The sequence below is a fragment of the Myxine glutinosa genome, chromosome 5, assembly GCF_964187855.1.
Source record: "Myxine glutinosa chromosome 5, kmMyxGlut1.1, whole genome shotgun sequence".
NCBI classification, from domain to species: Eukaryota; Metazoa; Chordata; class Myxini; order Myxiniformes; family Myxinidae; genus Myxine; species Myxine glutinosa.
In genome coordinates this window covers 195,194,731-195,266,819 of record NC_136265.1, presented here as the reverse complement: position 1 = coordinate 195,266,819, position 72,089 = coordinate 195,194,731, and the positions used below count along the sequence as shown (strand labels likewise).

Below are 72,089 nucleotides of genomic sequence, written 5' to 3'. Positions count from 1 at the left end.
TCCTACCTGGTGCCACCTGCACCCTCCTCCTCTTCCTGGACCAGTTGGTCAACACAACACACATCACCACTACTCCCTCATACACTGCTCCACACACCTGTTCAGTTGCACACCTGTGCAATCACACCTGTTCAATCCTCACACACACGGCATCATCTCAGCTAACTACTCCCCTCTGAAACTTGCGCTTCCCAGTCGTCCCTTTAAACTATTGCGCTCCCACGTCATTATAATCCACACTAATCTACCTGCGTCCCCACTACAGGTATCAGTCACTAACTAATCTTAACGTTACCTAATGTCATCTTCGCTAGATCCCTACAATTATCCAAGCCCTCCCTGGCTCGGTTGTCATAGCCACCCCATAAACTATTGCGCATTTGCCCCCACCTGTGAGGGATGGTGGATTTGCCATCCCACCACATCGGGGGTCTCTCTATCAATTTTGCTCGTCCAAATTCCAACCAATTCAAAAATTTTCCATTTACTGCCAATTCTATTCACTTTTCTAAATTTCGTTTTAAATCACTATCACTATCACCCTCACCCGTCTACTTATTACATCCTCTCGGTGCGCCAATTCACGTCTACAGCCCGGCTTCGTACAGCCGAGCAATGAACGCGGATTCTTTTGTGCCGGCGGCTGGATGCGTCCCGCATTCGGGGCAGGGGCGGGGGCTTACCCGGGCCGAGATCCCACGCACCACCTCGGCGTGGAGCCATCCAATGTCCCGATCTCGACCTGCCGGCACCTCTCCACAAAACGTGGTCGCCATAACGACCCTTCCTATCCAGCTGCCCGCTCCGCTTAGTGGAGCCCGGCCGCGGCCGTTCCACGCGAGGCCCAGCGTGGATCGCGCACGGCGGTCCTTTCGAACCCGCCGTGGCTCGGATCCCCGCTGGTTCTCGCGGCACGCGAAGCCCGGCACAAAGCCGAGGGCCCGATTCGGCTATAAGTCGCTCTAACCTCTAACCTGGTTACCGTCGACGCTTCACCTGGATGCTTACACCCCGCAGCCCGTTCCTTGCTCACACATCCAGCCGTCTCCATGCTCCTCGTACCTTTCCTTACACACCTCGGTACACTCATTCCACTCCCAGCCTTGGTCACACACCTGACCACCGAACACTTTGGCACACATTCGTTGGTCGCACACCTCACCAACACACCTCTTCGTGCCCCCTCCTCGGTCACTTCCTCTGTGACAATCACAGGTGTGCTCTCATTCGCACACCCAACCACGTGCCTCACTACCAACTCAAATGTGCCTTCCCACACACGCTCTACCATTCCAGGTGTGCATCCTTCCATTCCAGGTGTACATCCTCGCTCACCTGTCATAACCAACTCACGCTCCGTTTCACTCTCACTACTCTCACCACTACTCTTGACAACGCACTCTTTCCTCATGCACCTGTCCGTTACACACCTTTCTCGCGCACACTCTCCCGTTACACCCTCTGTAACACTCACCACAGACGTACACTTTCTCGTTACATCCTCTGTAACACTCACCACAGGTGTACACTCTCTCGTTACTTCCTCCGTAACACTTACCACAGGTGTACACTCTCTCGTTACTTCCTCCGTAACACTCACCACACCGCGCTTCCATGTACCCCCTCGCACACGCGCTTCGACCAACTCACTCTTGACGGCACACTCACTCCTCGGCGTGCACTTTTTCCTCACACACCCCATGGTCGGACATTCTCGCACACCTCTTTTTTCGCACACCTGACCTGTCGCACACTTCACCAACGGCCTTTCACGAACACCCGGATCCAAAGCAACCCCCAAGCCGACTGAAGCTTTCCTCACATCATATACATTGCCACTCACCTCCGTACTTCGTCGTCGCACCTCCTCTGCCACCTGCAAACTTTTTATTTGGTTAGTGAGCACCTCATCATGATTTGAACACAGACCTTGTACATATTCCATGACTTCCTCCTTTATCTCCCTCTTAGTTTCCCTCCGTCTCTTCTTAATTTCACTCACCCCCTCTTCCACCTCCTCTAATTTTTCCTTTACCTCCTTCATCTCCCGGTGCGCCCCCTCTATCTCTTCCTCTAACGCCACCTTAACCGTTTCTATGTGCGTCCTCACCTCTCGGTCCTTCGTCTCCATCACTTCTGTCACCTCCTCCAACTTCTTCGTCAGTCCCTCATGTACCATCTGACATTCCTTTTGTGTTGCTATTAATTCGTTTTTAATGTCCTTTTGTGTCGCTTTCAAACCCCCGATGATTGCAGTGTTCTTTTCCACTTGGTCCGCTAGTTCCCTTTGTCCGACTGTCAGCTGTTCTACTCCCTTCGTCAGATCTTCTATTCCCCCCTGTAACCTAGCCGTATTATTCCTCACCTCTTTCTCCATACGCTTCTCACCTCGCTTTACCTCCTCGCGTAGCCCCGAGACCTCCTCACCCACACCTCGTCGTATCTCCTCCTTCATCTCCCCCATCTCTTTTGTAGATGCCACCCTCATCTGTCCCAATTCATCCCTCTGAGCATCCAGTTTGGTTTCTACCCCGATTTTCACCTCCTCCATCTGCTCTCCCATTTGTTTGATTTCCCTGGCAGATTGTTCCCCTAGTTCCTGCAATTTGTCCTCCATCCTATTTTCTAGCCCCATTAACCCATTTTTCACCCCCTCTAACTGATTCTCCTGGGCAGCCATTCTGTTTTCCACCCCCGTTAACCCATTCTTTACCTCTTTTATCCCGTTGTCTAACCCCTCAAAATTATTGTCTAACTTCTCACCGGTACCCCTCACTTCGTCCCTCATTACCCCCATTTGGCCCCCCATCTCTCCTATTTGGCCCCCCATTTCTCCCATACTGCTTTTCAAACCTCTAATTTGGTCTCCCAATTGCTCACTATTCTTTTCCATAAGGGCCTTCATTTGCATCATAAAAAGGTTCAAATCCACCAGCGGCGCTGCTGCGGTCGCGGGCGCGGCAAAATTTGGTGCCGCTACACTCACGTGCGCGAGGACGCCATCTTGTGCGCCTGATACCCCCTCAACCGCCTCCTCATTGCTCCCCTCCATTTGATCCTGGGTTACTCCTAACCCCTCTATCTCTCCCACCGGCATCCCGTCGCCTTGACCAGCCATGGCGCGATTTCAAAATTCGGGTTTTATAAAACAAAACAAATTTCGGCCGCTCCAAATTTTGACCAAATATATATTTTTTTTTCCTCTATTCGTTTTTTTTTTTTTTTTTTTTGGTCGGGCCTCGAATCCCACTCCCAGACACCAATTGTTACAGATCGCGGTTTAAGATGTTAGTTACCGAGCGGTTTGGTATATGACCGCGACCTAACAGGATCCCTGACACCCGATTCACCCAGAACTTTGGCCGTATCGCACCACAACTAGTCAATAGGGAAAAGACAAAGGCGACACGGATGTGAAGAAGAAGAAGCAGAAGACAAAAAGGTTGGAAATACCACTAAATTTATTCCTACTATTTACATGCTCAAAGTAACCAAGGAGAAGGAAAGATAATAAAATAATATACAGAAGGATTAGAGACACAGTGCAAATTTTAGCTTACCTACAGACTTAATTAACCCAGGACAGAACAAACAAAAGACACTGACTCACGCGGGGAATTGCAGGAATGGCAGGATGTGGATGGCTGGAGGGAGAGGGAGGTCCAAGGGGGTCCCGCAGCACAACCGGCGCGTTTAGCAGCCGCCGTTCAGGCCAGGCCCCACGCTGCTGTTTTGGCTGCTGTGTACGTCGCGTGCTTTGCCAGGCCTTGTCCCACTCGTCTGGTCCAAACCCTCAACTCTTTCTTGTTTCTCTCACTCCTCACCACCGACTCCTCACCGCAACCAACTGACCACCGACTCCTTACCACCGCAACCAACGCAACCACTGACCCTCCTCTGGCAACCGACTCAGACCAACTCCTTGTGACCAACTCTCCACTCACTTCCGTTTTGCGCCTTTTATAGCGCCTCCAGCGATTACGCCGCCGGCGCTTTGGACACGCCCATCGGGGCGCTCACCTCGGCCCTGGTTGGTCGCGCGACCCTCGGGCTCCGCCCTGGATGACGACGGGCGGGCACGCCCCTCCTCCCCTCTGACGAGGTGGAGACACGCCCTTCTTCTCCGACTCAAAGCACATGGTCAATGGCGGTTATTGGAGGGGAGGTGATTGTGAATCGAGGGCTCAGCAATGACGAGAGGGGATGTAATATGGAAATGGAGGTTTTGGGGATGGGAAGGAAAGGGAGATTTTGGGGATGGGAAGGAAAGGGGATCTATTCTCTTTCACTGGTGCAATGGAGTATTTCAATTAATGGAAGACACAGCCTTACGCTAATACACATAATAAGGATATAACTGTCAAAAAAGATATATCGTGTCCTGCATGTATGTTTTATGGACTAACTACGGGAACGCCCTTTTGACCTTTATACAACCACAACGGAGGGAGGAGGGGTGATATTTTACAACAACCTTTTACAACAACATTTTACCACAACAATAAAATAAAAAAACATTCTCATATCCACAACAATATATATATATATATATATATATACTGTATATATATATATATATATATATATATATATATATATATATATATATATATATATATATATATATATACATATATACAGTATATATATATATATATATATATATATATATATATATATATATATATATATATATATATATATATATATATATATTTTATATACATATGTATACATATATAAATATATATATATATATATATATATATATATATATATGTAGATACACACACACACACACACACACACACACACACACACACACACACACACACACAAAAAACACACACACAAAAACACATAATGGATGTTCAACAGAAAGGGGTTAAAATCCCATAGTCTCGTGCTCCCACAATAGCTGTATAATGAATAACCGTGGAACAGCAGCCGATTGCAAATTTAATAATGGATGTTGGCTTCATTTGTTTTCCGGACAACATTGTGCAATTAATTTTGCGCTGGGCCAGATGGTGTTAGCAGCAAGCATCGCTCACCTGCTGGTAAAATTAGCCCGCAGCGGGAGACCGAAGCCCAGTGGAGGGAAAACAGCAAGGGTTTTGGCCAGAGAAAAATGTTCTCCTTTATGGCCATCTCCTATGCTCCATTCTCTGGGATAAGGAAAGGTCTATTTTCCCTGCTCGCCCAAATCTCCAGCCAGCATTAACTGACGATGCGTAACGACAGATTTTTGAGTGCGAGCATGACGTAAAAGTGCAATTAAAGCAGCCCTGCATCATATTATCTGATGATTAAAGTCTTCCATATCGTTTACAATATTATAACGATATAACCTCAAGTATAGTGTTGATAATAAACAATACAATTTGCTTATCCCCTTGTTATGTTCACTCCAAAAAAAATTTAACATCCGCATCGTACTCTTTACCTCTGCCACGAAGGTGGTGTCAGAGGTTATGTTTTCACCCCGGTCTGTCTGTCTGTCAACAAAATATCTCAAAAAGTTGTGGACAGATTCGGATGAAATTTGGTGGAGAGGATTTTGGGGAAGATTTGAATCCGTATCCGGATCTGAGAATCTTTTAAGTGATTCTTCACCATTGAGTGATTGTGCTAAAAACGATATTTATCATAATATCTCAAAACGTCGTGGACGAAGGGAGAGATGGACGTGGGAGGGTGACACCTCTACCTTGACTTGAGAGGGTTGGAAGGGAGGGAACTTGCCTCGACTGATTTACTTCTGTTGTTCATTTTTTACACTTGAAAGCATCGAATACACTTCACTTTACAAATTAAAAATTGCTTAAAAGCAAACGTTATTATTTCAATAATATTGTATTCCATAGTTAGTTCACACATACAATTTATTACGTACAAAGTTTTTCCAAGTACAGCAATACCCCGTTTTACGCCATTTCGTGATCTCGCTCCTCGTGAACATTTCTCCTCGTGATCGTCTCTTTGCTCCTGCCTGCCCTCTGCTTGGTCCCGGCTCTGCTCCTGGCTTCACCTACCTGGCTCCTTCGTTTCCTTGGGCCTGCTCTCGTGGGTTGGGACCATTGTTTCACCTCCTCAACCTTGGCCTCGTCTCGTCTCTCCGCTCCTGCCTGGCATGGCTCTGCGGTACTCCGCCGCAAGGCTCCTTCTGCTCAATACCCGCTCCACCCCATCATGCATCTCTGCCATCAAATCAAATGGACTCCTCCGACGACCCAGGTACATTCACCGTGGCTCCGGTCGTAAGTTTGTTTATTTGCAATCAGGTCACTCCATCCCCGTCCTCTGGTCGGCTCAGCGCACTCTCACTCTTCGTCCCAGCGCACCTGGTCACAGCAACGCACACGATCGCACCTCCTGCCTACGAACCCTGGCTAAATCACCTGAATTCATCCCTGCTGTTCAAAACAACATCAAGCTCACCCTGTTCAACACCCGGTCCCTCAACAACAAATGCCTCATCCTGAACGAATACATCCTGGATAACAAACTGGACTTTCTCTGTCTCACCGAAACCTGGCAACAACCTCTGGACTACTACACACTCAACCTCACCACACCCAATGGATATTCCTACGTCAATAAACCACGCTCGGAGGGCCGAGGTGGTGGAATTGCTGTTATCCACCGTCAAGACATCAAGACCAACCTCATCTCCATCTCATCTGCTCCATCATTTGAACACCTGGCTTTTAAACTCTCTGGTCGCACGCAGTCAGTCATGGCTGTCGTCTACCGCCCTCCCAAACCACACCCATCATTCCTGTCTGACTTCTCCTACTTTCTGACCCAGCTATGTTCCCTCTCCCCCTCAATCCTCCTCCTTGGTGATTTCAATATCCACATGGACTCCACTGACTCCACAATAACCACTGACTTCACTGATTTACTCACCTGCTTTAACCTCACTCAACATGTCGACTTTCCTACCCATATCCGTGGTCACATTTTGGACCTTGTCTGCTCCACTGGATTAAATTTGCACCATCTCTCTGGCTCCGACCTCACCCTCTCTGACCACTTAGCCATCACTCTGACCATCAAAATCCCCGCCCCAACACCAAGACGTTATCGTACTATCACCTTCCGTAAGCTAAACGCTCTTTCACCGACCTCATTCTCATCCACCCTCTCTGAAAAAATGTCCACTTCTCCCTTCATTGACCTCCACACCCCTTCCGACCTCACTGACTACTACAACCACACTATCTCCTCCTGCCTTGACCAGCTTGCGCCTGTAAAAACCAAAACAGTTTCTTTCACCCATTCTGCTCCCTGGTTTACCCCTGAACTCCGCCTGATGAAAACTCGTGCTCGCCAACTTGAAAGGCTCCGCAATAAAACGGGTCCCACAGTTCACTCCCAAGCCTACAAGGACCACCTACAACACTACAAAGATGCCCTCTCCCACGCCCGCTCAGCCTACTACTCTCAAATTATCCACTCTGGCTCCGGAAACCCAAAAGCACTCTTCTCGACAATAAACAAACTCCTCCGCCCCCTGAACACCACCACCCAGTCATTCACAGTAGACAACTGCATCTCCTTCCTCTCTTTCTTCCAACGCAAAATTGACAACATCTACAACAGCTTGACGACCACCGCACCCGCTCCCCCTCCAACCACCTGCCCCCCCTTGTCCTGCCATCCCCTGTCTCGGTTCTCCCCAATCTCCCCTACTGACCTCTCTGAACTCCTCATAGGAATGAAAACTGCCACCTGCACTCTTGACCCCATCCCCTCCAGCTTTGTCAAGGCCTCCCTCCTTGCTCTCTCTCCACTTATCATTGCAACACTAAACTCCTCCCTGTCTACAGGCATCGTCCCACCTTCCCTCAAAATTGCTGCTGTTACCCCCATTCTAAAAAAACCTGGTCTAAACCCTGACACCCTAAACAACTTCAGACCCATCTCCAACCTACCCTTTCTGTCAAAAGTTTTGGAACGCGCTGTAGCCACTCAACTCAAACATCATCTCTCTGCCAATAACCTGTATGAAACATTCCAATCCGGATTCCGCTCCAACCACAGTACTGAAACTGCTCTCCTCAAAATCACCAACGACCTTCTCCTCTCCTCTGACGCTGGCAACCTCAACATTCTCGTCCTCCTCGACCTCAGCACTGCCTTTGACACCATCGATCACACCATCCTTCTCACCCGACTTGAATCCACCTTTAACGTTACCGGCACTGCCCTCTCTTGGATTAAATCATACCTCTCTGACAGACGCCAGTTCATCTCCATCAATAACTGCAAATCCCCCACTGCTCCCCTCCCCCAAGGTGTCCCCCAAGGTTCAGTTCTTGGCCCCCTCCTCTTCATCCTTTACCTGTCCCCCCTCGGTCACTTAATCCGCCGTCATGGTCTCCAATTCCACTGCTTCGCCGATGACATCCAGCTTTTCATCTCCACCAAGTCCGTCTCCACCGACACCCACTCTATCCTGACAAACTGCATCACTGAAATAAAATCCTGGCTTCAAATCAACTTCCTCAAGCTTAACTGTGATAAATCTGAAATAATCATCATTGGCCCAAAAACGCTCACAAAATCCACCCATAACTTTGCCCTCAACATCGACGGTATCCCAGTATCCACCTCCCCTCACATCCGGAATCTTGGCGTCATCTTTGACCAAACCCTTTCCTTCGACAAATACACTAAACAGATCACAAAGTCAGCCTTCTTTCACCTGAAAAACATTGCCCGTCTCCGCTCATCCCTCTCCTCCACGGCTGCAGAAACCCTCATCCACGCCTTCATCACCTCCCGTCTGGACTACTGCAATAGCCTCCTCTATGGTTCACCCTCAAAAATCACCAATAAACTCCAATACATTCAGAACTCCGCTGCCCGTCTACTCACCCATTCCCGGACCCGTGACCACATCACCCCCGTCCTTTACAAGCTTCACTGGCTCCCCATCCCCCAGAGAATCCAGTACAAAATCCTCCTCTTGACATACAAAGCCCTCCATAACCTGGCCCCATCCTACCTGGCTGACCTCCTCTCCAGACACACTCCCACCCGCAACCTCCGCTCTGCTGGTACCAACCTCCTGACCCCCTCCATCTGGACCAAATTCAGATCCTGGGGGGACAGGGCCTTCTCCATCGCTGCTCCCACCCTCTGGAACTCACTACCTCACACCATCAGAGACTCCTCCTCACTCACCACATTCAAAACATCACTAAAGACCCACCTGTTCAACACTGCATTCAACATTCAACCCACAGCATTTAACCCCTGACTATCTCTTCTCCTTCTCCCTCCTTTTGCTTTAAATATTTCCCTATTGATTCTTGTCTTTTTGCAATTGTTGTTTTCATGTATTGTTATGCATTATGTTTTCCACTCTGTCAAAGCGCCTTTGGGCTTCTGGAAAAGCGCTATACAAAATAAATGAATTATTATTATTATTATTATTATTATTATTTCGACCTACGTCAAATCTGACATTACGCCACTCTTCTAGAGTAAATTTCAGTTCAGCGAACGTCATTATGTGCGACTTTACGTCACTCCGACCTCAAAATAGGACGTGAAAAAAATATATTTAAAATAAATAAAATAGTACATAAAAATTAACAATAAAAGAAGCTAAAAAAACAATTTAAAATACAATAAAAAGCACATTAAAATATTTTTTAAATGTACGTATACGTACGCGTAGCTGCTGGTTCTCATTCAAAACAAAGGCGACGCCACATGCATTTTGTCCTGTGCTGTGGTCGCGTGCTTGCTTTGCCTTTCACTGTTATTTTTGTGATTATTCCTTTACTGTGTAAAACAACCAACGCAATGTGGCAATGGCGAAACATGATGACGATGCCAGCTCGGACGACCGTGACCGTGTCATGCCTTGAGCCGGGGTGCCTCGTCGGGCACATCGCCGGCATCCGGCGTCAACGAACCGATCAACATGTTCATGTGCACATGTGCATGGATTTGCAAATGCCTGCCTGTACGTCGTCGTTTCTGCGTATATCGCATCGTCCAAAAGAAAAGAAGCAAGCAACTTCGGCCACTCGAGGAAAGACGGGGCACGCCTACGACTAGGAGGCGAGCGTCGAATCCCCGGGGCGGCCGGGTTCACGGAACCCTGAGCTCGTTCGTTCATCACAGACGACATGACACAACCACCGGTGAAACTGCTCGGACACGTTGGGTAAAGCACGCCATGGTGAAGCGGGCCGCGGAGCCACTCGGCACACAAGCCAGCTCACGGTCGACATGTCCGTGCCGGTCACCCTGTTCGAGGAGAAGACCCGACCGATAGAAACCAATGGAGGGACTCCCGACGGGGAGTGGCAAAGATTCAGGGCGAATCCGCAGCCTCCTCCAGTTATTTACTCTAGTTTTACGGTGTTTGTCTTCATTTTAAGGCATTACGCCCGATTTACGTCAAAAGCCGAGTTACGTCACGGCTTATGGAACCAATTAATGACGTAGGTCGGGGTATTGCTGTATTGTCAAATTACATAATTGGAAAAGAGTTAACCTGCTTGAAATAAACTCGCTATATATACCCTGGGAATATGAAAAAATATAATAATTAGACTCCAGTTCGATCCCTAACTTCAGTTTGCAGTCGCTGTACTTTTACTAAGTAATATTATAAATAATAATCCCCTCGTGGGGAACCCTACCCTCCCTCCTCTCCACCCCTCGCTCCTTTCCCAATCCCCCCGTCGCGTCCGACCAGACACATTCAAAACGGCTATTACGATGAATGTATTTCGCCGATTTTCTCACCTTTTGCTACAACCCGGTCTGAAAACACCTTAGCGACTGCAAAAAATGAAATCAGATAGTGAATTAGAGTTGGGATAAAGCCGTGCGAGAGTCAAAAAGCACGAGTCAAACAAAAGCTGCTTCTGAGGCCTGCAGAGCTAACAAAATGATGGAGATTTGTTTTTGAAGCCCCTTCATCAATGGGGGATGCCTCACCCATGAATGGATGCTGGACAAAGAAAGACCTACTGTGGGAGAATATTATAGTGTCGATATATATACAATATATATATATGACTAGCAGGGACATGCGAAAATTCCACGTAATGCAAAATGACAATCACCTCTCTCCCCCCTCCCCCCTCCCCACTCCTCTCCTCTCCTCTCCTCTCCTCTTCTCTTCTCTTCTCTTCTCTTCTCTTCTCTCTCTCTCTCTCTCTCTCTCTCTCTCTCTCTCTCTCCTCCCTTCCCTTCCCCTTGTCCCACCACTCTCTCCCAATATCCCCCCCTCCCACTCTCACCCTCCACCTTCCCCCCACCCTCTACTCTTTCCTACCCCACCCACCCCTTCCCCTCTCCTCTTCGCCCACTCTCCATCTAGATCCTCTACCCTTCCCTACATCGTGCCCGACCAGATACATTCAAAACGCCCATTAAAATGCGTTTTTCTTTCAAATCATCAATTTCCATCCGATTTAATGCAACCAGATCTTAAACCATATTAGCGACTGTGAAAAATGAAATCAGCCGTTGAATTCGAGTTGGGATGAAACCGTGAGGGTGTCTGAATGGGGACTTTACATTACAATCCTGAGATTGAAAACAGGCCTTTTTCATCTAAAATGAATTTTTGTCTAAAAACGTCAATATTCATCCAATTTTCTCCCCACAACTTCTCAATTGAAATTATATGCATGAAACTCATGCACTGAATTATGGTGGTGTTGATAGAGAACAGGTAAATTAATGTCTTCCTCCTGTGTCAAAGTCTTCGTATATCCTTGTAACCCGGACCTTGAGCAGCCCAGTGAGGTGGACCAGAAAGAAGAGAGAAGAGACCCGAATAGTCTTGACTGCACCTTGGTGATGATGCAACCGGCCGATCCAAATCGAATTGTGGTTCAATATGCTTACAATGGATAAATAAATAGCGGAACATCGTTTATCTCCACTTGGGATGGAGCTGACCCGCAGTAAATGAAGCACGGTTTAACATCTAGCTCATTTAACATCTAGGTCAGGACGAACAAGACCGTCGATTCCTAAGATCTTGAGAGGGTAAAACGAAACAATGCAATTCTGTCAAAACTGCACACAAAACAACTTGGTATAAACATCGATCCATTTGTGGCATTATGCTGACACCTGCTGATTATGTTTATAGATTTTTGGTCTCCAGTACACATGTACGTTTCACACCAAGGTCAGGCCTTCTTGGCTTTGTCCCTGTCAAATCAAAGGTCACAACATGTTGGAACTTCGTGCATTTCACAGCCACAACTAGATACCTTTTATTGTTGCTTTGCTATGAGTATTACACATGCATTAGATTTACCCATTATGAGAAAACAAAATGACGTTGTTACTTCTGTCCCAGAAGGTGGACGGAGGATATAATTTCACGTCTGTTTGGATGTTTGTTTGTTTGTGAACACGATATCTCAAAAAAGTTATGGATGGATTCGGATGAAACTTGGTGTATTCGGCAAGGAAGAATTGATGAGATTTTGGTGAAGATCCGAATACCGAACATGATTTAAAGACATTTTTCACCGTTGAGGGTTCGGGCCAAAAACGACATTGTACGATATTTCAAAAAGTTGTGGACGGATTTTGACAAAACTTAGTGGATGAGTTGGGCAATAGTAAGGGCATTTTATGAGATATTTCACAAATCTGTTAACTAAATTGTTACCAAAAAATTTCTTCACCAATATGTTTGTAAAGGTGTGTAATAACATGTGTTAAAATGTTGAAGTTGAACTCCCGTGGGAAACCCAGAAAAAAAGCTGTTGAATTCGGGTACCGAAAAATTATTTTCGAGAATTTTTATTTTTTTTAATCGGCCCTTAAGTAACTTATGAGGGGTGAAATAAGGGTTTTTCATGATTCTGAGTTGATTGTTAACATTTATATTTTCACTTTTACATTTACACACAAAGTAGCTTTTATTTCACATACTCATGTGAAAGTTTCTAGTTCCTTTATGAGTTGACAGTACAGCCGTGCGCCCTTGGCATACTGATGATGGCCTGCAGCGGCAAAGATGTGAAGCATCTTGGTAACAATGCAGGACAGATGCCCATTGTGGTCTGCAAGTCGCTCGGTTCTGATAAAGACCTTGATCACAGCTACCATGTGGTGGTACTCCACCCAGAGTGCAGGTGTTCTTCCTCCTTTTGCGAGTCGTTTGAAGGTTTCTTCAAACCTTTGCTCAAACACTGGCACTACTGGGTCTGAGTGTCTGGCTCCCATCTTCCCATCAGCCACCTTCTCCATGAAGGTCTTCATGTCACCACGCCCCTCCTCAGTGAAGGCAAGTTTCATGATGTGTTGATAGATGGCTGCATCGATGAGGAGGTGAACACGGATTGCCTTGTCAAAACATCCTCCATCCATGATGTGGTTGGCTGTCGTACTTCCAGGATAGATCAACTGGATCACATCTAGTACTCCAGAATCTTCCATGATGTTACCCATTGATCCAAGATAAGACTTCAGCAGGTGAAAACCACCCAACCTTGGAATGACGTGTAGATTTGCCTGCTTTATTATATTCACAGCCTTCAGCCAAATCGGAAGATCAAAGGTCACTATAGCGACCCCAGCGCGCCGTATGCACTCTTTCAGAGTGGTGAAGATGGTGTTGAGGTCATTAGGGTCTCCTTCAATAACTGGGAGGAACTCGATCTGTGTGCTCTGCTTTGCATCATTAGCATGGATTCTCTTCATCCAGCCATTCCAGTTGGAGTGTGGGAACTCAGGATCGTTGGCTTTGATCACCCACCCCGCTGCCCAGAGTGTGTCACCTGGAGTGAGGAGTGGCTGATCATGAGCCAGGGAGGAGGAAAGCTCAGCGAGGGGGAGAAACATGATCGCGTTCGTTCCTATCTGTTTCCTGTTCGTAAATGGAATAATCTTTACTTCAGTTCCTCTCAGGATCTTAGCTTTGTCGAGTGCCTTCAACTTCACCCGGGGGAAAGCTGCTGTTGTCTGTGGATCTGGCAAAGGTGGTGCCGGAGAGGTGACTTCGATCCAACCCATTGAGTGAAAGGGAGTGTTTCCGTGAATAGAGACAATGTTTAAATCTATATTGTCTCCAACAAACTGAGTGACTGCATTGTTTGTTTCCCCAACCTCCATAAAGACCACCTGATCATTACTTGACAATTCACTTTCACTGGCTGGCACTTTGGCTGTCATCACTGATTGATCCTCAAGCGCAGCATCAACCGCAACCTCATCATTGATCTGTTCATCGGTTTCCTCCACAATGGTGTCAAGAGTGCCAGAAGTATCTGGAACATCATCTCCACTCCTACTATTAAGGAAGCAGTATTTGTAGTTTTGTGTCTCCGTGTAAGACCCAGTGTATCCCAGCCGGTGGAACTTGTTGAGCATCCATTTTGACCCAAATCTATGATCAAGTTGTATGGCAAGCCCCATTTGGTGTGGCAATACTCCAGACCGAGGTCGACAGGCCTTAATAAAATTCTGCCCCCAAACGGCAACTCTTTCGTCTGTCTTGACAATCGGTCTCAAGAACATCTGAAGGCTTGCAGGAACAAGTGTCAGCTGACTATCGATGTCAGTCATACTGTGTGTGGTGGGGTATGACTTTGGACCTAAATCAATCAAGGCAATATCATTGGATATGAACTTGAGTGCCGTCTTTATGATCTGAGTCTTCTCATCTCCATGGTCAAGATTAGCATGATGCCCTCGCAGAATATTGTCGGTGCCATCTTTGAGACAGAGTACATCTGCCCTTCTTTCCTGTGTTGTGAAATACAAGGTGTCTTCGTATTTCTCTAGAAGTTTTATCTTTAGCCAATGCTTTGAATAAGAAAGGCTCTTCTCTGGTGACTGATCAAACTCCTGCAGCTTTTCATGGACTTGGTCCATGTTCATTACCCCATGCTCTAATTCTGAGTCTAACCATTCGCAGAATTCAATAAAAACTGCCTCTCGCTCCTCATCAATACTCCTCTGTCCTCTCTTCCTTTTTCCTTCCTCATCAGTCTTGGACAAACTGTCACCTCTCGCAAACATAAGTTTGCATCGCAAATGGTACAGTGTTTCTTCTGCTACCAAGTCGTTGATCCCTTCCAGGCGTCCAGTGACTTCAGTGCCCCAGTCATCCCCGCGACTCCGTGCTGTCTTCAGCAAGCTTGCCTTCAGTGTATCTGCAGTCAAATTATCTGGCACTCTGTATTTCTTTCTAGCTTGTGCTGGATTATTTTTGTAGAGCTGGGCTGGTTGGTTGCAAAGAATGCATACATCCTTATACAGGAGGTCAACTGTGTGTGATCTTCTAGAACTGCAGCCAGTTGATGAACTGACCTCACAAGAAGTGCGTCTTCTCTTCAACTTTGATGACTCTTTCTCTGCCTTTGATGCTTGAGCTGACTTCTTGGTGGTTACAACAAAGTTGTTGTACAGATCATTTTTACACTTCTGGTGGTACCTCAGTTTTCCTTCCTTTTGAGCCTCCTTCATACGTTCCACAACAGTAACATTTTCGACAGTTTCTGCTTGTTTCAATAAAGTTGAGTATCCCTTTGGAGTTGCCTGTATGAGCCTTTCAGCTGGTGTATCCGAGCGTGCACAGATGAAGCAATTGAGCACAGGTGGAGTAACGTCTTCATCCATATTGCTAGACTCCATGTCCTGCAAAGTAGAAAATGAGATATATTTAGAAATTATTTTTCCACAAAGGAGTGTCTGTGGTGAAATATAAATGTTAACAATCAACTCAGAATCATGAAAAACCCTTATTTGACCCCTCATAAGTTACCTAAGGGCCGATTAAAAAAAATAAAAATTCTCGAAAATAATTTTTCGGTACCCGAATTCAACAGCTTTTTTTCTGGGTTTCCCACGGGAGTTGACCTTCAACATTTTAACACATGTTATTACACACCTTTACAAACATATTGGTGAAGACAATTTTTTGGTAACAATTTAGTTAACAGATTTTCATATGTTTCCCTTACTATAAGTGACGAGAACACCGATTAGATTTTGCTTCAGGTCCTGATCCAGATCCGGCCTATCAGTGGATACAAAACGTAAACTGTTAACCTGGCGGAGGTATGCGCTCTACCGAGTGCCAATCGAGTTAACTCCGCCACTAAAGGTGGGCAGATGTTATGTTTTCACCCCTGTCTGTCTGTTTGTTACTTGCAAAAATAGAAGATTACTCTTCAAGTATATTGGTTAGTCGTGTGCGTTATTCTGTCTGTTTGTACGTCAATCGCCTAAAGGTCACAATTTCAAACCAATCTTCACAAAACTTCCTCAAATGGTGGTGTTGGCCATAAACAAGAATCTTATCGATCTTGAGGTCAAATGGTGAAAAGGTCAACAACTTAGGTCGGATTTTGAAATCCTCAATTTTCATCCGATTAACTTGAAATTTGAAGAGTATTAGCATATCAAGCCACTGAATTCAACCACCTATTTTATTTTTGAGCTCAACATCGGCTAATGGGTCAACATAGGCTGGAGGTCAACAACGTAGGTGCAATTTCTAAAATCCTCAATTCTCAAAAAATTGACTTGAAATTTGAACATGAATTTATGGACCTGATATGCAAATCAACCACCCATTATTACTTGTGGAAATCGAATATTTTTCGTATCTGGATCAAGGTTCAGGTCTTAACCACCAAGTTTCGTCCGAATCAGTCAATAACCTTTTGAGATATTGTGCTATATGTTGTTTTGGCCCCGTTTCTAAAAGGTGAAGAATCACTTAAACAAGTACAGATACATTCAAAGTACACCGCCCCCATGCCAAATAATTAAATATCCTCCAGCGCGGCATTGCCGGGACTCTGATGCCCGGCAATACCGCAGTGCAGCTCATAGATGCTGCATTGGGAAGGAGAGGTGTACAATAATAATTGATTGATTAATTGCATAATTAAAATAAATAAAAGATTGTCGTAAAATATTTTCTTAATCAATTGGCTAATAGCATAACTAAACCACTAGTGCTTCATCCGAAGATGTAAGTTTTAGAAATTTTCTTAAATAAGTCATAAATAAAGAAATTAAATAATTGATTTATTAATAAATAAATAATTAATCGATTAATTGATTAATCAATAAATCAAAAATATCCTTTATAGCCAAATCACTTGGTCATTGTCATGTCCAAATATGAGCTTCCTAGCTCAAAAGGTGCCTGCGATATTGCCCAGATGAGAAAGAAAATAAATAAATGATAAATAATGAAAAGAAATAAATAAGAATCATAAAAAATTAAAATAATTAATCAATTGGGTAATAGAACACATAAACCACCACCATTTCATCCGAATCTGTAACTTAAAAAAAAAAAAATTTAGTCCTTAATCGAATATTTAAATAATTAATCGATTAATTAATTAATCAATAAATCAAAAATATCCTTGATAGCCAAATCACCTTGTCATTGTCATGTCCAAATATCAGCTTTCTAACTCAAAAGGTGCCTGAGATAATGCCCAGAAGAGAAAGGAAATATATAAGTACTTAATTAATCGATAATAATTAAATTACTAATCAATTAATTGATTAATCAATAAATCAAAAATAACATTTACAGCCAAATTACTTGGTCATTGGCATGTCCAAATATCAGCTTCCTAACTCAAAAGGTGCCTGAGATAATGGCCAGAAGAGAAAGGAAATATATAAGTACTTAATTAATCGATAATAATTAAATAACTAATCAATAAATTGATTAATCAAAAAACAAAAAACACCGTTTTTGACAAACACTTATTTACTCACTATTGTGCCCAAATTTCAGCTTCCTAGTTCAAATGATATCGCCCGGACGCCCGGACGTGAGATATTGCCTGGACAAACAAACAAGAAAACAAGAATGCATGCAAACAAACAACCAGAGTGAAAACGGAGTACTCCCTTTCAGCATGCGTCATTGCCGAGGCCCCTTCGGTGGCCGGCAATGACGTTATGCAGCCACTGGAGATGGATTATGAAAGGAGCAGTGTACAAAAAATTGTACTTTTTTTCATTGTCCGTGGGTCCAGTGATAGCTCGCCTACTCTGTGCGAAGGACACCACTGGATCTTTAGCATCCTTTCTACTGTTCTTTCTGTTCTGTTATGTCCTGGTTTATTATGTGCTCCTCCACCATCCTCGACACTGCATACAAAAAAAACCTCCCACTATTCCCCCTTGGGCTTCAATTGGGCAGAGAGCCACTTGCTCCTCAGGTCATCATCCACCCCATTACCCATGATATTTTCAATCCTCAATAATTCTCGCCCACATCTTCCAATTCACTTCAGGTCATTATATTTCCTTCTGTATTCTCTCTTCACCTCCTCTTCATTCATTCTCCACTTCTTGTCCCACTGCCCCCATCTGTCAGCACATTGCCTTCCATCCCCTTCATCACCTTGTTCTGTCATGAGTCGACACTTTGCATTAAAAGTCAATGGACAAATGATGTTTACATTGGACCATCCATTGGATCGTTCAAGGGTTCCTCGAGATCCGTTGGTTTGCGAAACCCACCTGACAATCAACTGCGTCGGATTCCCAGCGGCATCCTCTGCACTTTAACTTTCCATGCTTCACAAGCCGTTGTGTCCATCTCTTTGAGTAATTTCTCAGGGGGAGGGAATAAAATATGTGAGAATAATTTGGCCTAAGGGGAATGAGGAAAAACTTTACATCTTTCACTGATTGTGATCCCACCTGTTATTGACCTGCTTAGGTTTTCCCACCAACCTTGTGGAGTTATTACATTGCTAGAAGCCCATGCCATTACATATATATTATACACATATATTCTCCTGATCTGTTATTTATTTTGTTTGTTCCCATTTATTTATTTTTCACTACTGCATACCTTTGCTCCCTTTTTGCTTTATCCTTTTATTTTATTATTCCCCCCGTTTTTTTGTAGGCAGAATCGAAGCTCATGTAAGAGCTAACACATTGAACATGAAAACATGCACAGACACATAAAACATGCAATGAAGGGAGCGGGAGACAGGAGGGGAAGAGAGGGAAGCACACAAGCACAACTACAATAGAGAACAGGGACGTTGGTAGATCTGTGGAAGGGGGGGGGGGGTGGAAGACAAGAGATGGTGGTGAACAGCTGTTTTAAAGACCTGGAGGGAGGAGAGGGATTGAAGAGAGTGTGGGAGTTTGTTCCAGAAGTGGGAGAAAAGAGGAATGGAGGAGTGAAGGTGAATGGAGAGTCTTGATTTTGGCAGTTTAACCATAAGAGGGTTGCTGGCAGATCTTGTGCGACCTGTAGGAACATTTGGGGGACAGAGCACAGACAGAGCTGGGGGAGCAAGGCGGGAGAGGAGTCGGTAGAAGACAGAAAGCCCACCAACCTGCCTGTGGTGAGAGGGAGAAAGGCCCTTAGAATCAGCTTAATCGCAGGAGATTCCAATGATTCTGAAAGGTTTGGTTTCAACAGCGTGAAGACGAGCGAGGTGTGAGGCAGGAGCACCAGCCCAGAGGGGAGAGCAGTATTCCATTGAGCCGCATATGAAAGCCTTGTATGTGGTGAGGAGCTCAGGTGTGCCAAGGAAGGACTTCGCACGACGGAGGATGCCCAGTCGGCGACTGGCTTTGGAGGCCAGCTTGGAAATGTGGTTTTCCCAGGAAAGATCATGGCAGATAGTGAGACCCAAAAGCTTGAGTGACAGAAGTTCTTCAAGAGGATTGTTGAGAAAGTAGATGGGAGGGTTGTCCAGTCGGTCTTTTCTGAGAGACAAAGTGAGAGTGTGAGATTTGTCAGGATTGAAAGACATGTTCCACTTGTTTGACCAGTCTGTGATTTTGTCCAGGTCTGCAGAGAGTGAGGAGGCTGCAGACTGCCGATCTGAGGGTTGGGATATGGAGCGGTAGAGAGTGGAGTCATCAATAAAGAGATAGAGAGGATTTTCCAGAGAGTCGGAGAGATCATTGATGAAGACCAGAAAAAGCACAGGGCCCAAAGCACTGCCTTGAGAGACACCAGCCTGAACATAAAGGGGAGAAGACAGAATTCAATTCAGCACCACACGTTGACTACGACCAGAGAGGAAGACCGCAAGGCATGCGTGGAGGTTTCCATGGATACCATAGGAGGAGTTTGGTGAGCAGAGCGGGGTGCCAGACCGTATCGACGGCACGAAATATGTCAAGGGAGACAGCTCTGATTTCCTGTTTGGCATTGAGGACCTCCATCCATTGTTGAGACAGCAGAAGCAGCATGTCCAGAGTAGACTGACCTGGTCTCGTTTGCAATTTGACTTTTCATTTTACAAGGGCAGCATTTGAGGTTACCATTTTGTGTTTTCGACGTTACACCCTCATCGTGTTTTGGCATGTCCATTTGCTCGCTTGTTGCCCTATTCTATACATAAGGGGAACGTTCTTCAACAGGATCATTTTTATCTGTAAATGAAAAGATTCCCATTGCAGTGCAAATCACAGCAAAATCATCCTATGGAGGAAAATGCCAAGGAATGTTGGAGATATGGTATGTATAATATGGAGCGCTCCGATATCTCATGTGAGTACACAGTTAGCTGTCGTCGGGCTTGAGTGAATGAAACCAGGTGTGACATCGTCATGGTGATCAAAGTAGGTTCGTATGGAAGGTTCTTGGACTTTAGGGAGTCAACACCGAGGAGCGACGCTCCTCACTGCGTAATCCAGGCCCCTAATGACCCGAAGGTTTGAGGTGGGTAGGAAAGACAAGAGATCGATATGGGGCACATGAGGTCGATCACGTATAGCTGTTTCACCTCTCGGATAGCAGACAGCATCATGGTAAGTAAGGACGTGAGTTTTTCTTTCTGTCATCACGTCTTATAATTGTCCTGCTATATATATGTATATACTAGTGGGGTATGCTTACACATTGTAAGCAATAACAAACCGTGCTTTGTATGTAGCTACATAATAAATAGAAACTTTATGATTATAGGCAAGCATCACCGACCTGCTGTTAGATACCAATTTCTTTTTTTACCTCTGCCACCAAAGGTGGATGGAGGTTATGTTTTCACCCCTGTCTGTCTGTTTGGCCGTTTGTTTGTGAACAAGATATCTCAAAAAGTTGTGGACGGATTCGGACGAAACTTGGTGGACCGGTTGTGTGTGTGTGACAAGGAAGAATCGATTCGATTTTGGGTGAATATCTGAATGTGGATTCGGATATGAGAATTATTTAATTTTTCAAGTGAATATTCACCATTGAGTGATTGGGCTAAAACCAACATATAGCAGGATATCTCAAAAAGTTATGGACGTATTTGGACCAAACTTGGTTGACCGGTTGTGTGTGTGACAAGCAAGAATCAATTCAATTTTGGTGAAGATCCGGGTCTGGATCCAGCTGGTTCAATTAATTGATTCTTCACCATTGGGAGATAGGGCCAAAAACTATACAAAGCAGGATATCTCAAAAAGTTGTGGACGGATGATTTTGATGAAATGTGAATTTGTATTGTGATTTTTCTGGTCTACTCGAGGATACAAAACGTAAACTGGCAGAGGTATGCTCTCCACTGAGTTCCGTTCTAGTTTAACGGATGCGTTTACAGTTTTTTACATTGATTTTAATTGTTTGTATTTCACAGTTTACAGTTATAGAAATTACATTATTCAAATGCTAGATATCGATTGATGTTGTTTTCTCTTTATGGATGCATTCATGGTTTTTTACGTAAATTTTCATTTACGGATGCTTCCTGATGGTTCTGTGATTTTTTTTTGTTGAGTAATATCGGCTTCGATGTTTGTCGGCCAAATTTCAGCTTTCTATGTCACCCGGAATGTACTGAACATCAATATCAGTCAGTCAGTGAATGAGTGGTTATAATGAGCTTTATATACTGCATTGTGTGTGTGTGTATGTATGTGTATGTATATATATATATATATATATATATATATATATATATATATATATATATATATATATATATATATATATATATATATATATATATATATATATATATATATATATATATATAGATATATATATATATAGATATATAGATATATAAATATATAGATATATAGATATATATATAGATATATATATATATATATATATATATATATATATATATATATATATATATATATATATATATATATATAGATAGATATATATATATATATATATATATATATATATATATATATATATATATATATACAGGGTGAGTCAAAATTAGCGCCCGATTTCTGTTTTTTCGGCTGTCAGATTCTTTCTCGAATGTCATGTTGTTAATAATATTGTCTTGCAGATTATTAATTTTCTTAATTTATTTTTTTGTTTGTTTGTTTTGCAGATTATTGCTGAGAGTTTGGAAAGTTACTGAGGTTGCACCAAATTGAACCATGAATTACCTTTCAATGAATCAACGCATTGCGGCCGTGAAACATTACTACAAATGTAATGAACAACCAACGATGGCGGCACGCCGTTTGGCACAGGAATTCGATATTAACCCACCGCAGGGAAGAAACATACGATTGATTGTCGAGAAATTTGAAGCAACAGGGTCAGTAGCCACTGCAAAGAAGTCCGGTCGTCCGAAAACGGCAACGAATGTAGCTCAGGGTTTCCCCCATAATAATTTTCCGTAATAATTTCCCCCCGAATAAATGGTTAGATAAACATGTCATTCATTTATTTCTACCTTCTTGTACACTGTAATACAAATGGCAAACAAACAATCAAATGACAGAAATATATATATATATATACATATAAACAGAAATCGGGCGCTACTTTTGACTCACCCTGTATATATATGTATATACACACACGACCTGTAATATTGTTTTATGTTGGTTGTTTGTGGATACGAAGTCGAAGCTCGTATAAGAGTTAACACAGAACATATAATAAAGGAAGTGGGGAACAAGAGTGGGAGAGAGGAGGCAGCACACCAACAGTATGTGGATATGGCACAGGCATGATGGGCCAAGTGAGCCCCTCACAATTCCACGTTTAGTCATCCCTCTGTGTTCCTGGGTACATCTCATGTTTCTGAAAATTCCACAAGCAATAAATTCTCACATACGTTATACTCTTATCTTCACAAACGATGTACTTTTGATCATTTATGTATCTCAAAAAATGAACGTATCTCACCTTGTGCCTGAATTTTCCTTCCACAGTACGGTTTTATTAACTCCTGCCTCAAATCCCTCGTTATTGAAAACTTTGGAGAAGATACCTGGGAGAAGTTGAGGTCAGTAGTCTATGGAGATTATACGAATTGTACGTTAAAGTTTGGAAACATAAAGTTGCGGGTTTAGGTCCGGTGGAAAAAAATAACATCCATCTTACTATAATTCACCAAATGTCCGTCCATCTGTCTGTCTGTCTGTCTGTCTCTTCGAAGGTACCGTAAAAACTGCTGAACCGATCTCAACGATATTTTGGGTGGGTAATCCTGGGATCTCCAGGAGTAAAATAGGCTATTTAGGTTTCCCAATTTCAGCTTTGGTCTCCAGCATTCTCAGGTTTGGACTCCCACATAACATTCGCGTTCGCATAACGTTCATTGTGACGATGTTGTGACGATGTTATTATTGTGACGACGTTGTTTTCCCGTCACGCTGCGGTGTTGTGCTGCGGTGTCATGCTGCGCCGTGGTGTCGCGCTGCGGTGTCATATTCCCACCTTGTTTGGTTGTTTTTTGGGGATTCCATCCCACCGTGTTTTTAAAATAAATTCTAACTTGTATATGAGACCAGGATGAGTAGAACATCCCCTACCTGAAGATCATTAGTGACCCAACTTGGTTTTCCCCTTATTTCCAGAAGCTTGGAATCTAAATCCATTCTACCGCTGCTTTGAGCTGTATTTGAACAGACAATCTCAGGAATACCTAGTTCCCAGGTTCACCACTCTACCTCCTTCTCCAATATACTGGTGGCTGTTGTTGCAGGCAGGCGGCAGGAGTTGATGAGAGCTTCCTGAATTACAAAGTCTATGATGACTCTGTGACGATCTCTCTCGTGGAACGAGCGTGCGAAATGTTGAGTGAGTGTTACTGCAAAGCTTTTATTGATGCTGTTGTCACTTTTTTTTTTTTTTTTTTTTTTTTTTTTTGTATACAAGATCGAGGCTCGTGAAAGAGCGAACATTAATCACACAGAAAGACAAACCGACACATAAAACATATAACATCGGGAGCGGTAGACAAGATGGGGAGAGAGGGGGAAGGACACAAACACAACATTTGAGAGCAGGGACCGAGAGACATGGAGACATCGAGAGATCTGAGAGAGGGCGAGGGCTTTGGGGGGGGGGGGCATGGGAAGGGGGCGGTGGGAGAGGTATAAAACATATGGACACTGCCAGGACTTCCAGGAAAGAAGTTGGAATTTCAAACAAGGTGGATCTGGGGTGAATTAGCGGGGGTAGAAAAGTTCAAGGTTTTGGATGGGGGAAGATAAGAGATGGTGGTGAACAGCTGTTTTAAAGACCTGGAGGGAGGAGTGGGATTGAAGGGAGTGAGGGAGTTTGTTCCAGAGGCGGGAGAAAAGAGGAATGAAAGAGTGAAGGTGAGCAGAGAGCCGAGATTTCGGCAGTTTAACCATCAGAGGGTTGCTGGCAGATCTTGTGCGACCTGTAGGAATATTTGGGGGACAGAGCACAGAGAGAGCTGGGGGTGCAAGGCCGGAGAGGAGTCGGTAGAAGACAGAAAGACCACCTACCTGCCTGCGGTGAGTGAGTGAAAGGCCCTCAGAGATAGCTTCATCGCGGGAGATTCCAATAATTCTGAAAGCTTTGGTTTCAACAGCGTGAAGCCGAGCTAGGTGTGAGGCAGGAGCACCGGCCCATAGGGGAGAACAGTATTCCATTGAGCTGCGGATGAAAGCCTTGTATGTGGTGAGGAGCTCAGGTGTGCCGAGGAAGGACTTCGCACGACGGAGGATGCCCAGTCGGCGACTGGCTTTGGAGGCCAGCTTGGAAATGTGGTTTTCCCAAGAAAGATCATGGCAGATAGTGAGACCCAAAATCTTGAGCGACAGAACTTCTTGGAGAGGATTGTTGAGAAAGTAGATGGGAGGGTTGTCCAGTCGATCTTTTCGGAGAGACATAGTAAGAGTGTGAGATTTGTCAGGATTGAAAGACATCCTTATAGTTCATGCTTGCAAATTTTTGTACTCATCTACGGGGGTACTGCTTCAATAATGCAGTGACAAAGATGCAACGAGCAGCCAAATACAAACAACTAGATGGTATTCATCGAATACTTACACTGCGCAGTCAACTTGGTGCGAGCCAACTTTTCTGTTATTGAACGTTTGTTTTTCTTTGATCCAATAAGGCTGCCAGACCACGTGAGCGATGACATCATAAATTTACATTCTCTACTATAATTGTTGCATAGATCACGCTCAATAAATTTCAAACTGATCAGACAAAGCGTTGTCCCTGTTGAATTATGACGTCATAAATACGGCACCAATAAGGTCATCGTTAACAACACCTATTCCCCATGCGGAGTTCTTTACAATGAGCAATGTTTCATTTTTTTCCATGGAGTGGTTTTGGAGATATAGAGGTGCAACGTTTTTCAGTTTTTCCGAGATGGCGCCTGTACCACATGACCTCTGACGTCATTATTATCATTAAAATATTTTCCAGGAGGAGGCGCTCCTATCGCGAAAATTTAGTGTCCATCAGACCGACAGTTGCTGAGAATTTCTTTTTTATAATGATCGGATAGGTGTTGTACCTGTCGAATTTTAACGTCAAAACGAAGGCACCAATGACATCATAATTAACATATCTTATGCCCAATTGGGAGTACTTGACAATGAGCCATGTTTCAATTTGTTCCATTGAGCGGTTTCGGAGATATAGATGTGCAACAGGGACATCGGGAGATCTGTGGGAGGGAGGGGGCTTGGGTGGAGGAGGCATGGGAAGGGGGGGGGGGGTGGGAAAGGTATAAAACACATGGGCACAGGTAGGACTTCCAGGAAAGATGTCGGTATTTCAAAAAAGTGGATCTGAGGTGAATTAATGGGGGTAGAAAAGATCAAGGTTTTGGATGCGGGAATAAAAAAGATGGTGGCGAGCAGCTGTTTTAAAGACCTGGAGGGAGGAGTGGGATTGATGATAGTGAGGGCGTTTGTACCAGAGGCGGGAATAAAAAGGAATGAAAGAGTGAAGGTGAGCAGAGAGTCTTGATTTTGGAAATTTCACCAGAAGAGGGTTGCTGGCAGATCTTGTGCGACCTGCAGGAATATTTGGTGGACAGAGCACAGATAGGGCTGGAAGGAGCTAGGCCAGATATTAGATGGCAGAAGACAGAAAGACCACCTACCTGCCTGTGGTGAGTATTAGCTCTTTCACGAGCCTCGATTCAGTATACAAAAAAAAAAGAAAAAAAAAAGTGAAAGGCCCTCACAATCAGCTTCATCGCGGGAGATTCCAATGATGTTGAAAGCTTTCGTTTCAACAGCGTGAAGCCGAGCGAGGTGTGAGGCAAGAGCACCAGCGAAGAAGGGAGAGCAGTATTCCATTGAGCTGCGGATGAAAGCCTTGTATGTGGTGAGGAGCTCAGGTTTGCCAAGGAAGGACTTCGCACGACGGAGAATGCCCAGTCGGCGACTGGCTTTGGAGGCCAGCTTGGAAATGTGGTTTTCCCAAGAAAAATCATGGCAGATAGTGAGACCTAAATGCTTGAGTGACAGAACTTCTTGGGGAGGATTGTTGAGAAAGTAGTTGGGAGGATTGGCCAGTCGGTCTTTTCGGAGAGACATAGTAAGAGTGTGAGATTTGTCAGGATTGAAAGACATGTTCCACTTGTTTGACCAGGCTGTGATTTTGTCCAGATCTGCAGAGAGTGAGGAGGCTGAAGACTGCCAATCTGAGGGATGAGGAATGGAGTGGCAGAGAGTGGAGTAATCAGCAAAGAGATAGAGAGGATTTTCCAGAGAGTCGGAGAGATCATTGATGAAGACCAGAAAAAGCACAGGGCCCAGAACACCTCCTTGGGGAACTCCAGCCTAAACAGGAAGGGGAGATGAGAGAAATCCATTCAGGGCCACACGTTGCCTACACCTAGAGAGGAGGTCCACAAGCCATGTGTGGAAATTTCTATGGATACCACAGGAGGAGAGTTTGGTGAGCAGAGCAGGGTGCCAGACCATATCGAAGGCACGTGATATGTCAAGGGAGACAGCTCTGATTTCCTGTTTGGCATTGAGGACCTCCATCCCTTGTTGAGACAGCAGAAACAGCATGTCCAGAGTACATTGACCTGGTCTGAAACCAAATTGATGATCAGAGATCAAGCCATTGGAGAAGAGGAAGGATTTGATATCCGAAGCAATGATGGATTCTATGACTTTGCTGATAATTGGGAGCAGGCTGGTTGGTCTGTAGTTGCAAGGATCTGTTTTTGCACCTTTTTGTGTAAAGTGGTAATGTTTGCTAATTTCCAAAATGATGGCAGATGACCTTGAGCTAAAGAGAGGGTGAAGAGTATAGAGAGAGGGTGTGAAAGAGCGGCAGAGCAGGATTTTAGGACCCAGATGCCGTCAAGGCCCAGTTGCAGAATCAGAGTTGAGGTTTGACAGAAACTTTTCCACCTTGTCAGGAGAGAAGGACACAGAGTCCAAGAGCAGCTGGGTTCAACTGGGAAAGGTAGGTACAGAGAGAGATGGGTTTGAGACACAATATTTTGAGGCAAACACAGAGTTGAGGCATTCGGCTTTGTCACGTGCGGAGTCAACTGTGTAGCCATTGGAGGTAAGGGAGGGGATGGAGGGGGCACGAACACCAGAAACAGATTTGACCAGACACCACCAGGATTTGGAGGAAAAAGGCAGGTTTGAGAGTTCAGTCTTGAGGGTGGAGAGATATTGTTTCCTGGCTCTCCTGAGTGTAGACACACACTTGTTCCGAGCTTGGTGGAAGGAACTGAGATTGCCTTCAGTTGGATTTGCCTTCCAAGTGGCAAAGGCAAGTTGTTTCAGGGCAACTGCCTCACCACAAGATTCAGTGTACCATGGATGGGAGGAAGGGTAAGACAACTGAAGACGAGATGGGATAAATCTGTGCATGAGAGAGAGCAGTTTGCTTTGGAAGAATTCCCAGGAAGAATTTATGTCAGAGGCAGCAGAGATGGGAGACCAGTCCAGATGATTGATGGCTGCGTGAAGACCATGCCAGTCAGCCTGAGTGAAATGCCAGACTCTTCGACGCTAAGGAGGCTCTCTGAGAATGGCCAGAGAGATCTCCACTTCAACAAGCAAATGATCAGAAGAACCAATTGGAGCAGAAGAAGAGCAGCAGACATTTGCAGGGAAGTTAGTCATAACCAAGTCTAGAAGAGAAGATGCTCCATTGACTGAGATCCAGGTCAGGAAATTGACAGATTGTGTCAGTCCCAATGAGTCGCAGAAGTCCTTTGCTGAGGTGCCATGGCTGGTGATCGAGGTACCCACACCCAGCCAGATGGCATGATGACAGTTGAAGTCACCACATATGAGGAAGAGAGAGTTGGGATGAGTGGATAGAAGTTGGTCCATGTTGTCAGACTGCGAAATGTAAATGGAGTCATCACTGTTTAGAGGACGGTACAAAACACATGTGAACAAAAGGTGGGAGCGGAGAGGAAGCCGTAGCCAGAGGTACCCCTGGGGGTGGGGTGGAGGGAGGGCAGTGCAAGGAGAGTGAGGAAAAGAGTTTTTGATAAAGATAGCCACCCCACCTCCAGGACGAGGCTCAGGTCTATCATATCGGAGGAGGGAGTAACCAGGAAGAGATATTAAGGCATCAAAGACATTTTGAAGGAGGAAAGTTTCTGTTCAGCAGATAATGTCTGGTTTGTCAGAAGCAACCTGTATGGAGAGATCAATCAGGTTTGAGTGAAGGCCCCGGATGTTTGAGATCCATACCTTATCCTTTGTCAAACGTTTTAAAAACAAACAAACAAAAAATTACTTTATTAATTATTTCTCTCCTCAGTGACATGTGCTTGTTCTCTCGCTCCCTCATCTCGCATTGTGCCCCGCCCCCTTGTCTCACCTTTTGCCCCGCCCCCTTTATCTCCTATTTTTTTTCCAGCCTTTCAACTCTAGTTTCCTCTATACTCACTCAACCCTTTCTCCTTCTTTCTCAGATCCACACCCTCATTTCAGGGACTTTTCCCAGATTGTTCTTCACGGTTCTGTTTAAATATGTTTAAACTTTCCCCTGCAGTGTTTAATTTGGTGGTTTATTATAACACGCTGTTTTTCTTCCTATATAAAAGGCTTTTTAAAATTTCCTCTTCAATTCATTCCACTTCAAAAAATTTTTAAATCTATTACAGTTCCTCCTCTCTACATTCTCTAAACTCACCTTCATTACACCCCTCCTCTATCGTTTTTAAACAGATCTCTGACTTGAAAATCACAATAAACCCAGTTTGTCATAAATGTTCGTTTTTCATTAATCATCCACTTTCTAAACTCCCCCCTGCCCCTTCCTTTCAAATCCCCCACCCCCCCCCCCTACCATCTTTCTCAAATTCTCCCCCTTTCCCTCCCCCCTCAAAGCTGCCTCCTCCTCACTTAGTCTCCATTCTATCTCATACCTCCACCCCCTCCAACCTTCTACTTTGCTCTGCCCCCCCCCCCCCTCAAACAACACCTCACTGTGCCTCATCCCATCACCATCAAACCTTTCGTCCTCCTCATCCTTCCCTTTCTCCTAACTCTTTTGCAATCTCTGACACACTATCAACAGCTCTCCCTACCTCCCCCACTCACCCTTCATCTTACCCTACCCCCCCCCTGTCCTGCACCTGATGCTCCGCCTCCCTCTTCCTTAACTCTGTCTAACCCTGACTCATTTATTCCTCCTTTTCTCACCTGTTCCACACTCTTAATTCCTGTTCCACCTTAATTCCACACTCTCTTTAATCTCTTTCTTCCCCCTCCAGGTATTCAAGCAGTTGTTCACTGCCATCTCAAATCATCCCCACTCCTCCCAAAATGGTGCAACTGTGTCCATCTTGTCCACCCCTTGCATTCTCCCTTAATTTCATAACCCACATCCCTTGTTCGTCTTTCTCAGTCTACCTTCTCCTTCCACCATGCCATTGTGTGTTTCCCCTTTCTTCTCCTGCTGTTCCTTTTATTATGTTATGTCCTGATCCATTCTATGTTGTAGCTCTTCCATGAGCCTCGACAATGTAGACCAAAAAAGGCTTTATTAGCAAGAGAAAATAAATTAATTATCTTGCAGAACAACTCTCTTTGGTAGAAACATTCAAGCGATTTTTTCAATTTGAATAATCAAATTATATACAGTAGTACTCCTTGGTCCTCGTGTTCAGTCTACTGAATAATTTTCAATTGGAATTACCCGCTGGACCATCAGCCGGAGACCCTGTGACAGATGTTGAGGATAATGAATATATAACTATGACCAATAAGGAAAACCGAGGGAGGGGCTTCTCCATTCAGTTTGTCCCACTATATTCTATCGCCCTGGTATAATTCTCCATTATGAGCGAGCCTGGTATTTGTTTGTTTTTGGTCGATTCCGGTACACCTTTGTGTGCAGATATTCAGCAAGACTGGTTGCTGTACCTGTTTGGGGAGCACTTCTTCCAATTCTGCTGTCACTCGGGCCATGCCCTCATGCTGCGGACTCTTGCTGCGGACCTGCCCTCATTCCTGGACTCACTCGATTCCCTCCATTCCTTCCTCACTCTTTCCTACAAGGAACTGGCATTCCCATAACACTCTTGTTCTTCCGCATGAACAGATTTCTTATTTTGAAAAAACTAGTGTGCCCACTCCCTATGGAAGCGGCACGAAGGGTCATGTTATTATCCTCTCTACGCTGGGGTATATTGATGAAAGTAGATCTAGGCTCGGGTATACGATAAGGATAGAATTCCTCAAGAACGTCGGGTTTCCTCCCTTTAGGTTTAGTGTTAAACAGCAGTAGCAACTGTTTAAAAAGGTAATCATACGTGTTTGTGCTTTATAATACGAGCTATACTCCCACGTAGCATTCACGGCCTAGTGTTTTTGAACATGTTTATTCATATATTTCACGACAAGTACAATTAACAAACCCGTTCTTCTCAGATATATATGCAACACTTAATAGGTATAGAGGGCAGTGCAGCATTATCGTTTGAAATAAAAAACTTTGACGTAAAAAAAAAAAACTAGAACAATGCGACTATGTCGCCAATATGCCTCCACATAGTCCCACAATGGGTAGATGCCATCACTCTGCATATGTATGGGTAGGGGATCACGGTTGTGAAGTTTCATGTTGATCAGATAAGGTTGGTTTTTCTATCCAGGATGGCTGCCAAACCACAGCATCACTGTCAAACTATATGCAACAGTGCTGTTAGATGATATTTGTAAAATTTTGCATCGATAGGGTGAGCGGTTTCAGAGATATAATTATTTAGTATTTTCCTTCAATCCAAAAATGGCTGCCAAACCATGTGACCTATGATGTCATAAATTTAATACTTCAATACAAATGGGTCATAGATCATGTGCATGCAATTTCAGCTTTTTAGGATAAGGAATTCTATTAAAACATTTTTGGCTGGTATACCACTTCACCTATGATTTCATCATTATCAAGCTTTTGTTCACCATTGGGAATACTTGACAATGTGCCAAGTTTCAAATTTTTCCAAACAGCGGTTTCCGAGAAATAATTTTTTCTTATTTGCTTTTAATCCAAGATGGCGATCATACCACGTGACCTATGACATCACAATTATCATAAAAGCATTCTGCATGAGTGTCACTCCTGCCCTGAAAGTTTTGTCTCAATCGGACATATGGTTGCTGAGAAAAAAGAGGTTTAGTCCGTACCGATGTACGGACAACCCAAAAACATAATGCCTCCGGTGGCTTTGTCGGTGGAGGCATAAAAACACATATTTGTATCAGATTGAATTAGAGATACTGTCGTGGCCAAAAAGATTGGCACCCTTACACTTTTTTTTATAAATAAAAAAAACTCACAATTTTCCCAGAAAATACGTTGAAATTGACAAAAGTATTTGGTCTCCACAATTCTTTATTTCACTGTTAATATTACAAAAGCTATGGTTTTGATTCAGAACTTAATATATCCTTTTAATCAGAAAATAAAAAGAAATGGCATTGACAAAATTATTGACACCCTAATATTTGGTAGCACAGACTTTGGACAAAATACCTGCAGTCAAGCGCTTCCTTTAGCCATGAATGAGCTTCCTACACCTCTCTACTGGCAGTTTTGCCCACTCTTCTTGTGCAAGCTGCTCCAGTTATCCCAGATTTGAAGGGTGCCTTCTCCCAACTACTGTTTTCAGATCTCACCACAGGTGTTCAATGGGATTTAGATCTGGACTCATTGCTAGCCACTTCAGAACAGTCCAGCGTTTTGTCTTGAACCATTCCTGGGTGCTTTTTGAAGTGTGTTTGGGGTAATTGTCCTGCTGCAGGACCCATGACCTTCCATGGAGACCCAGCTTTCTGAGGTTGAACATTGCGCTCCAAAATGCCTTGGTAATCTCCTGATTTCATGATGCCATGCGCACATTCAAGGAACCCAGTGCCAGAGGCAGCATAGCAATCCCAAAACATCACTGAACCTCCTCCATGTTTGACTGTAGGGAAGGTGTTCTTTTCTTGGCAGGCTTCATTTTGTTTTCTGTAAACATAGAGATGATGTGCTTTACCAAAAAGCTCTAATTTGGTCTCATCTGTCCACAGGACATTCTCCCAGAAGGATTTTGGCTTGTTCAGGTGTGTTTTGGCAAACTCAAGTCAGGCTTTCTTATGTCTCTCTCTCTCTCTGGTTTTCTTTCTTTTCTCCATGATCATTGCGGTACACACAGTGACACAAAACAGCAGAATGACTCCTTTTCTCTATTCAAACTGGATGAATGAGTGATTTTTATATTGCAGGCACCTGCAACTCACCACAGGTGAGTACAATTCTAAAGTAAAGGAGAATCACCTGCTTGAAATGCAATTATTTCTAACAACTTCTAAAAGGTGCCAATAATATTGTCTGGCCCATTTTAAGTTTTCTGTGTGGAATAAGCTAACATTTCGTATTTTTTCAGCTTTTTTGTTTTGTTCCACTGCAAACCAAAGAAATCGATCTGTGGATTCCAAAATGTTTTTTCATTTCAAAAATTTTCTGGAAGAAATGGTGCATTATTTGAAACAAGGGCAAGGGTGCCAATATTTTTGGCCACGACTGTATGCGCGATATGAGAGTATCTGAGTTCAATTCATCAATTACACGGGCCTGTATATTGTGTCTTTGTTGATGTGTGCAGAAACATACCTAAGGCTTTCATATACAGTACGTATATAGATTTTTGAAGTGGCCCACGAAACGCCACGATAACCTATTTATTCACGTTAACACGACATTTGTCCAAGTAGGAGGAAAAAGGAGGAAAACCCCCTTGGGGAGAGGAGATACTATTAGTATTCATTTGGTTTTGCAATAACATTACTATTATGCTTTTATCATTCGTGTTATTACCCTCGCCAGAGGAGAGGGTATTGCATTTGAGTCCATTTGTTTGTCTGTCTGACTGTCTGTTTGTCCGCACAGAATAAATATGATTTTCTCTGCAAACGTTGGTCCGATTGATGGGAAATTTTCACCAAAGGTGCAACTCCACCTGTATAATTTTTTTAATGATAATTATCATATCATAGGTCACATGGTATGGGCACCATCTTGGAAAAAACGAAAAACTTTGCACCTTTATATCTCCAAAAGATCTGCAAAGAAAAAATTTCGACATGGCTCATTGTAAAGAACTTTCCATGGGGAATAACATGTTAATGATGATGTCATAGGTGCCTCCATTATGACGCGATAATTCGACAAGTACAAAACTTCACCTGATCAAGATGAAATTTCTTGAGCGTCATCGAGGGATAAATTGGTGGAGGGAAAAAAATTATGATGTCATCGGTCACGTGGTTCGGCCGCCATATTTGTTTTAACACAAAAGCCTTAAAAAAAACACTGAAAACACATGCTGGCGAGGGTCTGCAATCTCTGATTGCACTTTCTTGTTCCTTTTGTTATTAGAAGCGGCCTTGTCATAATGACACGATTAGCTATCTTCACACTTAACTTAACTTAACACCTTAACAAAGATTTCACCCAAGGCAAAAACCCCCGTGGGGAGAGAGGAAAAGGAAGTTGTTAGAACCTCCGTCGTGTGATCCTTACCTTAGTTCTCATGTCAAGTTTGGTTGAGATTGCATAAGCAACGACCGAATATATCGTGGTCAGACAGACAGACAGACAGACACCAAATTGCGTATTTTAGTGTGATGATATACAGGTAGCAATTTAACGGCTCTAATGAATACTACATCTCAGTCTCTCACTTAAACAACTGAATCATTCTAATAAAACACGTTTACAGATGAGTCACAATTTACAGAGGACGTTAAGCTAGCTGTCTATTTTGCAATTCAGACATTAAATACCCTGTGGTCCTTCACAAGTAAGAGGATATTTCACAGGTAAACTCCCAATTCCCCCAGTAAATCAAGTGTATCCTCACCTTTCGAGGACCTTTCTTGATATGAAGCCACTGGTGACACCAAGAGCCTTGCAAAGGGAGATCCCATCGGAGATCATGCAGATACAATCGCCATCTGGGAATCCTGGGGTGGTGAATGTCCTGAGGATATTGAAAAAAAAAAAAAGACCTTTTATTGTAGAATTGTTTTTTTATTTCTTGAAACACACAATACTAGTCATTGACAATACGTACGGTGTCTTGCTGTGGGTTCAATCAACATCCTTCTGGGCCACTCCGTGCCATACGCAGCATGGAATCTTAAGAAAATCCACGACCACTTTTTAATTGGTTGGAGTTGGGATTCTCCACTATTGTACGTGTAGTTTCCTCGAGTTATTTCATGAATTTTGTGGCCAAAAACATCCCAAATAAACTGCCATAATTATAGTGTACTTGTACATGTGTAGCTAGACTCCTTGCTCTACAAAACCTACATTACGAGGCTCGCAGGATACGAGCTGGAATCGTGCATTCAACACAGTGAGGAAAGATAAAGAAGAAGAAGAGGAGGTAGACAAAGAAGAAAAAGAAGCAGAAGAAGAATGATGCAAGGCTTGTATGCAGAGCTCTTCAGTGCTCATTGCTCAACCATTATCAAGGACACCTCACTGTGGACACATTTACATTATTATTCAGACAGGGCAGGACTTTAACTGCTTTCAACATCCTAATGACTCCCCAAAATCTTTCATGCCATGCATGGTCCCAACGTCCATTTCAACTAACAATCCATTCTGGGGTTATCTTCTCTCCAGGGATGATCTTTGATGATCTGTAGCAGATGGATAGTCAGAATTAGTGGTTGATTTGGGGATGGCTGTGGGGTGGTTAAAATACCCATTATGAAGATGCATTAAAGATCATATAAAAAGATTATCCCAAATCACTTTACAATTAAAGCTAATACAATAAATACAAAGGGGCGAGTTTGGAGAAATAAGGAGAATTAGGGAAGACGAGATAGATATGTATAAACACGAAAGATGTAAGATGGTTATGTCTAAATAAGGAATATGCGAGACAGATATTACAAAATGAGGAATACATGAGACAGATGTCTAAACAAGGAAAATTTGAGATGAAAATGTCAAAATAAAGAATGTATGAGACAGATGTCTAAATAAGAAAGATTTGAGATTGATATGTGGAAATTAGGAATATATGAGACAGATATCTAAATAAGGAAAATTTGAGATGAAAATGTCAAAATAAAGAATGTATGAGACAGATGTCTAAATAAGAAAGATTTGAGATTGATATGTGGAAATTAGGAATATATGAGACAGATATCTAAATAAGGAAAATTTGAGATGAAAATGTCAAAATAAAGAATGTATGAGACAGATGTCTAAATAAGAAAGATTTGAGATTGATATGTGGAAATTAGGAATATATGAGACAGATATCTAAATAAGGAAAATTTGAGATGTAACGGTATATGTCAAAATAAGGAATATGTGAGACAGTTGTCTAAATAAGATTTGAGATGTATATGTCAAAATAAAGAATATATGAGACAGATGTCTAAATAAGAAAGGTTTGAGATGTATATGTCAAAATAAGGAATATGTGAGACAGATGTCTAAATAAGAAAGGTTTGAGATGTATATGTCAAAATAAAGAATATATGAGACAGATGTCTAAATCAGGAAGATTTGAGATTGATATGTGAAAAATAAGGAATAAATGAGACAGATGTCTAAATAACGAAAATGTGATAGGGATATGTCAAAACAAGGAATATATGAGACAGACGTCCAAATAAGAAAGACTTGAGATGGACATGTCAAAATAAGGAATATATGAGACAGATATCGAAATCAGGAAAATTTGAGATGTACATGTCAAAATAAGGAATATATGAGACAGATGTCTAAATAAGGAAAATTTGAGATGGATATGTCAAAATAAGGAATATATGAGAAAGATGTCTAAATAAGAAAGATTTGAGATGTACCGGTATATGTTAAAATAAGGAATATGTGAGACAGATGTCTAAATAAGAAAGATTTGAGATGTACCAGTATATGTCAAAATAAGGAATATGTGAGACAGTTGTCTTACAGAAAGATTTAAGATGTATATGTCAAAATAAAGAATATATGAGACAGATGTCGAAATAAGAAAGATTTGAGATGGATATGTGAAAATAAGGAATATGTGAGACAGATGTCTTACAGAAAGATTTGAGATGTATATGTCAAAATAAAGAATATATGAGACAGATTTCTAAACAAGGAAAATTTGAGATGGATATGTGAAAATAAGGAATATGTGAGACAGTTGTCTTACAGAAAGATTTGAGATGTATATGTCAAAATAAAGAATATATGAGACAGATTTCTAAACAAGGAAAATTTGAGAATGGATATGTCGAAATTAGGAATATGTGAGATGGATTTGTCGAAATAAGGAATATGTGAGATGGATTTGTCGAAATTAGGAAAATGTGAGAATGGATATGTCGAAATTAGGAATATGTGAGATGGACATGTTGAAATTAGGAATATGTGAGATGGATTTGTCGAAATGAGGAATATGTGAGATGGATTTGTCGAAATGAGGAATATGTGAGATGGATTTGTCGAAATTAAGAATATGTGAGATGGATTTGTCGAAATGAGGAATATGTGAGATGGACATGTTGAAATTAGGAATATGTGAGATGGATTTGTCGAAATGAGGAATATGTGAGATGGATTTGTCGAAATGAGGAATATGTGAGATGGATTTGTCGAAATTAGGAATATGTGAGATGGACATGTTGAAATTAGGAATATGTGAGATGGATTTGTCGAAATGAGGAATATGTGAGATGGATTTGTCGAAATGAGGAATATGTGAGATGGATTTGTCGAAATTAAGAATATGTGAGATGGATTTGTCGAAATTAGGAATATGTGAGATGGACATGTTGAAATTAGGAATATGTGAGATGGATTTGTCGAAATGAGGAATATGTGAGATGGATTTGTCGAAATTAGGAATATGTGAGATGGATTTGTCGAAATTAGGAATATGTGAGATGGATATGTCGAAATTAGGAATATGAGATGAACATATGTAGAAATTAGGTGTATGTGAGATGGATATGTCGAAATTAGGAATATGTGAGATGGACATGTCGAAATTAGGAATATGTGAGATAGATTTGTCGAAATTAGGAATATGAGATGAACATATGTAGAAATTAGGAATATGTGAGATGGATATGTCGAAATTAGGAATACGTGAGATGGATTTGTCGAAATTAGGAATATGTGAGATGGATATGTCGAAATTAGGAATATGTGAGATGGATATGTCGAAATTAGGAATATGTGAGATGGATTTGTCGAAATTAGGAATATGAGATGAACATATGTAGAAATTAGGAATATGTGAGATGGATATGTCGAAATTAGGAATATGTGAGTTGGATATGTCGAAATTAGGAATATGTGAGATGGATATATCGAAATTAGGGCCCTAGGAATGAACTCCGACTCGGCTAGCTAAGCTAAGAGTAAAACAACCAACAAATAAATCAAAATGATCGGTATGCATACATATGTATGTGTGTGTAGGACTATATATATATATATATATATATATATATATGTATATATATATATATATATATATATATATATATATATATATATATACACACACACACATATGTATTGAAATTATATATACTAGGCACCCGCACGTACGTTGACGAATAGGCTAGCCTAGCCTAGCCTAGCCTAGGCCAGCCTAGGCTAGGCTTATATGTCGAAATTAGGAATATGTGAGATGGATATATCGAAATTAGGAATATGTGAGATGGATATGTCGAAATTAGGAATATGTGAGATGGATATGTCGAAATTAGGAATATGTGAGATGGATATGTCGAAATTAGGAATATGTGAGATGGATATGTCGAAATTAGGAATATGTGAGATGGATATGTCGAAATTAGGAATATGTGAGATGGATATGTCGAAATTAGGAATATGTGAGATAGATTTGTCGAAATTAGGAATATGTGAGATATATTTGTCAAAATACGGAATATGTGAGATGGATATGTCGAAATTAGGAATATGTGAGATGGATATGTCGAAATTAGGAATATGTGAGATGGATTTGCCTAAATTAGGAATATGTGAGATGGATATGTCGAAATTAGGAATATGTGAGATGGATTTGTCTAAATTAGGAATATGTGAGATGGATTTGTCTAAATTAGGAATATGTGAGATGGATATGTCTAAATTAGGAATATGTGAGATGGATTTGTCTAAATTAGGAATATGTGAGATGGATATGTCGAAATTAGGAATATGTGAGATGGATTTGTCTAAATTAGGATTATGTGAGATGGACATGTTAAAATAAGGAATATGTGAGATCAATATGTCGAAATAAGGAATATGTTTGATGGACATGTCAAAATAAGGAAGATGGGAGATATTGTTGCGGATCTCCTGGTCGGCCTTTCCCTTACCAAGGGGGGTTTAGTCCCCTTGTCTTTGACTAGCCGACGGGATCCGGGGCTATGACGTCACTTCCGGACAGCTTTGAGTAGGGTCATAGGACTAATCGCTAATACCTAATTACCAACGCTGCCCAGGAAGCAAGGAAATAAGCTTGCCCGAATCACGGTTATAGGTGGAAACGTCGAGCGATAGTGAACCGTGACCCGAGCCGTTAACAATGACTAAACCCGATCCGAGCGGTTCTGATCGTGCCACGCTTACCCAATGGAGGAAAACACTGATACGGTCGAATTAGGAAAGACAGGAAGAACAGATTGGTTTATTACACTATGTATAATGATCAAGAAGAGGACACAGTGCAGCTTAATAGTCTTAACTTATACCAGGACACGGGCCTGTTTCACACTCAGACACACTCACACGGGGTTGTAGATGGTCAGGTTGATGGTCCAGGGACAATGGCGTCCAGGCAGTTCGCTCCGGTCCCCGACTCGCACCGCGAAGAAGATGGTCAGGACGGCAGAACTCCCCGCGGGTCGTTGGCGCACACGGCATTAAATGCGGGGCGAAAGGTAAGGCTGGCAGGGCGGTTACTTGCGACCACGGTTGCGTACATAATAGATGAACCGGCGCTATATGCGCTCCCAATACAAATTCGTATGCGCTCCCAATATTTAAAACAGATCCCAGCTCCCAAACAGATCCTATTTAAAACAGATTAAAACAGATTTAAAAACAGATCCCAGCAACTACAGACCAATCAGCCTTCTCCCAATTATCAGCAAGGTCATGGAATCCATCATTGCTTCAGATATGAAATCTTTCCTCTTCTCCAATGGCTTGATCTCTGATCATTAATTTGGTTTCAGACCTGGACACTCCACTCTGGACATGCTGCTTCTGCTTTCTCAACAATGGATGGAGGTCCTCAATGCCAAACAGGAAATTAGAGCAGTCTCCCTTGACATATCACGTGCCTTCGATACGGTCTGGCACCCTGCTCTGCTCACCAAACTCTCCTCTTTTGGTATCCATGGAAATCTCCACGCATGGCTGGCGGACTTCCTCTCTAGTCGTAGTCAACGTGTGGTCCTGAATGGGTTTCTCTCATCTCCTCTTCCTGTTCAGGCTGGAGTTCCCCAAGGCAGTGTTCTGGGCCCTGTGCTTTTTCTGGTCTTCATCAATGATCTCTCTGACTCTCTTGAAAATCCTCTCTATCACTTTTCTGACGACTCTACTCTCTGTCGCTCCATTCTTCATCCCTCAGATCGGCAGTCTGCAGCCTCCTCACTCTCTGCAGACCTTGACAAAATCACAGACTGGGCAAACAAGTGGAACATGTCTTTCAATCCTGACAAATCTCACACTCTTACGATGTCTCTCCGAAAAGACCGACTGGACAACCCTCCCATCCACTTTCTGAATAATCCTCTCCAAGAAGTTCTGTCACTCAAGCTTTTGGGTCTCACTATCTGCCATGATCTTTCCTGGAAAAACCACATTTCAAATCTGGCCTCCAAAGCCAGTCGCCGACTGGGCATCCTCCGTCGTGCGAAGTCCTTCCTTGGCACACCTGAGCTCCTCACCACATACAAGGCTTTCATCCGCAGCTCAATGGAATACTGCTCTCCCCTCTGGGCTGGTGCTCCTGCCTCACACCTAGCTCGCGCTGTTGAAACCAAAGCATTCAGAATCATTGGAATCTCCCGCGATGAAGCTAACTCCAAGAGCCTCTCACTCACTCACCGCAGGCAGGTTGGTGGTCTTTCCGTCTTCTACCGACTCCTCTCTGGCCTTGCCCCCCCAGCTCTCTCTGGGCTCTGTCCCGCAAATATTCCTACAGGTCGCACAAGATCTGCCTGCAACCCTCTTTTGGTTAAACTGCCAAAATCAAGACTCTCTGCTCACCTTCACTCCTTCATTCCTCTTTTCTCCCGCCTCTGGAACAAACTCCCTCACTCTCTTCAATCCCACTCCACCCTCCAAGTCTTTAAAACAGCTGTTCACCACCATCTCTTATCTTCCCCCATCCAAAACCTTGATCATTTCTACCCCCGCTAATTTCACCCCAATTCCCCTTTTTGAAATACCAACTTCTGTCCTGGAAGTCCTTGGTGTCCTTGTGCTTTATACTTCTCCCTCCCCCACCCCCCCCCCCCCCTCCCATGCCTCCTCCCCCCGGGCCCTCTCCGTTCCACACATCTCCCTGCTCTCGGATGTTGTGTTTGTGTGCTTCCCCTTTTCTCCCCATCTTGTCTTCCGCTCCCTCTTTTTGTGTATTTTGTTTGTCTGGTCGATTTGTTTGTGAAGTAAATGTTAGCTCTTTCACGAACCTCGATTCAGTATACAAAAAAAAAAAAAAAAAAAAAAAATACAAGTTCTTGACAAAGCGCAAATCGTGCAAGTCCTCACAGCACGGTCCTCTCGCATAAATCCTTTCACCAAGCCCTCTCCCAACGAGTCCCTTCGCACGAGTCCTTTCACAACGAAGTTCTCCTCACGAGTCCTCATACGCAAGCCCAAACATGCGAGTCCTGTCGCACGAGAGTCCTCTACAGCGTGCATATCCTCTGCAAGTCCTCCTGCACGCGTCCTCCCCCAACGAGTCCCTCTCAAGGGCCAGTCCTTTCACAACGAAGTTCTCCTCACGAGTCCTTTCCAAGGGCTTTGTGCGTGCGCTTATATAGGCACGCCCTTACCACGCCCCTCACGCCATGCCTTTAGAGCCCTGATTGGTTATAGCTCTTACCGTCTCCCGCTGCCGCTCCCCGACCTCAACGCCGGCCCCACCCTTTTTTAGGCCTACCTCGTGTCCCTTGACTAGTGAGCATCCTAATGCGAGGTGCAATAGCCAAAATGGGGCGCGGGGTGGATGCTGCCCAACGAGGTAGATTTGGAGGGTGGAGGCAAAATGGACGGGGCCTATCTTATTTCTTTTACACAACGCAGATGATACTAGGCAAATGGCCTTATACTCACATATACTATGACATAACTAATATCCTAAATGGGCCTACGTGTTGCTTGTGGACTAACTATGGGGGCAAACCTTTAACCTTTAATGATGTTATATTTACACTCTCAAAACCGCAACAATATAAATATTGACGGAGAGAGTTCCAGAACTGTGTCCGTATTTGGAAAAATCCCAATCTCCAAATGTCTTTAACTTCAATGGAGCCACCAGAAAGGTTTAGTTGAGAGATAAGAAGATAAAGTATCAGAGTTGATTGAGTAAGGCATACTGCAGGTAATGTAAGTCTGATATTTGTGAGCATGATTTAGTGTCCCATGACTTCTGATCGGACATTGTATATTTGGAATTTCTCTCCCTTTCCTGTTTTACCTTATTTCACAACCCTCTCATTTCTCGTCCAATTCACTCCAATGTGCTTCCATGCTTACCTGCAGGACATGAACGCCCCGTCGTTCCGCGTGGAGCGCACACCTGTCGGACACACTTTGCTTCACTATTATTCAGACAGGAAGGGACTTTCCAACATCGTGCCAGGTCAGTCTGACGAGGACAACTTTTTTTCAAACAAAGCTGTTCGTTTAACCTTCCAGTCCTTCCTGAAAAGGATCGAAATGTTTGTGGCATGCAGGTATCGTGAATGCCGTAGCAAAGGACTTTTACGGTAGCGAGGTGACGCTAACCGTGGTTCAGAACGAGGAGGATAGCGCGCGAACAGCGAAACGGCACCACGTGGCTTTCCACGTGAAACAGCACGAGGTCACGGTGAGGTCACCTTACGGGCCTGATATGCAGGTTGCTCTTTTCTCCGTCAGGAGCTCGTTGTCCAATACGCGACTTTCAAAATGACGTATGAATGTCAATGAAGACTTTTACTATAATTCACCAAATGTCTGTCTGTCTGTCTGTCTGTCTGTCTGTCTGTCTGTCTGTCTGTCTGTCTGTCCGTCCGTCTGTCTGTCTGTCTGTTCCTAGGTACCGCAAAAACGGCTGAACCGATCGCAACGAAATTTTTGGTGGGTAATCCTGGGACCGCCTGGAGTAAAATAGGCTATATTGTTTTTCCAATTTTTCCCAATTTTCCCAATTTCCAATTTTTCCAATTTTCCAGTTTTTCCAAACACGATGGAATAATATTTACCGATCTGAACAGTGATGTGGCTTTTATTGAAATTCTACAAATACTGTTTAGATTTTGATGATTCGCGTGTGATATGATTTAACGGATGTTTACATAAATCGTTTAAAAAAAAAAAAAAAACCTTCAATTTCTGATATTTTGCCTTTTCATTTGGGCCTTCCAATTGAAGCCACGCCCATAGGGCGGGTACCGTTGCTCGTAAAAGAAATACAAGAAACAAGTACACATACATTCAAAGTACACCGCCCCATGCCAAATAATTAAATATGCTGCAGCGCGGCATTGCCGGGGCGCCTCCGGCGCCCGGCAATACCGCAGTGCAGCTCATTAAGGCTGCATTGGGAGGGAGAGGTGTACACTAATTGATTGATTAATTGTATAATTAAAATCAATAAAAGATTATCACAAAATATTTTCATAATCAATTGGCTAATCGCATAACTAAACCACTAGTGCTTCATCCGAAGATGTATCTTTTAGAAATTTAATTAAATAAGTCATTTATAAAAAATTAAATAATTAATGATTACTCAATAAATAATTAATCGATTAATCAATAAATAATTAATAGATGAAATGATTAATCAATAAATCAAAAATATCCTTGATAGCCACATCACTTGGTCACTTATGTCCAAATATTAGCTTCCCAGCTCAAAAGGTGCCTGAGATATTGGCCAAATGAGAAAGAAAATAAATAAATGATTAATAATGAAAATAAATAAATAATAATCATAAAAAAATTAAATTGGTAATCAATTTGGTCAGAGAACACATAAACTACCACTATTTCATCAGAATCTGTAACTTAAAAAAAAAAATTTTTTGGGTCATTAATCGAATAATTAAATAATTAATCGATTAATTGATTAATTAATAAATCAAAAATATCCTTTGCAGCCAAATCACCTGGTCATTGGCATGTCCAAATATCAGCTTCCTAACTCAAAAGGTGCCTGAGTTAATAATGGTCAGAAGAGAAATGAAATTTAATTAATTAAATAAGTACTTAATTAAACGCTAATAATTAAATAACTCCTCAATTAATTGATTATTCAAAAAACAAAAAATACCGTATTTGACAAAGGACTTGCTCACTACTGTGCCGAAATTTCAGCTTCCTAGCTCAAAGGATGGCTGAGATATCGCCCGGACAACCAAGAAAGAAAACAAACAAGTACACATACATTCAAAGTACACCGCCCCATGCCAAATAATTAAATATGCTGCAGCGCGGCATTGCCGGGGCGCCTCCGGCGCCCGGCAATACCGCAGTGCAGCTCATTGAGGCTGCATTGGGAGGGAGAGGTGTACACTAATTGATTGATTAATTGTATAATTAAAATCAATAAAAGATTATCACAAAATATTTTCATAATCAATTGGCTAATCGCATAACTAAACCAGTAGTGCTTCATCCGAAGATGTATCTTTTAGAAATTTAATTAAATAAGTCATTTATAAAAAATTAAATAATTAATTGATTACTCAATAAATAATTAATCGATTAATCAATAAATACTTAATAGATGAAATGATTAATCAATAAATCAAAAATATCCTTGATAGCCACATCACTTGGTCACTCATGTCCAAATATTAGTTTCCCAGCTCAAAAGGTGCCTGAGATATTGGCCAAATGAGAAAGAAAATAAATAAATGATTAATAATGAAAATAAATAAATAATAATCATAAAAAAATTAAATTATTAATCAATTTGGTCAGAGAACACATAAACTACCACTATTTCATCAGAATCTGTAACTTAAAAAAAAAAAATTTTTTTGTCATTAATCGAATAATTAAATAATTAATCGATTAATTGATTAATTAATAAATCAAAAAATATCCTTTGCAGCCAAATCACCTGGTCATTGGCATGTCCAAATATCAGCTTCCTAACTCAAAAGGTGCCTGAGTTAATAATGGTCAGAAGAGAAATGAAATTTAATTAATTAAATAAGTACTTAATTAAACGCTAATAATTAAATAACTCCTCAATTAATTGATTATTCAAAAAACAAAAAATACCGTATTTGACAAAGGACTTGCTCACTACTGTGCCGAAATTTCAGCTTCCTAGCTCAAAGGATGGCTGAGATATCGTCCGGACAACCAAGAAAGAAAACAAACAAACAAGAAAACAAGAAAACAAACAAGAAACCAGAGTGAAAACTGAGTACTCTCTTTCAGCGTGCGTCACTGCCGAGCCCCCTTTGGTGCCCGGCAATGACGATTTGCAATGCCTGGAGATGGCATAGGAAAGGAGCGGTGTACAATATTCGTGGATGAGACAGGGAGGTGTTGATTTCCTGTCATTTCCTGTTTATACCGCACAAGTGAACGGCCGCAGTGGATACAGGAAACGATGAGGAAGGGAACCAGATACTCTCTGGCTCATATATTTGAAGGTACTGTTTTGTCAACTTGTAGGCCTACTGTGTTTTGAAGCCATTCACCGATGCGCCACTGACTTCACCCGCTGGTAGAGCATTCCAGGGGCACACCACCCTCTTAATGGAGGCCAGCGTTAGTTCAAATAAATCTTCTGGATTGATGTTCACAAAATCCTTCATCAGTTTGTAGAGTTTTAAACAAGTCGCTCCTCAGCCTCCTGGTCTCATGGCTTATATATATGTATATATGTATATATATATATATATATATAAAGTTCAAAACACACCTGGTCACAAGTGTGCCGCACTGACCGGGTCCTCAGTCGAGATCCTCAGCACCATCCCTTTTCGGCCCTTCAACCTCAATACGGTCAACTAAGGTGGGCCAGCAAGGGCACATACACATCCACATGCAGCAACTACACCTGGATGCGTACATACCCCCACCCCCAGCCAGTGCGAACGCAGACCACAACAACAAAATCGCCTCCACATCCAGAATCTACAGCACCAAACAAACATGGTGGAACACTCAAACACCCACCTTTATACCCTTCACCACTAACCAACAAAATACACCAGATCATTCATACACACATACACATACACACACACACACACACACACACACACACACACACACACACACACACACACACACACACACACACACACACATACACACACAACACCAACCAACCACCTACCCTTACAACACACACACTCATGCAAAAATTCATTCATGCAAAAACACACACCCTCACCCACTCACTCACTCACATACACAAAATAAGAAATAATAATAGGAAAAGAAAAAAAACACACACAACCAACCACCTACCCTTACCAACATGCACCACTCATGCAAACATGCAAAACCATTCATGCAAAATGGTCGACGTGCCTCCATAAACTTCCTCCATATCCAAAGTGAGCCTTTCAAAGCAACCTGGGCTACCTTGTCACACATCCTCCTTCTTTCTGTCCCACACACTCCAAGCCGAGCAAGAAATGCAGAAAAGGAATTGCCAATATACCCTCCACACCCAACCTCAAATGGCTGACACGAAATTCGCCAACCCTTCTCCCGACACTCTGCCTCCAGCTCACTGTACTTTCCTCTCTTCCTCTCGTGCACCTCCTCCATGTTCTCTTCCCAAGGTACAGACAATTCCCATAAGATGACCTGTCTTGTTGCACCTGACCAGATGACAATGTCAGGCCGCAACCTTGTCACACAGATCTCCTCTGGGAATACCAATTGTGGCTTTCGGTCTGCCACCACCAGCCAATCACAAGCATCTGACAGCCCTCTTGCTTTCCACCTCCTCCTCTTTCCACCTCTTACCACTTGGCCCTCTTTGACAAACCACATCTCTCCCCCATCAGTCTCCTTCTCCACTCTTCTCTCTCTCAACTTCAGCACCTCTTGTTGCACCATCTGCACCACCACCGCCAGCACCTGATCATGTCGCCACCTGTATTGTCCTGCTGCCAATGCAACTGAGCATGCACTCAGTGCATGCTGCACCGTTCCCAAACCTCCACACAAATAACATCTCTCCTCCTGCAACAATCCCCACAATCTCAAGTTTACTGGTGACGGAAGCACATCATACTGTTACGGATCTCGGACGTCGGCTCTCCCCTTATCAAGGGGGGGGGGGGGGTTAATCCCCTTGTCCTTTTATCTGGCCGACCCGAGTCCTGGAAGTTATACGCTCCTTCCGGTCGGTATTAGGTAGGGTTATTGGTCAATTTAGTCCCAAATACCTAATTACGAACACCGACCACGAAGCAGGGAAATAACTCCCGCCCGAACCACGGCGTTAATGGACACGCCGAGCGAAGCGAGCCGCGATTCAGGCCGTTAACAATGACTAGACCCGATTATAGCGGTTGCGATCGTGCCACGCTTACCCAATGAGAAAAGACGGATGCGATCGAATAAGAGGAAACCCAGAAAATAGGAAGAACAAAGATTGGTTTATTAACAATTTACAAGAAGGAGAAGGGGAAACGAAAGAAATGTACAGGATAGGAAGAGGAAGAACACAGGGCAGCCTTAAACAGTCTTATTCTTAATACCCAGGACAAACATACACACTCACACAGGGATTGTAGATTGTGGATGGTCACCGGCGCGTCCAGGCTCCAGTCGGCTGCAGTCCAAGCTCCGGTCCGGCGGGCGAAACCCGGCAGGCAGCTCCGCGTGTAGTTGGAACGCGATCGGACAATTCAATATAACGGGGGGAAGGCTGGTGTCCTGTGTATGTAATAAATGCACACTCGTGCCAAACGCCCCTCCTCTCCAAGGTTCTTTCGCACAGCGCGTTTCCAACCAGTCCTTTACAACGCCAATCGTACGACGCCATCTTGGACAGTTCTCTCATCAAGCGTGCCGTATAACTCTTCAGTCCTTTTGCAACGCGCATTTCCCAGTAAGTCCTTCCAATGCGAGCGCTGCCGTATCAGTCCTGTGAAAGGGCTTTGCGTTCGCTTTTATAACTCAACCAAGCGATCGCTCTGCGAGCCCCAAAGCCACGCCTGTCGGCGATCCTACCTCAGCCCTGGTTGGCTGGGCATCGCTTACCGGCCACGCCCTGATGGTGGGTTGACGTGGCCACACCTTCTTCCTGGCGCTCCGCCCCATTTTTCCGGGACTTACGGCAGCGTTTGGGCGGAAGCACAGCGAGGTTGCGAGCAGCTAAGGCTGCTGCTGCTGGCCGAGGAGCGTACCAATTTGGGAGGGGCCATGGGCAGACTGGAGGGCACGTAATGGCGTCGCTTGGAGAGGGAGGCTGCCAAAATGAACGGAATGGGCCTACTTCTTATTTGATTGACACAACGCAGATTCAACTATTGGAAACACGGCCTTACCTATACACATACTAACTAATGAAGTAACTGAAGTCCTATGGTGGCCTACGTGTTGCTTGTGGCCTAACTATGGGGTGCAACCTTTACCCTTTTAATGTCATATTTACAAGTGTGGGTTCTCAAAACCGCAACAATACGTTGCCCGCAACAGGAAATTCAACAATATTGGCTCCATCCTCCAAATCTCTTGCCACTTCAATATCCTCACCCGCACACCTTCCCACCTAGTCCAAGCACCTTGCTGTGCCTGTCCGACTGCTTTCACATATCTCCCCTCCTCTTCCTTTCTTCTCACCTCCCTCTCGACCATCTTCCTCCTCTCTTTCACACATGCCTTTCCCCATCGCTCATGCTTCATCCACCCCAAGCCATGCTTCCCATGCTGTACCATCCCCATGACCTCCTCCTGTTGCAACCACTCCTCCAACTCATCCACCTCTGCTCTTGCATTCCACTTCCGACTTCCCTTCATCTCTGGGAGAGCATTCTTTACCACTGCATCACTTGAATCCCGCAACATCATGACCTCCCGCACCCTCACCACCTTAAACTCCTCGGTTAATGATGTCAAGGGAAACTGGAGTTTTCCACCCTGACCATAAAAGGCAATGTTCGTCAAACAGCGTGGCACTCCCAAGCACCTCCTCACAAACCCGCTCACCACAACCTCCATCCTCTCTACATGCCCAATCGCAATATCATACATCATCAATGGCCACAATACTCGTGGCATCAATCCAAAATTCAAACACCACACCTTCAACTTACCTGGCAAACCACATCCGTCAATCCTCTTCAAATCTCTCAAAAGGTTGTTTCTGACCTCCTCCACTCTTCTGAGATATATATATATATATCCCCTACAACCGCGACCCACAGTGATACACACACAACGGAGGCGGATACTTTGAGACCTGGTTGGTCTCCATTCCATTTCCTGAAACCCACCCATGTGTGGAGACAGCAACCAACAACAACAACAACTTACACAGATAAACACATACTTGCACACACTCATGCATGTATACATGTACATGTGCGCGCGCGCGCACACACACACACACACACACACACACACACACACACACACACACACACACACACACACACACACACACACACACACACACACTTCTTTCAGCAACAGATGCAAAAATCTAGTGTCATTTATCTTGTGGTCCCTGGACCAAACATACACTATTCTCACAGATCCCCCATCCCTCCCAACATGATTAATAGTAAACGTCATGTTAAACTTACTCTGTACATTAAGCAGCCTCAAATATGTCCTTCCCATCAGTATTCAAAAACACCTAAACCAGATATGGTGTCTTTCTCAGGGAAGTCTGCGCGATACATGCAGTTCGCATTTGAATAATAATAGCTGGCGCCAGCTTTATTGCGTATTTTCATATCGCAAAGGTGTCCTTTGTCGAAGAGTAGGTTAACGTTACTTGGTAATGACACAGCATTGTTCATTCCAATCGCAGACGACCATTAAATACATCACCAAGCCTGCCATGATCACCGTAGTGTTATGTCGATGTGGTAGTGATATGTAGAGCAGATAGATCTGAGTAGGTAACATGCTTCGTGTGTCGCGGTTAGGAAAACTACCTGTAATAAGTTCATGTGTAGGCGTTTTGTCGGGTAAGGAGTATACTTGTGAATCTACCAGGAGGTTCGTGTGTTAAGTAGAGTTAGGGATTAAAGAGTAGCGCCCCTGTGTGTCCTCAACTGGTTAGCCAAACCTTTGTCCCTTTTGGCACTGCACACTACATAGACATTCCAACAAGTCCTTAGTGCAACACTAAATAACGCCCCCCCCCCCCCCCTGACATGACTTACCAAGGAAACCAGGCCAGGACACCGCCGCATGGCCGCCGCCATGTACACCTCCGACAGGCCTATCCACCTTGAGTACCACGCCCAGGAGGGCTGTGATCGGTTGGCACGAATGGACGCGGAAGGCGCGAAGCGGGTCGACAAAGGGCGGGAAGTTACGAGGCTCTGGTTGGGTGTCGCGCCGAGTCTGACGTCACTGCCCGAGGTTATAAAAAGAGCGCGCGGAACTCTGCGTGCAGATTCCTGGCCCTGGCAGTCCCGGTGCGATCTCGAGTGGAGAGAGTCCTGTCCCTGGTTGCGTTGGTTCGCAGTTCACGGCCTGAGTTGACCAGTAGTTGAGTTGCTCTCTTGGTGTTTGGACATCTACGCTCGTGCTCTGGCAGTCTCTAGCGGCGCTCGGTTTTCTTCGGTTGGGTCGTGGCCCGGGTGGAGTTTGCTTCCTCTTGACCTCGTTTGGAGTCGCCGGCCTGCGTTGGACGCGCGGTGCTTTTTTGTGGTGCTGGGAGCAGTGCTCGGTGCTTTGGAGTTTGGAGCAAGGGACCTTGTGGTGTGCAATCGGCGCTGTGGAGCTTGGGGCGAGGCCTCGTGAGTACATCGGGGCCGAACGGAGCCGAGCCGTGTTGGACGGCAGCCAAAGACAAGACGACAAAGACCAGATAAGCCCGAGCTCCACGGTTACACTTTACATAACGAACGTGTTATTTTGGTAGTTCATAATCCCTCGTCTGTATTTGATATCTGTGTGTGTGGGATCCCAAATTAGGACTTAGGTTTATCGTCACATTTTCCTGTCCTTGCTTTTATTTTGAATAAACCCTTGTATTATTTTGCATCCCCTGTTAAACCTGTGCCCGCTTGAGTTGATTGCCCCTACAGGGTCGGAGTGTCGCAGTTAAGCGCTTCCGCAGCTTCCATTCTCCTCCTTCCTCCCGCGCGACCATAGTAAAGTCCGTGTTTGGTCATTGCCTCCGAATAAGACCGTTTAGGCCATCCGCGACTCTGGTGTTAACCGGAGTTGCGCGACAGTAGTTACTCCCACAAGGTTCAATGCCCATTCACTGGAAGCGATCCGTCGGGGGTTCGTGTCGCACACGCACGTCCACTCAGGCCTTGCCTGAGTGGACGTGCGGGAGTTTTCACATGGCTGGCCACATGGCTGGCAGTTTCACATGGCCACGTGGCTGGGAGTTTTCAATATGCGCAGCTGCCCGCTGAGTGAGCCGAGAAAGTTTTATACGCCCGTCGCTGTGCAGAGGCATAGCCCTTTCTCTCTGGTACCTTTCCAAGTATTTATGGCTTATTTTAGAAGCTTCGTGAGCCATTTTAGGTAAAAGTCCTTATCTCACACAAAGGATATACTTTATGGTGCCCCGAACACTGCCGTTTCTTGGGGTTTCGCACCAAGCATTCTGAAGCGGATTTACGTCATTTTGAAAGTCGCGTATTCGTGTCAAAGGATAAACGGTGCAGATCGGACAGGTTGGTCCGACATTTTTCAGTCGGTTGTGGTTTTAATTATTTGATTCTATATTCAACAATTGAAAGCAAAACAAATAATTATATGACGACTGCATTGTTTTTTCTCAATAGGTTATCATCCCACCCACATAGTGCAAAGCAGGGTTAAGCAATTGGTTCACTTTGTCTGCCGATGTCAGTCTATGATCGAGGAACAACTTAATTTCAATTGAATGTTATATTTTGAAGACAAGCAATGGTACCAGCCCTACGGGCGGGGCTTCAATTGGGAGGCCCAAATGAAAAGGCAAAATATCGGAAATTGAAAGCTTTTTTTATTTTAAACGATTTATATAAACATCCGTTAAATCATATCACACACAAATCATCAAAATCTAAACAGTATGTGTAGAATTCCAATAAAAGCCACATCACTGTTCATATCGGGAAATATTATTCCATAGTGTTTGGAAAAACTGGAAAATTAGAAAAATTGGAAATTGGAAAAATATAGCCTATTTTACTCCAGGGGGTCCCAGGATTACCCACCCAAAATTTCGTTGCTATCGCTTCATCCGTTTTTGTGGTACCTGGGAACAGACAGACAGACAGACATTTGGTGAATTATAGTGAGATGAATCGGAGCATGAATTTGCAGTTTAGCTCTGAATTTGGTAACTTGTACAGAATCTCGTCCCCGATCCCTCATGCACACAACCTGGTAAAGCAATTGCTTCAGTCCGTCAGTCTAGCTAAAAATAAGGTGGTTGGTGTAAAAGAGGGTGCCTCAATGGTGGTAAACTTTTGATTCAATGGTTTTTGTTTGTGTAGGCTTTAAAACTATTCTTTTATTTCAATTGTTGAATTATATATTTGAACAACGTAGAACACAAATCACCTTGTTTGCACTTCCAAAACCATCAGTTGAGTAGTACTTGGGCAAAAGCTTATGCTGTCTCGACCAATCAAATTTGCCGCGTGCTCTGACGGTGGTGTTATACTTTATAGCGAGATTCAGACAAAATGGCGGTACCTAGCGATGTAATGACAGCGCTAACGTCCTTCAACAGATCTGTTCATCGATTTCATCTTTTTCTCAAAGAACCATCTTTAGAGGCCATTTTTCCCCGCAGAGCAGGGGTTGACCTTTTTCGGGCACCATGGTCCCCTTTTTGAAGCAATGTTTTATGGCCGGATATCCTTCCTGCCCCCAACCCTGTTAGTCGCCTCCTGCGACACACAGGGAACTATCAGCAAGCTGGTACTCGATTTGCCGACCTCGGAAGGATGACAGGCCGAGTCAACCCCCCTGGCATTCATTCAGCGATCGACCGGGATTCGAACCCGGGATCCTAAGCTGCACCCTAACCGCGAAGCCAACATCTTTTTCTCAAAGATCGTTTTAAAATCATCAGTTTCTCTGAGAAGAGTTTGCAGCAGGTTCAGCTCTGGACTGTCCCGTTTGACCCATCGGCTTCATGTGGTCGCCATGATGCCTGTTATTCCAAGTTCACGAACAAAGCCAATAGAGATCGTGCTCGGAAATGCCAAACAAGAGTTTAAAAACCCTTTCCCATGTCCTATTTCTTCAGCCTGCCAGGTGTAAGGTGTTCTTCGAACTCTCTAGCACTTTTTTAAAAAACCTTCATTTTAGCATTACTTGGGCAAAACGTCACACCGTTTCAACCAATCAAATTCCTGTGACTACACCTCGACGATCTTGCAGTAGTTCGCAACAAGAGAACGGGTATGTGCAGTGAAGGGATGCACCTTTTGGTGCACACAGTGCACCTTTTGGCTGAGATCAGTCATTGGCCTGGGAAGTAATCCTCCGCTATACTAAGCACACACCAGACCACTCGACGACTTACTTTTGTATATGTACATCCTGCAATGAAGATGCATTTGGAAGAGTCCCTGTTTCCAGAATTTGACACCATATCGGCGATTATACAACACTTTCTACGCTCTCATAAAGAAGAAGAAGAAGCAGACATCGTGGAACTCAAAGGGGACAACATGTACCATATCTGTTCGTGAGAGATACCTCAATTAATAGATAGATCTTTTGCAATGGTGGATCTCAGATGTTTCATTTTTCGTGCTAAAAGTGTAACTTACACTCACACCAGAGTTGTGCAAGTGACTAAGCAACGTTCCATAAAAAAGGAAGAGCAGCTCCAAATAATTGAAGGATGAGTTGAAGGATTGAACAATTGAAGGATCCAGCCGACTTGAAGAAATGGACCTAAAACCCCTCTTTAGTGGTCCCTTTGTACATGTCCAATGCTTTAATGCTTGTCCATGTGAATAGTGCAAATATTCCTGAAAGTCTTTTTGCAAGAATGAACTAGAAGGGCACTCGGTGGAGCACGCACATGCCTCCGCCAGGTTGAACAGTTTAGGTTTTGTATCCCACCGATAGGCCGGATCTGGATTCTGACCTGAACCAAAAGCTAATCAGCTCGTTTGTGTCGCCTAACCAACTCTTCCACCAAGTTTAGTCAAAACTCGTCCATAACTTTTTGAAATGTCATGCAATATATAATTTTTCCCCCATCACTCAATGGTGAAGAATCACATAAAAAAATATGAAAATCTCGTATCCGGATCAGAAATCGAATGTTCACCAAAATCGAATCAATTCTACCTTGTCACACACACCACCTGTCCACCAAGTTTCGTCTGAATCCGTCTACAACTTTGAGGGATATCCTGTTCACAAATAAACAAACGGAAAGGTAGACAGGGGTGAAAACAAAGTGGTGGAGGCAACAATTCAATTCGGTTAGACACAAGTAGTTCAGGGATTGAACAAATCTTTACAAACCAACCGTCAAACACCTCTCTGATTACATTCCCTATTTAGCACAACCACCCGAACAATGCATGAAAAACAACTGAAGGATTGCCATTTATTTCTGCAGAAATCAAAGGAAACAGACAAACGCACAATGCCGGAAGAAGGAGAAAAAGAGAAGGAGGAAGGAACAATTGAATTACTGGGCAAGTCTAGAGAAGGTGTGTTCCTATATAAAAGTGTTCATAATTCAATTAAATATCTTAATAAAGGTGGATTCCATGTGTCCATTTAAAAAATTCTGACAAATCTTTGATGATGATTACGATGATTATGACGTTTGTCACATTTCGCAGATTTTATTCCAGCGTACCCAAAACGTCTACTTATCAACGTTGAAACATTTTGTGACGTCTTTCCTTTCCACGTCATCTTTGACGAAGAGGTGAATGACACCGTATCCTGACATCACGTATTGCTTTGAAAAGGTGGTGATGAATGAGAGGGATCAGATGTAGATATACCTGCAGATTATAAAAAAATTTATCCATCAAAGTGCTTCCCATTTGTTGGGTGTTGGTGTTGGTGTTGGTGCCCTGGTGTTGGGCTAGCGGCTAGGGTGCCGGCTAAGGATCCTAGGATCCTGGGTTCGAATCCCGGTCAATCGCTGAATTAACGCCAGGGGGGTTGACTCAGCCTGTCATACCTTCCGAGGTCGGCTAATTGAGGACCAGTTCACTGGTAATTCCCTGCTTGTCGTTAAAGGCGGCAAAAAGGGTTGGCGTCAGGAAGGGCATCCGGCCGTAAAACATCCCTTCAAAAAGGGGACAAAAAACAACAACAACCACGGTTCCCGAAAAAGGCCAACCCCTGCTTTGCGGGGAAAAATGGCCTCTAAAGGTGGTTATTTATATTTATTTATAAAGTGCTTCCCATTTATGTAATCGAAGTCCCATATCAATACGATTGATGTTGTGTAAAATGGTTGTGCTCCACCCAATCAAAATGTGCTTGACCATGCAGTAGTTACCACTGTGCCCTCCTCCAATAATGTGACCCAACTCTCCTTCTCCTGCACCATCCTCTCGCCACTCCATGACAGTTGCGTGTGTGCCAGGCTGGCCTAGCTGCTCAACGCCTTATTCCAGGGTTGCACTTTGGAGTACATTTCTCCGATTGCTTCTCTCTGATACAACCACCGCTGCCAGTGAAGGCGAGCATGCTGCGCTGCTTCCCAAATGCAGCTTGGGTGCTGCGTGCTCAGGACAGTAAACACAAGAGGTCCATTGATCTCCGGGGTAAAGATACGTACCCAAAATTATTTGCAAAAAGATGGTAACCGTTTACGCTGCCCAACAGTGCCAGCATATCGACAAGCGATGCACTCACCCTCACGTGCAGGATTGTTAGTACTTTTGACCATTACTGCAGTTGTTGTTGATTAGCCCTGGTCAATTCTGCTAGAACAGGCCCACGGAATGGAGATAGCTGGTCGATCTATCAGGAGCGACTCACAAATCCCTCACATCTGATCTACGATGTTGAGCTCTTGCCTCCATGGAGCCAGGACCCTGTTGTCTTCCATATTGGGTTATATTGCTTGGATTGCCTGGCAGGTGTTGCAAATGTCTTCAAGTCTATACGTTTGTCCTGTAAAGTCATTGGTGGCATCCAAGGTGGAGGTGTAAAAGGTGAACATGATCAGACCTGGGAAATCATTTCTGTGTCGTAGAAGGGTGGGAGTTTAATGTCCATGACAGTTTGGGCCCTGGTTGTTGATTGCGTTCATGGAGATTTAGGTGGGGATGTGTTTTTTGGAGTTGTCGTTGATCGGTGGGGGGATGTTTTGAAGGATGTCATTGTAGTGTCTTTGGTTGTGGCTGTACAGGGCAAATGGTATGGATGGACAACCCAACACGTGTCCTTTTCATCTGCTCACCAAAGCTACGCAGCGTGCAGGAGCTCGAGGTCTGTGGGCTGCACCTCTCGGACCTAGCCCCCCACGATGCAACCCGTGACCTCGTGTTGCTCAACCAACAGCGTCTTGCAGAGATACATGTACGGATGTTCATCTGGATACTTAGAAACCTATGATGTTATAAATACAGTGAAAGCAAAACCATACAGATATCAATGCAATATCTTTTTTTCAGAAATCTCGCATCAGACATAACCCTTTGTGATACATGTTCAAACTCATTCATAAATATATTTTGTTCAGCAGACGTTGTGATTATCTCTTTTAATTAAATGGTCATCAAGTTTGGAGCCGACTGCCAGTTGATGGCCGAGGCTGCTTCGTGCATTCGAACTGTGCACAATCGTATCCTCACATCGGTCCATACAGTTCAGGCGAGAAAGGAGAGGGTTGAGGGTGGTGGAGAGTGTGACATGGAATGCAGTGGGTCCAGGCGGACAATGCACACATGTGCTGCATCCAGAGTGCTTCATGGGGTTTCGACCATTCACATAAAGAGGGACTCCTCACAATTCAAAATCGCAGTCAGATCGATCCGGTCCACACACATTTCCCACATGCTCCGGTGCACAGACAAGAGCCTACTGCAAGAGAGGCAAGGGACAATATGCCACTGTGCTGGGGCTGACCCCTGCTGCTTGTTTTGACCTTGATGGATGCTTGCATGGGCATGCTGGTCACCCACAGTAATAACAAGCGTTACGCCTAGGTCCCCCGTCGTTGAAGTGATGCGAGTTGACAAAGTGGAAGATGCAAGGCGGCCATCTTGGATTTTGACGTGGCGACCCAATTTTCAATAGCGTTCTCCCTTATGCGTAAATACACCCACACACCAGATTAGAAGTTAGTAGTTCGTTTATTTTTCAAGATATTTCACTCACAAGGTTCAAACATATATATATGGTGGCGGCCATCGTGGATTTTGACGTGGCGACCCAATTTTCAATAGCGTTCTTCCGTATGCCTGGATACACCCACACACCAGATTAGAAGTTGGTACTTCGCTTATTTTTCAAGATATTCTGCTCACTAGGTTCAGACATACATGGCGTCAGACATACATGGCGGCGGCCATCTTGGATTTTGACGTGGGTTGCACCCACACACCAAATTAGAATTCGGTCCTTCGCTTACGCGCGCACGCACGTTCGCACGCACACACGGAGGGGAAAACCATAGTCCCCCTTTCGCTCCGCGGTGCGACGGGGGACAAAAAGGGACTGAGCCCCAGTTGTTACCAACAATGTGGGACAAGTGCTGTAGGCCCCATGCAGATCATGGGTACTGTAGTGCGATCATTTAAAAGCACCCAGGCCAGAGTGATTCTGACACCAGTGCCTGGGAATAAACGTTTTCCTGTCTCCCACTTCGTGCTCCAGTATGCAGGATTCCTTTACCCACCTTGTTTAAAGTTACCTACTCGTGACGAGCAGGAGATCGATATACTATGTAGTAGTTCTACCGCTTTTTAAACTGAAATGAAATTGACGTATACAAAATCTGGGCTCATGGAAGAATGAGGGGAAAGACATCGGATAAAAAAAGCAAGTGACAATGGAGTAGAAAAAGTATGAAATGACATGACATGGCAGGAAGTACTGAAGGTGGGACAGAACTCTCCGAAATGTGGTTCCACAAACAGAAGAAAAGAGGATAAAAAGAGTTGAGGTGTGCAGTCAGACTGGATTTTGGGAGATTCAGCGAGAGGGGGTTTCTGGAGGTCCATTCCAGTCCTTCCTGAATGAGCTGTGGAGGTGAAGGGCAGTGAGACGACAGAGAATAGAAGTAGCCATACTGGCTGAGTAGGTTTAAAAAAAAAAATAGCAGCCATTCACTAGTCTGCGAAGTGAGACCAATAAGCATGCTGCTTGGGCCTCGTCATGGGAGATTCCAATAATGTTGAGGTGCCACAACAGTTTTATGCCATGTTGGGAAGCAAGTGGAATGTCGCATGAGACCAGGTCTGCTCTTGCTTATTGCTTAAATTAGCAGAGTAGATCTAGCTATTTTTTGGTTGGAAGTGTCTTTCTTTCTTTTTAAAATGTATAATCCCAACCAACCCAATCTTATAATACACACACACACACACACACACACACACACACACACACACACACACACACACACACACACACACACACACACACAATATATATATACAGTGCCTTCAGATAGTATTCAAACCCCTTAACTTTTTTTTACATTTTGTTGTGTTACAGCATGAATATCAAATGAATTAAATTGAGATTTTTTTTGTTACTAATCTACACATAATACCCTCTAATGTCAAACTGTAATTTTAAATTTTTTTAATTATTACAAAATAATTAAAAATGTAAAGCTGAAATGTCGAGTCAATAAGTATTCAACCCCTTTGCTATGACACTCCAAATTGAGCTCAGGTGCATCCAATTTCCTTTGATCATCCTTGAGATGTCTCTACAGCTTGATTGGAATCAAGCAGTAACAATTAAATTGATGGGACATGATTGAGAAAAAAACGCACCTTTCTATAAAAGGTCCCACAGTTGACAGAGCATGTCAGAGCAGAAACTCTACCATTAAGTCCAAAGAACTGTCCGTAGAACCCTGATATAGAATTGTGAGGAGGCATAGATTCGGGGAAGGGTATAAAACAATTTCTAGAGTGGTGAATGTTCCCAAGAGCACAGTGAGCTCCATCATTAGGAAATATAAAGAATATGGAATGACCCAGACTCTTCCTAGAGCTGGCTGTCTGACTAACCTGAGCAACCGGGCAAGAATGACCTTGGTCAAGAACCCAATGACCACTCTGATGGAATTACAGAACTCCTTGGCTGAGATGAGAGAACCTGCTGGAAGGACAACAGTCTCTGCAACACTTAAAAATCTACGCTTTATGGGAGATTTTCGCTCTTTCACGAGCCTCGATCTTGTATACAAAAAAAAAAGAAAAAAAAAAAGAGTGGCCAGACGGAAGCAATTCCTGAGAAAGTCACATGGCAGCATGAGTGAGGTTTGCAAAAAAGCACGTGAAAGAGAGGCAAAACATTCTGTGGTCCAACGAGATGAAAAATGAACTCTTGGCCTGAATGCAAAGCGCTAAGTCTGTCAGAAACCGAGCGCAGCTCATCACTCATCTAAAACTATCCGTACTGTGAAGCATGGTGGGGGCAGCATCATGCTATGGGGATGCTTTTCAGCAGCAGGGACTGCGAGACTTGTAAGGATAGAGGGAACAATTCATGAACAATTCTTAAGGAGAATCTGCTTTAGACTGCAAAAGACAGTATACGGCAGCGAAGATTTATGTTGCAACAGGACAATGAGCCCAAGCATACAGCCAAAGCAACAATGGAATTGGCTTCAGAACAAATACATGAGAGTCTTTGAATGGCCCAGCCAAAGCCTCAACTTGAAAGCCATTGAGAATCTGTCAGAGCTTTAGCAAATCCGCAAAGAGGAATGGGAGAAACTCCCACAAATCCAGGTGTGCAGAGATGATACAAACATTCCCAAGAAGCTTCTAAGCTGTAATCGCTGCCCAAGGCGCTTCTATGAAGTGTTGCCTCAGGTGGTTGAATAATTGTGTAAATTAGATATTTCTGTATTTCATTTTCAATAATTTTGTATAAAATGATTAAAAAACTAATTCCACTTTGATATTATGGGGTATTATGTGGAGATCAGCGACAAAAAATCTCAATACAATCCATTTTAAATTCACGCTGCAACACAACATAATGTGTAAAGGTCAAGGGGTGTGAATACTTTCTGAAGCAACTTTATATAATTATTTAGGCATCCACTCGGTAGCAGTGGCGATGCACCACAATCATAGCCACAATCATAGCCAATTTAAAGCATGACGGGTTGATTGATATATATATATATATATATATATATATATATATATATATATATATATATATATATATATATATATATATAGATAGATAGATAGATATATTATATATATATATAGATATATTATATATATATATAGATATATTATATATATATATAGATATATTATATATATATATAGATATATTATATATATATATAGATATATTATATATATATATATATATATATATATATATATATATATATATATATATATATATATATATATATTGACCCTAACTTGACAGACAGACCGGGGTTCTTGACCCTAACCCTAAATATGGTATATCTACCGTATTTTTCGTTTAAATCAAAGGTTATGTTTTCACCCCGGTCTGTCTGTTTGTCTATGAACAGGATATCTCAAAACGTTATGGATGGATTCGGACAAAATTGGGTGGACACGTTGAACGTGTGACAAGGATGAAATGATCTGATTTTGCTGAGATTCAAATCCGGATCAGGAAATTTCTAAGTGATTATAGAGCCAAAAATGATACAGTGCATTCAGAAAGTATTCAGACCCCTTCACCTTTTTCACCTTTTGTTATGTTGCAGCCTTATGCTGAAATCGTTTAAATTCATTTTTTCCCCTCATCAATCCCCTCATCATCATCAGTCGGTCACTATAGCACGATATCTCAAAAAGTTGTGAACGCTTCCAGACGAAACTTGGGTGCAGGTTGAGTGTGTGACAAGGAAGAATTGATTCAATTTTGGTGAAAATCCGGATCCGGATACAAGAATTTTAAAATTTTTAAAGTGATTCGTCATCTTTAACAGATGGAGCAAAACAATATTGCATAGGATATTTCAAAAAGTTGTGGATGGATTCGGACAAAACCTGATGGACAGGTTGAGTAGGTGACAAGAAGAAGCCGATTAGGTTTTGGTTCAGGTCCGGATCCAGCCGATCGGTGGGATACAAAACGTAAACTGGTCAGCCGGGCTGAGGTATGTGCTCTGAGTGCCATTGTAGTTATACGTATAATGACGGTATAATTCACAACGATGACAGTGCTGCTGTCGAATCCACAGCTGGCGGCTGAGCTGGAGCGTCGGGAGCAAGAGCTCCGGATCATGTCACGGCACCTCGAGCAAGAAAAGCGCAAGTCAGAAGCCCTGCTTGCTGCCATGCTGCCTGAACACGTTGCTCAGCAACTTCGGAATGGTCACCGTGTACCTGCCAGTGAGAAATTATACTTATTCTCTCAAAGTCTTGTTTGATTATTTACTTCAACACTTCAATCTCATCTGAGGCAACACTGGACATAGAAACCAAGAATTTAAGGCCATAAGGGATAAGCGAAGAGGTGAGTGGTCGGTCACTTTTGAATGACAGACCAAACTGAAAAGGCAGCCAGACCCATAGTATACTGTACAAGATATACAGTGCTTATTACCTGTCGTGCTGCCATCGCTCCTGCCTCTCACGCCCACCAAATGCAAAACTCAACACAACAAGGAGGATTACAATGCTTAGATGGCAGAATGGTGCTTGGACCACGTGACTCAACGTTCTGTTACATTCAAAATAGTCAGTTAAACACCTGTATGAGGACTGCTAAGCTTTGTAACGATCGCGTCATGGGCCTTTGTACCGGTATGGACCTCAGTATTCAGGGAAGCATCTGGTATAAAGTGCATTTGGAATCTATCCGAGCGATGTAACTACCATACAACATGCATTTTAAGGCCATTTTCCCTGCTAGAGTGGGGGTTAGCCTTGCGGTCCCCATGACAATCTTCTCCATTTTGCCCTATTTTCTGCATCTCCCCTTGTTAACCACCTTGCCCGCATTTCTTCTTCCATCATCTTTAGCCAAGTCTTTCTCGGTCTTCCCCGTCCTCTACTTCCTTCTACATTAACTTCCATCACTCTTCTCAACCAGTCACTTTCATCCTTCCTCAATACATGACCAAACCATCTCAACCTGTTCCTCTTCACAGCATCAATCACAGGCAATATTCCCATCATCTTTCGCAATTCATCATTTGTCTTCCTCTCTCTCAACGATACTCCGCACATCCATCGAACCATTCGCATTTCCACCCTTTCCAGCCTTCGTTGCTGCTCTACGTTCATTACCCATGTCTCGCTCCCATAAATCATAACACTTCTCACACATGCAGCATACACCTTTCCCTTCAGCTTCAGCGACACTCTCCTCCTCATCAGCACGCCACTCAGTTCCCGAAACTTCTTCCATGCACATCTCACTCGAGCAACCGTTGCCGAGTCTGATCCACCTTCTCCATTCAGCATGTCTCCGAGGTAGCAAAATGTTTTCACACCTTCCAGCTTCACGCCGTCTCCAAGATCCAACTCAACATTTCCTCCATCTGCAGCTCCCTCTGTGCACTGCAGATGGAGGAAATGTTGAGTTGGATCTTGGAGACGGCGTGAAGCTGGAAGGTGTGAAAACATTTTGCTACCTCGGAGACATGCTGAATGGAGAAGTTTAGCATGGAAGTCATAACTACCATGATGTATTATATTAGCACCTATTAACATGTTTTATCTTCAAACACTACGCAGGTTCATATTTTGGAGTGATAGAGTAAGCGGCCTGTTTCCGACAAGTTTCTTTTTAAATACTCGACAGGAACCACATCAGAAAACCTGTCATTAATGATTACAAGGTCTTTGTCCGAGTAATTCGAGGAAACCCACGACTGCTCTGTGAAAAACCTCTTATTATTTACTTTTAACGGTGTGTAGAAAGCAAGTTACCAAGGCAGGTGCCACCGTACTTCGGGGAACTTCTGAGCCGGCTATATGACGTCATGGCACATTGGCACTCCGTCGCAACCACGCAAATGGCGGTTTGAGCCCGAGTGAACACAACACCGGATGCAGTGTGCGATCCGTGCGGACACTGGTCGAGACGTTATTCATTCTAATTCTTGCTTCTTTTTTATTTCCCTTTTTCTTTATCTATCTGTCTTCGGAGAAGTGAATTCTTGCAGTATTTATTTTTCTGGAAGGCTCACTTTGCTGCGCTTGGATAGGTTTGAGGGTGGAGGATTAGCGGCTCAAAGGCGAATCCTATCCAGGTTCCTCCAGATGACTCCAACTTTGCTCTTTACTGCCTTTTTGGGGGGGGGGGGGGGGGGGGGTTTCCTTCTGATGACTCCAATGCAGTATTTGGTTTTCTGTTTCATTCCGATTAAGCCGTTTGCATAGTTGTCGTCATACACGACAGGAGTAATCAAATACTGTTGCAACCAGTGGAGTGTTTGTAGAAGCTTGAAGCAATAACTGATGAAGTGTAAATGAGGCAGTGATGTGGGGATTGTTATGTGATGGCAATACTGTTAGCTACTCTCTAAACCAACATCATCCCTATCTTGTTTAGGACCTTTATTAGTCTGTAGTTTGTCATCCCTACATTGCCTTTTTAATTTAGCATAAATGTTTTTATTCACGTGTGTGTGTGTGTGTGTGTCTGTATATATATATATATATATATATATATATATATATATATATATATATATATATATATATATATACATATATACATATATACATATATACATATATACATATATACATATATACATATATATACATATATATACATATATATATAGGCACATGATGCAGAACAAGTTGATGTGGTATGGTGTGTGTGCAGGTGATTTTAGTGAGTGCACGATCTTATTTTCTGACGTTGTCTCCTTCACTACGGTGTGCGCGGCAAGCACGCCATCTGAGGTTCTTGAACTACTGGATTCCATGTTCCGCCAGCTTGATCGGCTCACTGCAGTACACGGAGTTTACAAGGCACGCTTCAAGAGCAGCACCATTCAACACGTCACTGCCAAATGCAGAACATAACCACCACTACCATAAACTCTACAACCACCTACATTGACTCCCATTTGGATAGTACTCCAATAATTATCATCGTATAGCCGATATTTCATTGCAACACCTTTTTGTGCTCTGTTTTCAGGTGGAAACGATCGGAGACGCGTATATGGTGGTAGGTGGTGTGCCGGTACCAGACCCTAATCATGCATACCGTGTTGCGAACTTCGGCCTGGCAATGCTGCTGGCGATAAGTCGCGTCCATAAACCACGCAGCGAGGAGAGTGTCCAATTACGGGTTGGGATGCATACAGGGCGAGTCATGGCTGGTGTTCTGGGTGACAAGATGCCCCGGTATTGCCTTCTGGGTGACACAGTGAATACGGCATCACGCATGGAAAGCCACGGGAAGCCAGGGCGGGTCCACTTCAGCAGCAGTTCTCATCGGTACCATTTACACAAAGCACATTCCCTTTTGTGAGACACCAATTTGAGTCCTTTGCTTCAACTTCACTTGTAATAGCTTCCACTAACTCACAGTAAACCATGTTTTAAATTATTGTCACCAAAGCAGCCACACAAAGTTATAATAGTAAGGGAACTACCATGACATGAATTTCTGGTGAACATGAAGCATAATTTCAATTTCCATGAGACCACATTGTACTTCATCAAATGATTGGCAGCTGTGACCCTCAACAGGTTGCTGGAAGGTGGGCCATACGAAATAGAGTGCAGGGGACACATCGAGGTCAAGGGCAAAGGTCGGATGCTCACCTACTTTTTGGTGGGTCACCTGAAAGCCAAGGAAACAGAGCTGCTCGGATTACCAGACGACTTTGATTCTGATACAGGTCTTTCAGTTCACCAAATCTTCATTGCACCTCAAACCCGAGGCTGAAACCATTGGTCATGACAAGCAAACAAGTCGTTAAATGAATACCACATAAGAGAACATACATTTCTCTGGGTGACTCCAAGCAAATTTGGCCAAAGCTCATAAGATGATGCTTTAATGTTATTACCTCCGACGCTGAAGGTGGAGATGAAACTTAGTGGAAAGGTTGGGTGTGTGACAAGGACAAATTGATTCAATTTTGGTAAAGATCCGGATACGATCATTTTAAGTGATTCGTCACCATTGAGAGATAGGGCCAAAAACGATATGAATGATCGTTTTGAGGCCATTTTCCCCGCTAGAGCGGGGGTTAGCCTTGCGGGCCCCAAGACCTCATGGTTCCCTTTTTGAGGCAGTTTTTATGGCCGGATGCCCTTCCTGACGCCAACCCTCAGTCACCTCGTTCAACATGCAGGGATACAGTGTACCTATTCTAACTCGGGGTACACACCGGGATCATTCATCCCAGCAAGCTGGTACTCAATTTGCCGACCTCGGAAGGATGACAGGCTGAGTCAACCCCCCTGGTGTTAATTCAGCAATTGACCGGGATTCGAACTCAGGATCCTAGGATCCCAAGCCGGCACCCTAACCGCTAAGCCAACACCAGGCTAGGGCCAAAAACGATATACAACAACAACACAACATGCATTTTAAAGGCCATTTTCCCTGCTAGAGCGGGGGTTAGCCTTGCCATCCCCATGACAATCTTCTCCATTTTGCCCTATTTTCTGCATCTCTCCTTGTTAACCCCCTTGCCCGCATTTCTTCTTCCACCATCTTTAGCCAAGTCTTTCTCGGTCTTCCCCGTCTTCTACTTCCTTCTACATTCATTTCCATCACTCTTCTCAACCAGTCACTTTCATCCTTCCTCAACACATGACCAAACCATCTCAACCTGTTCCTCTTCACAGCATCAATCACAGGCTCTATTCCCATCATCTTTCGCAATTCATCATTTGTCTTCCTCTCAACGATACTCCGCACATCCGTCGAACCATTCGCATTTCCACCCTTTCCAACCTTCGTTGCTGCTCTACGTTCATTACCCATGTCTCGCTCCCATAAATCATAACACTTCTCACACATGCAGCATACACCTTTCCCTTCAGCTTCAACGACACTCCCCTCATCATCAGCACGCCACTCAATTCCCGAAACTTCTTCCGTGCACATCTCACTCGAGCAACCGTTGCCGAGTCTGATCCACCTTCTCCATTCAGCATGTCTCCGAGGTAGCAAAATGTTTTCACACCTTCCAGCTTCACGCCGTCTCCAAGATCCAACTCAACATTTCCTCCATCTGCAGCTCCCTCTGTGTACACCTTACACCTTACATTTGAATGTAGCTGCCACACTGGTTAATGACCCTCTCAGACCACAACATTTTTGATGAACCCATTCAGCGCACATTGTACACTGAATGGAGTTCACTCCGACACCCTTTCTACACACAGCACAGGGCCACTTCCCAGTTCTTTCCACCTCACCACATGCTTTACCACTTGCCATCACCTTCGTCTTTCCGATATTCACCTTCAGACCTTTTGTCTCCATACATTCCTTCCACGTGTTCATATTTTCCTTCAGTCCATCCATACTTTCCGCAATCAACACCAGATCATCTGCATACAACAACTCCCACGGTAAACCCTCCTTTACGTTCTGAGCCAGCACCTCCATCACAGCTACAAATAGTAGTGGACTTAGTACAGACCCCTGATGCACTCCCACCTTCACCTCAAACTCACCACTGTTCCCGTCCTTCGTCCTTACAGCTGTGCGCGCTCTTTTGTTCATTGCCATCACTACTCTGATCAACCATTCCTCCACTCCTAACTTCCTCAATGCCCATGTCAATACTTTGCGTGGAACCCGATCGAATGCTTTCTCCAGATCAACAAACCCAAGAAACTTCTTCCTCTTCTCCATGTACTTCTCCTGCAACTGCCTCACAATGAAAAGCACGTCTGTCGTTCCTCTTCCTGGCATGAATCCAAACTGCATTTTGTCGATCTTCACTTTCTTCCTTATCCTCCTCTCCAACACCCTTTCCAATACCTTCATTCCATGCTCCAATAACTTTATCGCTCGGTACGAGCCACACTCCAGCTCGGTACGAGTCACCTTTCCCCTTGTATAGAGGGACGAGGGTACTCAGTTCCCAATCCACTGGAATGCGGCCTTCTTTCACCACCAGATTACAGATCTCTGTCATTCTCTTCACACCCCAACTTCCTGCTGCCTTCAACATATCTCCCACAACTCCCGTCGGCCCTCCCGCTTTTCTACCCTTCATTGCTTTTATCGCTTCCTCAACTTCCTTCTCAGTTATCTTCTCTGCCGGTCCTATAACTGGGTTACTCTCTATGTTGCCATCCCATTCATTCTCTGTATTTAACAGCATTTCCATATATCTTTTCCATCTTCCTTTAATTCCATCTGGGTCAACAACGATTTGTCCCACTTCATCCTTCAAGCAACTCACCCCCATCACACCTCTCTTTCGCTATCTGCTTTGCAATCCTGAATACTGCTTTCTGACCCTCTTCCGAATCCAAGCGTTCTCCGAACATTTTCCTACATGCCTCCTGCGCCTTTGCTACCTCTTTCTTTGCAGCCTTCCTGGCTGCCTTATAACTTTCATGCTCTGCTGTTTCTGCTCCCGTACCCTTCGCCTTCTGCCACTCCTTGAACTTCTTCCTCTTCTCGTCAATCCTCTTTCCAACTTCATCATCCCACCACCATGTTTCCGAGTGCCTCGGTGGTCCTTTTGTCCATCCACAAACCTCACCAACGGCTCCCAACAGACTGGCTTTCATTGACATCCAACCACTTTCAAGCTCAACCACATCATCCTCGACCCTACTCAGCCTCTCTTTTAATGCCTCCCTTACTGTCACCTCTTTCAACCTCCACACCTTCATTCTCGGTTGGTACTTCACCCGCCGAGCTCTCCTCGCACCTTTCACCCTTACGTCGCAGACAACCAAGTGGTGCTGTGAAACAGCCTCCTCCCCTGGGATCACCTTTGTGTCCCGGAGGTGCCCCCTATCTCGCCTACGCACCATCAGGTAGTCAACGGTTGTCGTCGACCCATCTGACGTGTATGTAACAAGCTTATTATCCTCTTTCTGGAACTGAGTATTACAAATCAACAAATCAGCTCCATCAGCAAACTCCAAAATCCTTTCACCTTCTCCATTTCTCACAACATATCCGTAACCCCCATGAACTCCGTCAAAACCATCCATACTCCTTCCCACATGTCCATTTAGGTCTCCTCCTACCACAACAACTTCCTCATCTTTCACGTTTTCCATCAGCTTCTCTATCGCACACCAGAACTTGTCCTTCTCTTCATCGCTTCGACCAACCTGCGGAGCAGTATACTAGAGACTGCGGAGCAGTCTCTCCTCGCAGCATCAATCACAGGCTCTAGTCCCCATCATCTTTCACAAATCATCATTTGTCTTCCTCTCTCTCAACGATACTCCACACACCCACCGAATCACTCGCATTTCCACCCTTTCCAGCCTTCATGGCTGCTCTACGTTCATTACCCATGTCTCGCTCCCATAAATCATAACACTTCTCACACATGCAGTATACACTTCCCAAAAACGATAGATAGCACAATATTTCAAAAAGTTATGGACGGATAATGACCAAACTTGGTTGATGATTTGGGTGAGTGACAAGAACAAGCAGATTCGATTTTGGTGAAGATCTGGATACAGATCCGGCCTATCATTACCTCCGCCACCAAAAGTGGATGGAGGTTATGTTTTCACCCATGTTTGTTTGTGTGTGTTTGTGAACAAGATATCTCAAAAAGTTGTGGTCGGATTCGAACGAAATTTGACAGAGAGGTAGAGTATGTGACAAAGACGAAATCCCGATCCGGCTAGTATAATTTTTTAAGCGATTCGTCTCCATTGAAAGATGGGGCCAAAAACGGTATACTGTCTAGCACGATATCTCAAAAAGTTATGGAAGGATTTGGACGAGAATTGGTGCACAGGTTGGGTGTGTAACAAGGACGAAATGATTAGATTTTGGTGACGATCTGAATATGAATTTGGATACGATAATTATTAAATTCTTAAGTGATTCTTCAGTATTGAGAGATCGGGTGAAAAGCGATATATAACATGATATTTTAAAATGTTATGGACGAGTTATGACTGAACTAAGCGGACGAGTTGGTTTGGTGACAAGAACAAGCCGATTAGATTTTGGTTCAGGTCCGAATCCAGAACCGGCCGATCAGTGGGATGCAAAACATAAACTGTTCAGCCTGGCGGAGGTATGCGCTCTACCGAGTGCCATTGTCGATTGTATAAGCATCTTTCCTGTATTTTTTTATATATTTTTTTTTGCTGCTTCAGATGAGGGGCCACTCGAGGCATCATCAATCCCAATGATCTACACTACTGAGGAAGATGCACAGCATCAGCAACCAACAGGTGTGCTGAACAGAATGATGGGATTTTTTTTTTTTAACATGATTTCAGTGAAATGGCTTCTCATTATTGTACATAGATGTAAACATTTTGGTTGTGGAATGATCATACAAAAAAAAAAACACGCAACCACATTTGTTTTCCTCAAGGACTCCAGCCGTCCAGAAAGCAAATGAATGCCGAGAGGCACGAGCCAGAAGCGGAGGGGCACGAGCCGGAAGCGGAGGGGAACGTGCCAGAAGATGGGGAATACATGCCGGGAATGCAACTACTGGCAGGAGAAGAAACACGAGTCAAAGTTATAAAATCGGATATTTGCTCTTTGCTCTGAAAAATATGTATGGCCTATGACAAAAAGTCCCATTCAAGGGCATTCAATCTATTTCGAAAGCAACACTTTAGTGATAGATAATATCCAAAGCACAAATTGAATAAAAACAATTTCCAAAAATATTGTTTTATAGAGTTCAAAATATTTTGACAACATTTTTTCGTGTCTCCTGTCCACCAGAAACGTATAGAATGAATCTTAAAGTGATGGTGCACGAGTCCTATCACTCCAAGTTTTCATTTAAATGAAATCATAGAGGGTTCAACTTCTGAATTTATACATTGTGTAATGTGTATCCATTGTTGCTCTTCTGAGCCAAATTCACCTTGTAAATTGACAATTTACAATGACTTATAAAGACAATCTTTCTCAACCGAACCATGAGGTATGCTAACCGCCATGTGATTAAAATGGTGAAAATTCAGACGCGAGCCCCTAACTCCTCTCGTAAAGTTGTCAACCCCTACCGTGAGCTCCTCTATGAAAGGCGTGAGACTGTGATCCCCTTACATCGAGTAAAGGTGTGAGCCCCTACCTCTAGTAAAGCAGTGAGCCCCTATCTCTAATAAAGGTGTGAACCTCTACCTCTAGTAAAGGTGTGAGCCCCCTACCTCTAATAAAGGTGTGAACCTCTACCTCTAGTAAAGATGTGAGCACCTATCCCCAGTAAAGCCGTCCAGAGGCCCTACCGTTCCAGGTGTGAGCCACTATCTCTTCTAGTAAAGCAAGAGGGCTAGCATACCTCTGAACATGTAGTTGAGAATATTTGTCCTTATTTTTCTGTCAACGTAGATTGACTCATCTGTATAAAGGCTGGCCTTTCAATTAATGACCATTATAAAAACACGTGATTCCATATTACACATGGTCAGACCAATCTTTTTTTTCTCTCTACAAGATCGAAGCTCATGGAGGAGTGAGGTGACGAGGGTATGAACTGACAGTGCGGCAACTCACGGGCACAATACGGAAGGAGAGAGAGACAGAGACAGAGAGAGAGAGAGAGAGAGAGAGAGAGAGAGAGAGAGAGAGAGAGAGAGAGCCAGAGAGAGAGAGAGACAGAGACAGAGAGAGAGAGAGAGAGAGACAGAGAGAGACAGAGAGAGAGAGAGGGAGAGAGAGGGAGAGAGAGAGAGAGAGAGAGAGAGAGAGAGACAGAGGAGGGAAGGAAACACAGCTACCTGCAAGTAAAAGGGTTGGGTTAGGAAGGGTTCATTAATGGGGCTAATTCCTGAGAAATTCAACTCAAACAAAGTCCAAAAAGTTGATATTTTGCTCATCGCTTTATTTGAATTACATACAAAGACCTCCGTATTGCTAAAAACTCCCGACGATATGGGACCGTGAAAGGCCGAAGGTTTGTAGATGGTGCATTCCACCCAAACACCCAAATTCCTGTTCAGGCTGGAGTTCCCCAAGGCAGTGTTCTGGGCCCTGTGCTTTTTCTGGTCTTCATCAATGATCTCTCTGACTCTCTTGAAAATCCTCTCTATCTCTTTGCTGATGACTCTACTCTCTGTCGCTCCATTCCTCATAACTCAGATCGGCAGTCTGCAGCCTCCTCACTCTCTGCAGACCTGGACAAAATCACAGACTGGGCAAACAAGTGGAACATGTCTTTCAATCCTGACAAATCTCACACTCTTAAGATGTCTCTCTGAAAAGACCGACTGGACAACCCTCCCATCCACTTTCTGAATAATCCTCTCCAAGAAGTTCTGTCACTCAAGCTTTTGGGTCTCACTATCTGCCATGATCTTTCCTGGGAAAACCACATTTCAAATCTGGCCTCCAAAGCCAGTCGCTGACTGGGCATCTTCCATCGTGCGAAGTCCTTCCTTGGCACACCTGAGCTCCTCACCACATACAAGGTTTCATCCGCAGCTCAATGGAGTACTGCTCTCCCCTCTGGGCTGGTGCTCCTGCCTCACACCTAGCTCGTCTTCACGCTGTTGAAACCAAAGCGTTCAGAATCGTTGAAATCTCCCGCGATGAAGCTAACTCCAAGGGCCTTTCACTCACTCACCGCAGGCAGGTTGGTGGTCTTTCCGTCTTCTACCGACTCCTCTCCGGCCTTCCCCCCCCCCCCCCCCCGCCAGCTCTCTCTGGGCTCTGTCCCCCAAATATTCCTCCAGGTCGCACAAGATCTGCCTGCAACCCTCTT

General features: G+C 43.7%; 1 protein-coding gene across 1 annotated transcript; it reads left to right on the top strand.

The window, feature by feature from the left end:
• Positions 1–22,943: 22,943 nt before the first annotated feature.
• LOC137428282 (guanylate cyclase soluble subunit beta-2-like) lies at positions 22,944–69,966 on the top strand. Its single transcript, XM_078777448.1, has 17 exons — positions 22,944–22,952; positions 23,146–23,219; positions 23,922–24,016; positions 30,551–30,717; positions 42,461–42,560; positions 42,655–42,788; positions 54,672–54,765; positions 54,901–54,989; positions 55,647–55,842; positions 56,161–56,235; positions 56,433–56,602; positions 61,452–61,602; positions 64,055–64,203; positions 64,376–64,664; positions 64,917–65,084; positions 69,520–69,597; positions 69,744–69,966. The coding sequence occupies exons 1-17, from the start codon at positions 22,944–22,946 to the stop codon at positions 69,923–69,925; spliced, it is 2,220 nt and encodes a 739-aa protein (XP_078633574.1). The 3' UTR covers positions 69,926–69,966.
• Positions 69,967–72,089: the final 2,123 nt, after the last annotated feature.

Excerpts from the sequence above, each read along its gene's own strand:
- LOC137428282 (XM_078777448.1), top strand. Across the intron at positions 56,236-56,432 it reads CCAAGGTGGAGGTGTAAAAG|GGCAAATGGTATGGATGGAC; the intron begins GTGAACATGATC and ends GTGGCTGTACAG. Across the intron at positions 65,085-69,519 it reads CGACTTTGATTCTGATACAG|ATGAGGGGCCACTCGAGGCA; the intron begins GTCTTTCAGTTC and ends TTGCTGCTTCAG.